This window comes from Argiope bruennichi, chromosome 6 (genome assembly GCF_947563725.1).
Source record: "Argiope bruennichi chromosome 6, qqArgBrue1.1, whole genome shotgun sequence".
Lineage (NCBI taxonomy): Eukaryota > Metazoa > Arthropoda > Arachnida > Araneae > Araneidae > Argiope > Argiope bruennichi.
This window is the reverse complement of record NC_079156.1, coordinates 128,115,822-128,187,910: the sequence shown is the minus strand read 5'-3', so window position 1 is coordinate 128,187,910 and position 72,089 is coordinate 128,115,822. Positions and strand designations below refer to the sequence as shown.

Genomic DNA, 72,089 nt, shown 5'->3' with positions numbered 1-72,089 from the left:
AAAAATGTAATTTGTTCGACAACTTTAAAATAAAAAGTTTTTACTGCTTATTGATGAGGTTCAATAGTTGTAAGTTTTTCTTGAGAGATAGAATAAATTATGAAATAAGTGGATGGAAAAAAGGTTAGTTAAAAGCAGTTTTACTCTAAAATTAAAGTAATAACAATTATAGCTTGTGTACTTTAGGAAAGATTTGTGAAAAATTATTAAAATAATGAAAGCATTGAAGATTTGACTATTAATATTTATTTCACTTCAAAAGAATAATAGTAAAGATCATTGAAAAAAAAATCAGAAAAAATTAACTACATATTTTAACTCAGAAAACAAAAAAATACTTAGTAAAAATATTGCTTTTATAAGATTGAACACTATTTCAATTTATATAACTGTTAATCTATAATCAGAAGATGAGAAAAATTAGCTCAAATTTTCTAATTGCAAAATATTTTAAACAATTCATTTAACAGCAAATCGAGAAAAAAACAAATACTTTAAAAATAATTTTTAGATTTATGTATTATCTCTCGTGATTGGCATAAAATTGGTGGACTGAAATGAATGGTGACTGAAGATTTCAATTAAATATTTCTTTCAATTTTGTCGCGATGGCATTTACAGCCAATATTTCATTAATCACAAGTTTTGTAAGACGTTTAACGCATATTTACAAATCGTACACCTTTCTGTTTCTTTCTCTATGCATTTTCATCGTTTTTGGTTTATATTTTTGCCCATCTAATTATATAAGAAGAAAGAATTATTTAAAAATAGGATCACATTCTGAAATATTTTCCACTACGATCTATTTGAAATAAATATAAATTATGAAAAAATACATTTCAAATATTTTATTAATATAACACGTGGTTGAGAAAATTATTCAACATATAAAAATACGCCGACCTATGTTTTCTTGATCAGTAACAATGAAGAAAAAACCTTTATAAAATATGAATAGCAACAATAAAAATGAATTGAGTTTCATTTCAAGAAAGAAATGTAATGCTGTAAAACATGCTTAAAGTATTTTTTTTTTCCTGAGAATTGATTAAAAAATTTTAAAAATATGCGGCAAAAGTTGTTGCAATAAAAAGATAATGTTTTGTCTTTTTTAGGAATCATTTTTTTAGTAATATTTTTGAGTATATAATCGCAAAAAATGCTTACATTTTGCTTATTTTTTGACTGAAATTCTGATCAAAGTTTCAAACACCTTCCACCAAGAAGCGCATTCTAATCTATCCAATTCAATGGGCTCTAAAATTATTTCTTTTCACGAAAATGTTTAACAAAATTTTCTTAAAAAGGAAAAAAAGTAACACAGAGACATTGCACTTATTTGCATAATATAAAAATATTTATTACAGCGTTCACAAAACACATTACACATATCTTGTAAAAAGGGATTGTCCAAGTAGGAAGAAAATCAGTCCTTTGTGAAATTCGTCACTAGAGTTAAAACAGATTTTTAGTTTCCAATGAAGTTCCATATTGGAATATAAATATTATGTGGTTATTGAACATCAAATTAAAAAAAAAATTACCAAGAAGTAGCATGTATTACAAATATAATACCAATTCAAAATCAAAGCGTTATTACAGTTGTTGATCTATCGGAAGTCCACTTGAACGCATTGCAATCGCTATTGTTATTAGGACAAGCATACGTTATTTTGAAAATATTTGCTAAAATCTTTCAAGAAACTAGAATTGAAATTAGCAATATCATTGTCTTTTAGAAGTATTTAATTTTGAATTAAAACTAAAAGAATTAAGATATTTTCTTCAGTGAAATGATATGAACAAGCATACATATTAAAAAAATATCAGCACTGGAATATTTAAAAAGCAGAAATAATGTTAATAATCGTATACATATAGATGTAAAGACATTGGATTAAAATCTTGCAACTTTCGTCGATTCTTCATCAAGTAAAATGAAAAAGCATTTAGATCAGATCTCAGAAAAATAAAATCTGACATCAGAAAACTGTCAAATTCAAATTCATACAAAAACTTTAAAAATAAAACTGTAATAATTGAATAAAAAACTATTTCAGTTCGATACAGAATGTGAAGTAATTTCCTACTAGAATAAAAGAGTTGTGTCCTATTACTGTGATTTCAATCATTCTTTGCTCTGCGATGCCTATTGCATTGGTTGCTGGCCGCGAATGCCATTCCGCAAATTGGGCATTTATAAGGGTTTTATCCAGTATGAGTCCAGTAAGGTTTTTATCCAGTTGTCACACACAAAAATCTTTTCGCCAGTGTGTATTCTGTAATGGTTCTTGAGACTTCCCTTGTGAGAATTTTTTTTTTTTTTTTTACAAAATTACTAAATACACTCGAAGGATTTTTCCCCAGTATGTATTCGATAACGATTTGCAAACCAACCTTTTCATTTAAACTGTTTAGAACAAATATCGCAAACAAACCTTTTCCTTTGGGGACATATTCCAGAAACCCCTGCACCTGCAATGTCATCTTTCATAGAACAGATTTATTCTTTCTTGTTGGCAGCCATTTTGTCGCTGTTATTCGAATCTTCGGAAGTAATTTCAGATGAAGTATGCTCATTTTTTATATTCCCTGAAGTTTCGACAGTGCTTTGTTTCGTTCAATTAATTTCTTCTGAAAAATCATAATTCAAAAGAGGATTCTTGCTTCCAGTAATATTTTTGTTTACTGAAAGAGATCTTTTAATAACACAGTCTAGGGAATCCGTAAACTGTCCTGAAGAGACATTCGGCAATCTTCATAAGCTTTCTCAGGGGATAAATTTGAAACCTTTGAATCATCATTATTTTGTTCATAAACAGATCCGGTTTTATCTGTAGTTTTCGTACAAGCCCCTTGAGAGTCTCTTTCAAAATTGCAGGCATTTTCAACATTTTCCAATGAAACATTTACCGATATATTTTCATTATTCACTATTGCGCCCACTATTGACGTACCATGTGGATTTCCCATTTGTGCACTGTTCGAGGTTGTCTTGAATTTCCGTTTTCGCCTTGAGTCAGGTACTAACAAAACTTCATCAATATTTTCATTTAGCGATGCATTCATTACTGCCGAATTTTCACTATCAATTTGACGAACTTCTGGTTGCAGATTTTCATCAATGTCATTCAAATTTTCTTTAATTATATCTTTTGCATGATCTTTCTTTCTATCCATTTTGTCTAATTCTTCTAGGCGTGGCAGTGTATACACGTTGTCACGATCCTTATGAAAGAGACAGGAGTGATTCTCACCGTGAGTCACTGTTCTGTAGCAAAACTAACATAGATATCGAGCCATTAATATATTAGCATTCAATTTAAATAAACAAGTTCCCCGAAACGTGTTTAGAAAATGGCTGATAGTTTAATGGAATCAAGATTTCAGTTTTCTAGCTATTTAATGTTGGAGGCGTTATTGCTTATGTCATAAAATTCGCGGATTTGTTATGATTGAAGTAGATGTTATCGATTAATGAAATATGTTTTATTCATTTCATAAACAGCATACTAGAGACTTTTCTCCTAATAAAACCAACTGCATAAGATTTTAATGTAATGCCCAGTATTTCAAATTTAAAATAGGCTTTCTGTTATGCAATGTACTGGCTATCTTGTATTATCTTAGTAAGTGAAATGAGCTGGAAATGTTAATGCCTGATTGAAATCAAAAGTTTTGAATAGATTTCGATTAGAAGACTTTGATATCATCTAATCCTTACTTTTTTTTATCTTAATTATATTGTTGATCTGGATAATATGTGGATCCTCGATCCTCTTTTTTTTCTTTAACTCTTCTTTAAACGTATACGATATATTTTCGAATCAAATATTCTTATCGATTTCGTTTCCATTGTACTCGTATCTTACTTCACATATTGTCTGATGTTTTATAAAGAGAGAAATAAAAACCGATCATGCATTTGAATAGCATTGGTTTCAACCGATTCAAAGCTTAATTTGATGCAGAACATGTCTGTTTGGTATGTGTCTGCGAACACTTGCCAAAATTCATTTCTCTAAATCGGTGCATTGTTAAATTATAGTATTTATTTGGATACATATGCCCAAACAAAGACACGGTCTATTTATTGTTTAATTTCATTCAAAATAAAGAAAGGATTTATAAGTTGTATGCTAAAACAGTACAACAGTACTTTACCCTTCTGGTTCTTTACATTTTGCAGTTATGGATTTTACAGGAACTCGAAATGCGAAACAGATAAAATTCACCTGAATAAATTTCGCTCAATTTTTGTAGAATTCTAAGACTTTGGTGTAGGCTACATACTGAAGTCTTTTCTTTTACTTTAAAGTATTTTCGAATTATTGTATAAACCGAAGGAAAGCCAGAACGACATGCTTCTGAAATTTTGTTTTTTTTGGTCTCAGGTTGGTCTGAAATATGAACACGCCTCAAAATATCGAGATAGAATTATTTAAGAGAAAATAAAAAGAAATCAAAACTGGTGATACAAAAAGGAAATGTTTTAATCACGTGCCTTATATAGTATAGTCATTTGAAGCCAGATGGTAAATTTTCCAAATGGCCCAACGAAAGAATTAAGTTTCCACCTCTGAGCTTAGAATGAAAACTAATTAGCATTCTTAAAATTACTAATTAAATGAAATTAGTTTAATTAATTGAAAACTAATTAGCATTCTTTCGGATTATACGCTCAAATTCATTTTTAAAAACACTAATTTGTCTTTTCTCTAAGGTTTAGAAATTGACTCTTTCGATTGATTCCTAGCAGACCAATCCTTTAAGTAAGTGGGGACATGAGTGGATCCATACAGAGGAAATCATTGCACAGAATCTAACTAAGAGATGGATCCCTCCCATTTGAAATTTATGTATCTTTATTTATGCGTTTAATATATAGTTGCCACCTTTGGAGACCGGTAGGTTCCTTCAGAATACAGATAGTGTTTCTTTTCAATTAAATGTCTTATGCATTACTTCATGTTCATAATTATCCTAAGAAAATATTTCTATGTGAAATGGTGACAGACATCAAAGAAGTGCCAGTTTAATAGATTTCAACCAGTTCTGTTCATTTCTTACTTAATTATCTTTACCCTAGACAACATAATACATTAAAAAGTGTACACCGAAGAGAATTATAACCACCCTCCATCTATAACAATGGGCTCTCCCAGGAACAAAATTACTGCGCGTGTTCGGCTGATGTTGGAATATATAAAGCGACTATGTATTGTTTTTCCAAACTTAGAGCGATTAGCTAAAGAATGGGAAAAGCAGCTGATTTATCAGATTTCGATAAAGGTCCAATCGTTACAGCTCAGCGACTGGGAACATCAATATTAGAAACGTCACGTTTAGTGGGCTGTTCACGCGCAGTTGTTGTGAGTATATATCTAAAGTGGTGTACGGATGGTGAAACGACATGTCGCCGGCCAGTCGTGTGTTGTCCATGTCGCTTAGATTTCAGAGAAGAGCGGAGATTGCTACGCATTGTTCGCCTAGACCGACGAGCTGCAACAGCCAAACTCACCACCAGTTACAACAGTGGCAACCCAGACAGTGTTTCTCAACACACTGTACAGCGTACATTGCTGCGTATGGGCCTCTGCAGCCGGAGGTCGATGCATGTCCCTGCACTGACGGCGCGTCTGCAATGGGCCAAGAAACATCGAATTTGGACATCAGAAGAATGGAAGAAGATTATATGGTCGGGCGAATCACGTTCCCTAATCCATCGCATCGCCGGGCGTGTGCGAATGCGCCGATTTCCAAAGGGAAACCCTGGCTCTCGGATGCACAGTTGAACGGATACAAGCCGGTAGCGGGGGTATTATGGTGTGGCCAATGTTTTCATGGAGCACATTAGGACAAATCTGTGCACTACGTGAACATCGTTGCAGATCAGGTTCACATATTCATGACAATAGTGTTTCCAGCGGGGATGGTGTATACCAATAGTATAAAGCACCATGTCATAACGGTCGAATTGTTAGGGAGTGGTTCGAGGAACATTCCAATCGTTTCTTGGCCTCTAAATTCACCTGACATTAATCCCGTAGAGTGTTTGTGGTCCCATCTGGAAAACCGAATTCGTGCTTCCACGCTGCCTTCTCACAATGTGAGGGAATTACAGGACCAGTTGGTGAGCGCTTGGTATCAGATACCTCAGACTACCTATTATCACCTTGTGGAGTCAATGCCTCGTCTGCTACCACCATTGTGGAATCGATGGTGCTGGCAGTTTTGTAGGCGAAAGGTGGTCCTAGATGTTATTAACAGGTTGGTCAATATGTAGTGGTCAATATGTATTGAATTAAATTCTTATTCTTTAGATTTGAAAAAAGTAAGAAAATCGTATGTTTAGATAGTTCAGGGAGCAATAAAAATAGTTTAAAAATTTAATAAACAATGTAATTTGAAGTGGAAAATTTTGGAATAATAATTTTTAAAAATTACGAAAATTTGGGAAAAATTTCCATAGTAAATAAATCTTTATCATGAAAAAGATAAGATTTTAAGATATTAAATGGTCTGAAAATCATTTTTTTTTCTGTAATATTTTGTGAGTAATCTAAGAAAAATACTCAAAATATTCTTCATGTTCTCTTAAAATTGAAAAAGAATTGTCTATGAAATGTGCATTCCCATCTTCCGAAGTATAACTTTTTCAAATATGACATTTCTCGATCTAACAGTGACAAACACAAACGCGCGCTTTTTAGTTAGAATCATATATATTCGGGTATAATATTTTAAGAATCAATCTGACTTCTTGACACTCCATATGACAACCTTAATAAACTTTATAAAGGTATCTGAACCTTATCAGTCATCCAAGGGCACAGTGAAAGGACATTCTGGCAGCTATTATCACAACAAAATGACAACAATTTTTGGATAAGACTCTGAACTACATAACATTTTGCATGCGAAAGGCTTCCTTGCATGCCCTCTTCCTCACAATTCCACAACTTTCTGCAGGCATGCATGACTTTGTTTTGCTCACAGACAACGTATCATATTTACAAGCTCTTATTAATATTAATAATAAATTTCATAATCAGTAAAAATTGCACCTCTTTCTCTTTCTGAAAAAAATAATAACTCTCTAAAACTTGTTTGGACCTAAGGTCATGATGGTATTCCTAAAAACGTACCAGCGTATAATTTAACTCGAAACGCAAAAACTTCTGGAGCTGAGAAATGGATATCGATCAAAGATATTTTCCGACACACCATAAAGGAAATTCTTCCGAAAGATTTTAACTAATGGAAGAGAAGTAATTGTACTAAATCTTTTTATCACTTGGTAAGCAGCAAACCCTGACATCGTCGATACTCTCCAAATGGAACAATCGATATCTTGCTCTCACGCTTTCGCACTTGAATCTTTCCATCCCACTAAAAGGTATATTGCCTTGGTATGAACACTTTACATAAAGGTAATGCTTCTTATGTAATTGAGGATGTGGAACGTATTTTTTTCCGGAGTGCAAATTATCGACCTTAAACTAATTTTCAATAAAAAATAAAATTACGTAGAAGCGTGCATTATTTTGAATCTATTGGAACTTTATTATCACATAATTGGCACATTATATTACACATGGAATATTGAGTTCGATTATTATGTTGAGGTTTAGTATAAGAGTCGTAAGCTTTAGAAAGCTGATTCATTAGAATATTAAACCGCAATTGCCAGAAAGTTTCGAAATAACAGCCCTGAAATCTTCAGTATAGCTTAAATGCTAATAATGTGTTATCGTCGCTAAATGTTGGAATAGCGCACTCTGTATGTAGGTGGTTCAGCATTCATGAGACCCGTTTTCTTCCCTGCGGTTTTTTTCAAAAATACTTGAAGTTAATTTAACAATTTACAAACTGTTTCAACTAGTATGCTTTTCATTTATATGCAAAAAATAAATATTTATTCACCTAATTCTTGAATTATAAATTTATTTTTTTGAAAAAAAAATAATCATACATTTACATACGTTACAAGCCGCATAAACTTACAACCATAAATAATAACTCGGTCTTGAGTGAAAGTGTCAGATGGGAACGTCTTGACTTTGTGCGTAAAGTGGGCAGGGCATCAATCTGCATGAAGAACATAAGTAATGCAGTGCAGCTCCATCTGATCGCATAGAAGTGCAATTACAGTGGTTGTACATGTTTTCTGACCAGATATAGCAGAAAGCGTTTAAAAGACAATCGAGGCGAAAAGATGAAGTGAAATCACACCAAAAATTCATCTAAGGAGATTGCAGTTTGTTGATCAGGTATTTACAGTAATCTGACGGATCCCAAATACGATTGTTTCGCCTTGTTGAGATTACAGTGCAATGAAAAGTAGGCGTCATCCATCCGAAAGATGTTCAGGAACCATTGTGAATCACATTCCATTTGTGCAAGCGTCCTTGCAGAAAAGTTTAATTTTTTATCAGCATTTTCTTGTAATAACTGGTGCTACGCCTACATATTATATGGGTACAGATCTAAGATTAGAGCAAAACAATTCGAATAGACAATTCCCGTTGTTATTCCAGGGTTTCAGCCCTTCTACTCCCCGTTGATATTTCATCTGCCAGTTTTTCCATAACACTTTCTGCAACTCGGACAGTGTTCAGTGTTCGATGATTGCATGCTTCTCAACGTTTTCCGAAATCGTCTGACTAAATACAGTATTCCAGTGTTTCTCCACCTTTCAGTATTCGTGACCCAGTTTTCAATCATAATTTTCATCGCGCCCCCCGCTTACAATAAAATGTATACAACAATAATGTATGTTGAGTATTTTGGATTCTGTTTTTAAATTATTTTTAACTAACTGCCAAAACAAAAGAAAAAGCGAGCCAACGTTGGCTAGAAACCACATCTTGCATTTTGGACAAGGGGCAGTGAACAGATAAAGCGAATGAAAGGGGAGAAAATTTAAATATTTTATTTGAAATGAAAGCCAAACAGGGAGACAACGTTAGAAGAATATGAAAGTAGAAAAATTCGTTAATGAAAGTTAACATAGACGAGGTGAGCTAAATTTAGAAACTGTCAATACATTTTTTCGAATAATAAAAGAAATAAAACAGAAGCAAGACAAAACAAAAGTTAAAAAAAAATAGAAATGTTTGTGGAAGGATATCCACACGACCGATGCCGACTCGAGCAAGCACGGAGCAAATGTTTTCTCATAGGAAGAAGAAAAAGTTCGATAACGCAAGTTTTAATTCCAGCCAGTCTCATTCGAGTCGATCCTTTCATCGCTATCGAATCTATCATGAATTTGTATGCTATATATGTTTTCGTATTAATTGCAATTCACTACATTAAATATTCACGGCAGCAGATTTATGCAGACTTATGAATAAATTTTTAAGCTGAAGTAAGCAAGCATTAGACAATAGTCAAGCTTCAACAAGTATACAGACGAGCGTGGTTCCGAAAATAAAATCAAGGAAATATTCTCAAGAATACTTAAAATTTGGGTTTACCAGTACTGAAGTAAATGAAGAAGAAAGACCCCTGTGTATCATCTGCTCAAAAATGTTGGCCGCAGACAGCATGAAACCTAATAAACTTAAACGACATTCCGAAACGCTTCATAGTGAGTACGTCAACAAACCCAGAGAATTCTTCGAATTAAAATTAAAATCATATAAAAAGCAAAAATAATTTTTAAAGAAACTTTATCTGTGAATAAAAAAGCTTTAATTGCATCTTACAAAGTTCATATAAAATAACCAGATGTAAAAAACCTCACATCATTGGTGAAGAGCTCATTTTGCCAGCAGCAACTGAGATTGTAGAAACTAAGTTTGGAGATAATTTTTCAAAGCAATTGCAGCCCATACCTCTTTCAAATGATACTGTTGCTCATCGAATTGCGTGACAAATTGTTTTCAATACAGCTTGACGAAGCAACAGATAGTAATAAAGATGCTCATTTAATTGCCTATGTTCAAATTTGTGATAACATGTCAGTAGTAGAAAAACTACTTTTCTGCAAACCAATAGAACTCAAAACATCAGCACTCGCATTATTTGCTATTTTAAATGATTTTATGAACGATGTAAATATAGAATGGAAAAATTGCGTCGGAACATGCACCGATGGTGCTCGTTCAATGTCCGGAATATTCCAAGGCATACAAGCACTTGTAAAACAAAATTCGCCTCAGTGCCCACATTGCATGATCCACAGAGAAGCTTTGGTTTCGAAAGAAATCAGTCCTGGTTTGAATATTGTGTTAACTACGGTTGTAACCGTAGTAAATTATATAAAAATGATACCCCTGAAATCGAGAATCTTTTCCGCACTTTGTAAAGACATGGGTTCAATACATTCAGTGTTACTATTTTATTGCGAAGCAAGATGGTCATCACGTAGGAAATTTTTGCAACCTGTTTATGAATTAAGAGAAGAAATCGCCATTTTTCTAAAAGAAGAAATCAGACAGGAGGTTGAGAATTTTCGTGATGGTTTATTTGTGATGAAATTGAAGTACTGGATCAACATATTCGAGTAATTAAATAACTTGAATCTTCAACTCCAAGGAGCAAATACACATATGTTGGATACGAGTGAAAAAGTTAATGCTTTTTGTAGAAAATTGGAATTGTGGAGCAGAAATTTAAAGCAAAAAACATAACAATGTTTGCAAATGTGGATGATTGTACTAAAAATTATAAGGCTGAAGAAGAACATGTAAAAGTTGTTTTTGTAACAATTGAAAGTCATTTAGCCATTCTGGCAAAGAATTTTAAAAAGTATTTTCATGTTGACGAAAAACTGATAGCAAGTTACGAGTGGATTTAGGATCCATTTCATAAGACTCACGAAGGACTCTCAATTGGTGAGGAAGAAAAATTCAAAGACTTTACGACAAGTGGCGAAACTAAAAGACAATTTAGTAATAAATCACTATTTGAATTTTGGGCAGGAGTAAGGATGATTTTTTTGCACTAAAAACAAGAAGATTTCACATTCTATTACCATTCAACATCCTACCTTTGTGAAACTGGATTTTCTGCTGTTGCTTCTTTGAAGACAAAATATAGAAACAGAACTGAGAGTGGCTATTTCTAATATTAAGCCTTCCTTCGAAAAACTTTGCTCTGCAAGACAGGCCCAAGAAAGTCACTAATAATTATTAAATTTGCTTTTAATTTTGTATGTTTCGATTAAGTAAGTTTTGATTTGTAAGTTGTTTTACTTTAATAAGTTAAAGAAAAACAAGTTGATATAAGTTGAAATGTATTTTGTTTTCTTTGTGTATGTGTGCTTTCCTTTCAGTCAGTTAATCAATTTTTTAAAATAATATTTTCTCTTGGATATTCTCGCCCCCCGCCTCTAGTGTGCTCGTGCCACTCTAGGGGGGCGCGCCCCACAGGTTGAGTATCGCTGCAGTATTCCATTCAATGGAATCACGCTTCTCCATAATAAAACATAACCAAACCCATACTTCAGATTTCACATTTACTCAGCATGTATGATGCAAAGGATTTGCTCAGAAAGCTATTATTAAGAGGCTATCCAAATAAATACGGATGTTATATTTGCGAAAAAAAAGCCTTTTTAACGTATGGATTGCGGCATGCGATCCATGAGTAGAAGTAATTTCATCAAGCACTACTAGTCAAAAGTAATTAACTCTTTGTCAAGACATGAACTAAAGGGAAAATGTTGAAATTCTCTTTTTAAAGTATTTACACAGACTGACATTTCATTTTTTTTCAATCTCATTCATCCAGGAAAATTGAAATTTCAAATTTAGAGTATAGTTTATTTTAGCAAATTATTTAATTTTACTTTGCTATCGAATACCGTATTTTTAATATGCATTTCAATGAACATAAGGAATATTGATGTTTAAGGTATCTGTCTACGTCTAAAAGGCCACTTTTGGTCAAAATTCACAATTTTTTTTTATTTTTTTATTTTAAAGTGCATTTATTTAGCTTTCTAAATCTGTATTTATTTTTCTCCTACGATTGATAGAAATGGAGATATGAAGATTTATGTAATTCAAAAGAGTCGAAAACGAAACCGGAAGTGCTTACCGGAAGTTGAATGTTTTTCGTCGTTTCATCAAACATACGCTCCTAAAATCATAAATTAATTATTTTTTTAAATTTATACAAAACTATATGCAAGCCACCTAAATTTGAATTAATTTTCAGCTCTTTATATACAGAAAAGATTGGCAACAGCTGCTTCTCGAACATTGTTTACGTTTGAAAACATCTGCTCGTCTCCTGTTATATGTTTATTTACTTTGCTTTTTCGAGTGAATACAGCTTAGTTTGATTTGAATATTTATTGCTTTTTGTTTAAAAAGTGTTTTAAATGGGTGGAAAAAGCATTAACAGAAGTAAGAAACGAAAGTTTCATGGAAATAGGCATTCTTCTTCCATGCAAGCTGCAGACTCTGTTGGTGTATCAGATTCAAAACAAAAGACTTGCAGCGAAAAGAAACTGCTGAATTCGCAGTTATGTGAAGATAATGTTCCTGATTTGAAAACAGATAACCTTTCTGGATTTCGAATTATGGATATCGAGATATTAATAAGTGTTTTTACTCTTTTATGTTGTCCTTTATGCTTCAAAAGCAACTTGTATTTGATAGAGGATTCTACCTTTGGATTGTGTTCGAATTTCTGCCTCAAATGCAAGAATTGCTCCTTTTACAAAGGTTTTTCTTCATCTAAAAAGAAAAATACATCCAATGAAATAAACACTCGACTTGTGTGTGCACTTAGAATCATTGGAAAGGGTTATACGGCTGGAAAGAAATTTTTTGCTACCCTCAATTTTCCATCTTTTCTTTCCAAACAAGCATTCAGAATGCAGGAACTGAAGCTTCTTCGTGCTGCTCGTTCTGTTGCAGAAAATTTAATGAATATTGCTGCTACTGAGTTAAAAGACAATAAAAACCCTGCTGCTATTACTGAATGTGGTGTATCTGTTGATGGAACATGGCAACGGAGAGGGTTTTCATCACTGAATGGAGTAGTGAGTGCAATCTCTGTGACATGTGGTAAGGTGCTGGATATTGAAGTGATGTCTCAGTTTTGCAAATGGTGTCACACGAAAAAGCTGAATTTATCATGTGCATCAAAACATCAGTGTGCAAATCATAAGGGTTCATCTGGAAGTATGGAAGTGCTTGGTGCTTACAGAATATTTGAGCGTTCCAAGAGTTGTCGTAAACTCATTTATTCACAATACTATGGAGATGGTGACTCTAAGGGCTATGATACAGTTAAAGACATTTATGGGAAAGATTCCGTTTCAAAACTGGAATGCATTGGCCATATTCAGAAGCGAGTAGGCACTCGTTTGAGAAAATTAAAGTCATCGAATAAATCTCTTGGTGGAAAAGGGAAATTAACAGACTCCTTCATAAATAAGTTGCAAAATTACTATGGGATAGCAATTAGAGCTAATGCAGGGAATTTATTGCAAATGCAGAGTGCAACCATTGCTGCATTTGCTCACACATGTTCTAATAATAAACATCCCATGCATGGACAGTGCCCAACAGGAAAGGACAGTTGGTGTAAATATCAACGTGCAATTTCCTGTGGAAAAAAAATTCAAAGAAACAAATGCAGGTCTTCCAAAGAACATTATTAAAATCATTAAGCCAACATATATGCAGCTATGCGATCAAAACTTATTGAAAAAATGCTTACACGGTAAGACTCAAAATGCCAATGAAAGCTTCAATAATCTTTTGTGGACAATAATTCCCAAAAACACATTTGTGGAGCTACAGACTTTACGTTTGGGAGCATCAATAACTGCAATAATTTTTAATGATGGATTTTATGGTCTCTTGGCAATTTTTTTTGAACTGGGAATAACTCCTGGGGATTATACCCTGAGACACTTCCTTTCTCTCGATAAAGAAAGAATCATCACGTCAAAAAGGCAGTCATTGGGTACAACAAAAGTTGCCAGGAAAAAATTAAGAGCTGTTAGAAAGAAGAAAACAGATAAAATTGTTAACAAAGAAGGTGTATCATATAAATGTGGTGAATATTAATAAAAATGAAGAGATATATTTTTCATAAAACACAATTAAAAATTTTAAATGCATTTTTTGAGGAACTTTAATTTTGTAAAAATTTTGATACGCAAAACATGATATCTCAAAATATTATGAATATTTTTAAATGAAATTTTGTATGTATGTTATTTATACTATCCTAAAGGCAATGAACTAGGATTATAGTTTTGAGATGAATAGTTTTTTATTTAGAGCTCATTAATGTTGTTTATGCATAAGAATTTTGATAAATTTTCAGTTAGGAAATACTCGAACTGCTATAACTTTCTTATAAATGCAAATATTTCTTAGATCCTAGTTCATTGCCTTCACCAAAGCTCTAACTATATTTTGTAGAAAAAGAATTTGAAAATTTTGATTAGAATTCTTGTTAGGATGTTTTGCGTTTTACACCAATTTTCACAGTTTTTTACCCAAATTTCCCCATTTCACTGAGTTGCAAATTACATAAAACTTTTTAAATGGTATTATTTATTGTTTTGAATTGCAATAACCTAAAAAATAAACTAAAAATGAAAATTAAACAGTTTTTTCAAAAATTTGTCTTCGCACGTAGACAGATGTTTCGGATGAAATTTATTTTACAATATAGAAAGATTTGAATTGATTAATACAGACTAGTTGTGCCTGGATATATATTTGATGCATTACATATTTCGAATCTAACATATATTTCACCTGTTCATAATTTTTCTAACATTTTAAATCGAAACTTGTGGAAAATGAAAAGGTTATACGCACCGTGAGTTGAATACCAAATCAATAAAATCGAATAATTTTTTCATGATTTAGAATTTAACAGAAAAAAGGTATTATTGCCGCAAAATGGATATGAATGCTGATGGAATAATATAGAATGCATTGGATTTCACATATCATTTGCTACCTATTATTTTGATTGCATACTTTGAATTCAGATACATTTCGCAGGCATAAAATATTTTAGATGGTAGTTAATTTATTCTTTCATAAAAATATTCGGGATTTAAAAATAATATAAAATAATAATCTGAGTTTGGATGTGAATGAATTTATTGATGACTTTCGGGAATTCATATTTTCCATTTTTATAGCTTGATGTAGAATACGGTCTGATTCCTTACGTCAATAATTCAATTTCAGCATAAATTAATAACAGGAATCGTTTTCCTCACTATGAGGAAACCAAAGAATGTCAGGTGTTAGTAAAAAATACGAATGCTCATTCATGTAGAAACTCACAAAATATATGGACATGAAGTTCTGCATTTGATTCAATTATTAACTGTTAACAATATAAACATCATAAAAAAGTAAGCACTTTATTATGTTAATAATGCTGAATTCTCTACAGATCTTTATATGAATCTTCAAAAGAAAGTTTAATGAGCTTATTCCAGAGAATAACCTGCATCATTAAATGCAGATTATATTTCATTAGTATGGAGTTTGATAATGACACATTAGACGTCTAGAAAAATCGCGGATTTTGTAATAAATCCCTCCCAAAAAAATTTAGTAATAAAAAATTGAGCATAAAAAATATTCATTTTAAAATTCCTTCATTAAATATAATAATACGATATGAATATAAATGAAATTAGTTATGTTCACATTTAAATGTTTTTCAAAAACCTCTGATTTCGGATTATCACCTAGTTTCGCAAAATCAGAACGCTTACACCAGGCACGCTCTTAACTTTCTTTATTTCAGGGCATATTATTTATTTCTTATTATAAGGCATATTATTTTTTATCTTATTTTTCAAGGACACTTAAGTCTCTAATCTGTAGCAGTCGCTATGATAAAATAAAATTAAAGAAACATGAAACAAACGTCGATGCGAAGTTCATGCCGACCAAATAATTCTATGTACTCGTTGCATCTTACAACAAATGAATACACACGCGCGCACTCACACACACAAACAAAAAAAACATTTTATCATTAAACAGGCTTCTTGATAAAGAAAATGATAGCCTTTATGAACTTAATAAAATCTTCAAAAACCTCATCAGTCATTCAACCGCACTTTGAAATGGTATTTTTGAAATTAAACATCATGTGAATAGATTCAGAAGCAATCGTCAGAGGAGAACTTGCATTATCATGCATTCTATTTAGCTGGAAGAGAATTATTAAATGATTTGGATGAAGAAATAATTATTTATAGACTTGTGCAATCATATAGAGAGGAAAAACGCTGGTTTGTTTATCCTCAGAACAGTGAAACACGTGTAATATATTTCTGTACTTTTGAACTGTTGATCTCCGCAAAAAGAAGTGTTAATTAATCGTTAAATCTACAACCGAAGTTGGTTGATAGATTTCACTTTATTTTAAATTTGATCAAATAATTCTCAAATTAAGAATATAAATCGAAAATATCTGTAGCTATACAACTATCAAATTCTAATTTAACCTTCAGAATTATTTGCATTTATGTTCAATACTCTTTAACTCCTTAAGCATGTGTAATGTTTATGTATTGTAATCAGCAATATATCAAACATATTTTTTTAGAATGGGAATAAATTGCGTAAATAAGTCAATTTATGTATATATATATATATATATATATATATATAAACACGATATCACGAGGATTTGAATCCCTGCATGAAGTGCATGAAGGTGACACTTGAAAAAGTTTTCAGGACTGATTCTTTTTATTTTGTTTCTATTTTTTTATTTTTACTTTATTAACTTGGTATTTATTACTAATTAGGTTATATATATATACGTGTGTGTGTAATCGATATTGACCCCCTCCAAGTGCAACCTAGTAAATACTATTTTTATTTTCATCGTCTCCTTTATCATTGCTGGAAATACACATATGATTCGGAACACATCAAAATATCAAAATTAAATCTCTAATACGTATGAGTAAAAAAATAGTGAGATTTAAAATAAAATCTATTCTTTCTCAAAGCGAACAATGAATTTTGGGACTTGTGGTGCAAGATTTTGAAAGATGCTTTTCTGAGATAAAAAATAAATCGCAGATGCATTGTTTAATTATAAAAAGAAATCAAGGAACATATTTTTTACAAAAGTAAGCATTAATTTGAAATGAAATAAAAAAGAAACAAACGAAATTAGTATTCTATATTGATGACCAAAATAATAAACGCTGTTTAAATTTGTGACATTCATGAAAAGTTTAATATAAACAAGATCGACAATTTTTAAAAATGTGCTGCCTGTTTTTTTCTTCTTTTTTTGATGAAAAAATTATAGTTAGATATTTAAATGACTTATCCACATCCTATAAGTAGTAAGTTAAATTTCCAATCTACAGAACTTTCAGTTTTAAAGAACTATACAGTTGTTAAATTTTAGTTAAAACTTCCACGAAGCTGTCATTCACTTATATTCATTATGCTTGCAATGAATGGTGTCCTCAACTGAACAATACTGTGCTGTTTTTTACGCGAGTATTTGAACACATCGGGATATTATTACTTATTATAGAATTTGCTTCTTGATCCCTCTAATTGCCTCATTATAATTCTAAACATTTATAGCATTCAAATGCTGCTTAACCATTTAAGCTGCATTTATTTTTAAATCTTGATATTTCGTTTATTTCACATTTTTTAGACTTTTTCATTTTTTTTATAATATTACGGAAAATCACACACTAAAAATTTTTATACGGATTTGAATCCTGTACATTCGAAGAGATAACATGCAGAAGATTCAGTTTAATAATTAAAGATGTATATGTTAAATATTGAAAATTTGGCCTGGAATTTATTAGTTATAAAGTAGTTTTAAATTTAGATGAATATTAAAGTAATACTTTCTCTTACATTTACTTGAAATAAAAAAAAACATTTGATAGAAATTTGTTTAATATTGTTGAGTGTATGTTGAAGTATTTAATGGATAAAGCTTTAGCGTTAGGAATGAAATACTACAGAACTAAAAGAACTTCACTTAAAATCTTCGAAATCATTTCAGAAAATTTTAACTTTTATCCTTTTTTTTTGAAGTATTTTGAAGCGGACGAAACAATATAAATTATGATTTTATTTTCATGTAATGAATAAAAAATCTCCTTTTTTTAAAAAAGAAAATCTGTTGAATATCCTTTATTTTCCAAAAGAATTGCATTCATTTAAGAATGTTTATTACTTTATTATACTAAATTCTCTTTCAAAATAAATTAATTTTCAGTATTTGACAGCATGATGATTGTGTAAAATAAATAACAAAGTTATGCTCGTTTTTTAGAAATATTTTTTATATTCAAACAATTCTATATTGAATAGGTCTCTTAATTCCGAAATATGGTCAAATGGCGTGGAACAGACATATAATTCATAGTTTATTCAAGTTTTGAATTTACTTTAATTATAGAAAGAGGTGCGAAATATAAAACTCATCACAATGCCTACAGCATGAAATAGCTGAAACTACAGAAATCCCAATTTCTTCGATTCCATAATAGTTTATTTTACATTTTTGATCAGATGGAATTTTATCTAAATTGAAAATTAATGGATCAAACCGTCGTAAACCTTGCGGAATTATAGTGACACGTGGTGAGGATCACCCTTGCTACTTTCACAAGAAATTAGACTACAGGTATTCACCACAAGAACCAGTAGAATCGGAAGAAAACGTTGAGGAAGTGAAAGAAAAATCAACGGAAAATTCGAATTCAGTTATTGAGGAAATTGATGTCCAAACAAATGAAACTGGTTCGTTCACAGGTTCTTCAGAAAATGTATCGGCGTTTGAGTCTAATAACTGAGATTAAAATGACTTTTTCGGTACTAATTATAGAACACTAATTGTCACTGTGGTGTGAAATTTTTTTACCCTTTTATGAAGAATTTTGAAGAGGCAGAAACAACAAAAAACATGAATTTGTTTTCTTATAATGAATGAGAAATATCGTTTTCTTGAAAATATGTTGAATCTTTTACCTCATTATACCAAATTAAGTAATTTTTCAAAACAAATTAATTTTCCGTCCTTGATAACATGAGGAATGTGCAGAATAAATAAAAAGGTTGTGCTCAGTTTTTCAAAAATATTTTCTGTATTTTAAACAGGTTTATTTTGAATGGACTTCTTAATATCACGAAAGACGGTCAAATAACATGAAACAAAAATTTAATCATTATGACAACTTACTCTTGTGAAGTATTTGAAATAGAAACTACAAAAGGGTTAATTATTGATTTATAGCAGGATTTATATCAGGATTTCATTTTACTGATATTATATTTTTTTTATCAGTCCCAGTAAAAAATATTTTTTCATACACAATCTCATTACTGAAATATTTCTTAGATTTAAATAATCATGAATTCGCTTTGATTTTTTTTCATCGGCAAAAAATATGAAGAAAAAGGAATCGATCCTTATGTATCATGAGAAACAGAATCAAAAGAAACTTAATTCGATCATATTATAAAAGATTTAGCAAAATATTATTTTAACAGAAAATCATTGAATTTCAAACCAATTTGCAGTTATAAGTGCAGTTGAGAGAATAAGCCCAATCAAAATATTTATTATAAAATATAATGAAAAATAAATTTCTATTTCACAGACATATATACATCAAAATCTTATTCTTTTTTCATCTTTTTAATAATATCTTTTTCACAATCTTAAATCTTACAGGAGTTTTGAATTTTCAAATCAATCATGAAAATACACTCAATGAAATAAATTCTAATCAACTGCGGAACTCAGGTTGAAAAAAAAAAAGATCTTCCATCATCCATGTCATCTACCCTAAATCTGTCCTAACACGAGAAAAACTAAATCCTACTTTTTATAATAATTGGTTTCCAGATTAAGCTAAAAAAAATATCATAGACAATCACAAATTAAACAAAAAATATCATACAGCGAAGACTGATTTTACATATTAAGTCTTATATTCTTCATTAGAACCGAATCCTGTATTTAAATTCAGGACAAAGGGCTCTAGCATGTTATTTAAGAAACGATCTGTTCATAATTTATTCAAGTTTCGCATCTGCTTTAACTGTAGAAAGTGTTTTGAAATTTGAAAACATCAGCACTACAATTAAAGTATAAAACTGCTAGAAAAAAAGAAATCCACATTTCTTCTCCTCAATGACAGAGTCTTGTACATTTCTGATAAGATAGAATTTTATTTAAATTGAAAATAATGGATCAATGCCATTGCAAACGTTGCGGTAAAACAGTGACACACAAAGAGAATCACGCTTGCTTCATTTACAAGAAATTTGATTACAGGTATTTACAATCACGGCCAGTAGAAGCGGAAAAACACCATGATGAAGTAAAAGACAAATCTACGGAGAATTCGAATGACAGTTCTAATGAAAAAGAAAAAAATCTTTCCTCAAAGTACAACAGGTGTACGATTTTTTCAGAGAATTTCATTAATGAACAACTAAGGAATTCTTGTGATAGTTCATATTATGATCCCATTTCAGATGTTCAGATGATCCAAACTAATGTAAATGCTTCTTCAGAAAATATTGTATCCAGTTACAGACCTGAAAACCACCAACTCGAAGCTTATGAAGAACTGATCGTTGTCACCGGAGCAAGCGCTATTGATATGCAAAAGCAATCAGGTGTATCAGATTTCATGCATGCGACAACTGATATAGAATATAAGATGTCTCTTGAAAAGAGAAAATGGCAGACTTTGAATAAAGATAAAAATAGTTTTATGGACTCTCTAGAATGTGTTATCAGAAATTTTCTTCCAGATAATAAAAATAATTCTGGAACTGCGAATGTCATTTTAGAAACTGATCTTCTACCAGAAAGTAAGAAGCAAAGAAATGGCAAAAAGGTTGTATCAGAGAATATAAATGAACATATTTCACTGGAAGTGCACTCTCATCTTTATTATAAGAACGAGAAAAGGGCTGCCAACGCGAAAGAAGCAATATGTAACAAGGAAAATGACAATGCTGTGGCTGGACCTTCCGGATTCAATTCTCGTAAAAAGAAAACAGATAAGACCTCCAGTGAAAAAGATACTCTTAAAACAAATTATCGAACACACACTGACGACAGGCACTTTATATGCGTTATATGTAATAAACAATTCTCTAAAAAATCAAATCGTGACCACCATTACAGAACACATACTGGCGAAACACCTTATGTTTGTGATGTATGCGGAAGAAAATTTTCCCATATAGGAAACCACAACAGACATTACAGAACCCACACGGGTGGAAGACCTTTCGTGTGCGACTTCTGTGAAAAAGGTTTTGCTCAAAAAGCTCATCTCAAGAAACATGTTAGGACTCACACTGGAGAAAAGCCTTTTGTATGTGAAGTTTGTAATAAAGCCTTCGCTGAAAAGGGTAATCTTAAAGCACATGCTCGTACCCATACTGGAGAAAAGCCTTACAAGTGTCCAATTTGTGGAAAAGCTTTCACGACCAGCAGCTGTTGTATTAGGCATCAGAGGAGCGCGCATAAGTGAAATCAACTTGTAATCTACCATAATTCTTTTAATCTTGTATGAAACTATTTTACATTGTTAATCGAATTGAAACAATTTTAGTTCATAATGCTTAAAATTTTATTTTTAAAATTACTGTAAGAATTTTACTACTTAGACGAAGCATATTTCCTGATATCGAAACTGTAAGTGACTATTATTATGTTAATAATTGACAATGAAAATATATTTTCAGTTGAAATGCATTTATTTCTAAGTGTCTTACCTTTTTTACACTTTTGAATAGGTTTCAATCAAAGTAAAAATTTGAAGCCATTCACATTAGAAACGAATGTTTCGCTTAATACCAATAATGTAAATAATATTACTTGTTTTGATTTTAAGTTAAAATGAAATATTTCTAAATTTAATGTTATTTACCGTTTCATTTCTTGTTTTTCAGAGTATCTAGGAAAAATTTAAATCTCAAATATATGTGCGTTTCAAATAATGCTACGTAAGTATTTTGATATTTTAACTGAACAAAAATGCATAGGTTCGGTTAATAATTGTAATAATTAACAGAAATATTTTGAACTGGTATAAGCAATATTTTTTTTAATTTGAGGACTTATTCATGAATAATATTGCTGCAATTGAAAAATTGAAATAAAATGTAAAATCTATTTTTATTATTAATGAATTTTATTATTAAATAATTTCTCAAGAAGCACATTTCTTCATATCTTAAAAATCGCGATTTACAAGAGATATTTAATGTACTTTTGTAAATAGTTTAGTAAATATTTTTACAGTAGGCATCAAATTTCAATGTGTCTATTGTGATATTTCTTTTTTCCTCTCTAAGAAATTCTTTGTAGTCCTTTTCTATGAAATAAATAAATGCAGTATCTATTTTTTTTAATAATTTGTGTAGTCTCTTTTAGTATTTAAGATAAATGTGTGAGCTGACACATCCAGAAACAATAAAATTAGCAAATGTACTAATGTATATTTTCAATGCTGGAAATTCGGAGGTCCAAACGATATTTTTGAATTGTTTGTTTGCAAATGAATTAAATAAAAATAAAAGGTAATTTTGTCATGTTTGTGCAATAAATTCCAAAGCAAAAAATTAATTTACTAAAATTCGAAGCATAATTCTTTTAATGTTTCAATTTTTAAATGTTTAGTTGCATTTTCTATTTTTATCAAATTAAAGAAATATTTCTAATTATTTTATAGCAATATATTTATTGAAAGATGTTAAAATTTGGTCGTTTCTTTCTTTTTGTAAGCATTTTAACTTATATCTTTTTTACAATGTTATTGTTCAAGATATTATGATTCGGCTTATTTTTTCTTGTTGAGTCTTTCCAATGTAAGATACTTTTTATTAAATCTTTTGTAGATTTTTCTATTTAAAATTAACTTTTTGGCTCAAATCATGCGGGACTAAAAATGATTTATATGTATGTATTTTTAATATTGCTGCCCTTTCTTATAATATAATCTGATCTTACTTCGAAAACTCTTATTTTGTGCTAATATGTCGTCTTCAATCTTTTCTCCCGTTCGTTAATGGATTATCATGTATTCGAATCATTTTCCTGGATATGAACTCGCTCTCCTTTATGCATTTAACTTGAAAGTCTTTTAAGCATAGCTTTGATTCGACCAGCAAATTAATGATACAGCATCGTGTTAGAGATAAAATGGATGAAGAAAACGAAATTTTCTAATATACTAAATATGCTAAATATACTAAATTTATCTTACTGATGAAGAATGTGTTCGTGCGCAATCAGTACACTAAAAAATTTTTTGGAAGTTTGAAGATGATAACGATACAAAGAGTACAAGCTGCCGAGTAGCCCTTACTTGTGCGATGTATTCATTTAATAAATGAATATTATATAAATTGTTTTAGCTGTAAAATTATAAATGTGTTTTTATTGTCACAGATGAGTTTTAAAACAAATTCGTTTTATTTTTCTTTTCTAATTCTTTGGAATTTGCTTGATAGAAGACATTTTTTCCCTTCTACATAGTTTAATAAATGTTGTTTTAATTATTTTAAATTTTCTTTTTCTTTAGAAAAAGCTTTCGGGCTATTTTCTTCAAAGAAGTTATTGAATCCGATTCAATAAATTCAGTGGCCATTTTCACTTCACGAATTTGAAAATAATGTATTAATCGGAAAGAATGCTGAAAAACGTCACTTTTTCATTCAAGTGATTGCTAAGTGTTCCATTTAGAGAATGAGAAATTCTTATAATTTTATGTATGTAGGTTTAATTAAATTAATATTCTTATAAAAGATAAGCAAAGATTAATATTTTTTTCTGAATTACATTCTTAATATTTCTAGTGAAATTCTGTAGAAACAAGATACTTGAAATTCTTTATAGTTCTATAACTCAACATCCTTAACTCTTTCATATAAAATGACGAATTTTATTCATGCATCGAATAACTACATTTTTAATTTTATATCTGAAATTAAGTGAAAGTACAAAGTAATTTAAAATGCAAAATTACTTTAAAACTGCTTCAATATCTCAAATAACTTCACATCATTATGATAGTGAAAATAATTATAAATGATCCAGTTTTGATGCATGATCTAATTAGGAGATTAAATAATTTTTAGGTCAAAGAGTTAATTAGCTATTCAAATGTTTTCTGAATTAAATATGTTTACTTCTAATTCAACTATTTCTCTGTTATGTCTCAATTTTATTGTTTAAAAAATAAATTCATTACAAATGCCTTTTACTGGCCAACGTACCAAATCTCCATCTGCTTTTGTTTTATATGTATGGGAGAAAAATTTTAATTGTGAAAAATAGATGATAGCATTTATATATATATATCTCATAAAAAATAAGAAAAAATTAGCATTTTATTTTGAAATAATTTATAATTTGTGATTTTCAGTTTAAATTATTTGGTTATGTTTTAAATATTTTTAAAGACGAAAACACTTTTTTTTTTTTTACTAATTGAAAATTTTGAACTTTTATAAAATCTCATTAAGCTGCGTATGATTTTTCTCAAAAGCATATTTGTATCAAATTTGGTAGACTTAAAGAGTGCATTTTTTATAATACAATGTTAATAAACTCACACATAGAGTGCGTTTTCTTTTAATTAATAAAGAAAGAGAAGGAGTGAATCGACGTGAACATAGATACCCTATCTTCGACTAGAAAGTAAAAAAGAAAAAAAAAGGGGGGGGGGGTAGGTTACAAATGAAAGGCGAAGGAAAGTATTAACTCTAAAGGAGATTGGATAGTGTAAGTTCCTATTAATATATCTAAGGCAGATGTATTTTCAATATGAATCACTCTATTATGAAACCTGAAAGTATTAATAGCGCAATCCACATATTATATATATTTTCATCTAAGTTATTAATTTAAATCCTGCGCCCAAATTTTAATTTACATATTATGGAAAATAGTTTTAATTTAAAATGTGACGAGATAAAAAAAAATGTAAAAAAAAAAAAAAAATGAAAGAGTTACTGCACACAAAACCCAACACATGTGTCAATGATTTCATGGGTTTTAGTTTAGGTATATTAACGTCCCGTTTTTAAAGCGACACTAGGACTCATTTGGAACTCATCTCGTAATTTTGAACCGCAATCAGATGAAGAGAGTGACACCTGAGCCAGTATCTCCCTCTACAAACTTCCAAACCACACCAGAGGGATTTAATAGGATAATCTGTATTGCGTTAATAATAAAAGATTAAAAGCCAATAATATTATCTATTCCAAATTAATTAATTACGTTGACCCACATATTAACAATTTGGTTATATGCCATTTATGCCCACATATGTCATTTGCCTCCTGCCTGTAATTAGCAGCCAACGATGTGCTTCGTGCACGGTGTTGGGTGGAGTGCCGTATTAAATGCTGTAATTAGCAATTGATTAGAGGATAGTTTCACTTATAAAGAGAGAGTAAAAAGGAAAATAATCTGTTTGTTTAATAGGTCAAAACATAGACAGAAATTAGGGCAAAAATTGTGCTAATCTAATCTATGGAATGACATTTTAAATTTAAATCTTATGAAGATTGGAGCTATTTCATTTACTATATTACATACAGTCACTCAAAAAGTATTGGGACACTTGGCATGAATAACTATATAGCTATTTGTAAAACTATTTATCACATTAAAATAAAAACAAAATGAATCAAGAAATATTTTAACACTTGGTGTACACTTCACTTCAATGGTGTACACTTCACACTTCATGAACAATTTCTAAGGAAAATTTTATTTTTATGTTAAAATTATAATTTGATCTATCTTTTCAAAGGCAAAGAGGAGTTAAAAAAGTATTGGGACACTTTTGAAATGAGAAAGTCAACAAGCATACAGCACATCAGTAGAATCGAATTTACTTCTACATTTTTAAACTATAATATTAAACACAGAATTTTCAATAGATAACATTAGTTACAGAAGACACAAAGATATATCGGTTGATGTGCGAAATCTTGTAATAATTCATTGGAAAAATGGGAAATTAATTCGCTGTATAGAACATCTTTTGAAAGTGTGTAAGTCTACTTTTTTTAATATTATTTATAGGTTCAAGAAAACAAATAGCATTCAAAACAAGCAAAGCTAAGGGTTCCAAGAATATTTAATGAACGTGAAAAGAGGTAGATTTTGAAATAAATTCACTTTAATCCAAAAACTAGAGCAGTAAATTTGATTACACGATGTAAATGTAAGTTTGAGAAATCTGTAAATCCTAAAACTGTCAGAAATGTTTTGTGAAAACATAAGTATACGGCAGAGTATCTCACAAAAAGCCCTACATAAGCAAATCAAATCGACAAGCTTGGCTGGTTATTTGCTAAAATGTTTGTAAACAAGCCAAAAGAATTTTGGGAAAATGTAATATTTGTTGATGAAAACACATATAAAATTTTCGGATCGGATGGCAAAAAAAAAAAAAAAAACGTTTGGCGGAAACAAAATACAACTATGCATGTTAAAAATTTAAGACCTTCTGTGAAATATGGAGGTGACAATCATATAGTCTGGGGTTGCATGGCACGCACTTGTATTTGGAACTTCCATTTTATTAGTTGTACAATGAATAAACATGTCTATTTTTACATTCCCAACCGAAATTTAAAGCAAAGTGTGAGCTCAAGATATTTTAAATTATAAAAAGATAATGAACCGAATCGTAGAGGACCCATCACTGTTATTTTCAATTAATAGGTCTTCTACCACTGTCCCAGTGCTGTTAAGATTCCTGTACAAAATCCAGACTTTAATCGCATTGAGCATGCGTAGGATTATTCGCACTAAAAACTGTATGAAAATCAAATTTCTAACAAGCAAGAGTTAAGAAAAGCAGGAGTTGGTTGAAGTGAGGGCCAATTTTGATGGATCATTTTAAAAAACATAGGTCCATTTGTAATCTTCTAATAATAGAATGCGTGCATTTGGTGGTATATTAAGTTTCTACAGAAAATGTCACTTTTTAAACCATGAAGAATTTCAGAGTTCTCTTAATGTAAGACCTATCATACATTGTTTTTACATATATTGTAAATATTTTGATAGTATGTAATCTAAGAATTATTTATTATAATTTTAATGCATCACTGAGAAAATTGTTTCAAAATATACTGAATGCAATTGAATAATATATAGTAACACTAATTTTTTTTAAATCATGGAACGTATTCAGCAACAATACTTCTATATCCTAACACAGACAAGTAAAAAATACTTTGCTGAAACCGTATTGTTTCTATGTAACAATTCATATTGTTACAATTCCAACCATTGTAACTATTCCAACAAAGTGAGTGGGATAATTGTTTCTCTTTATTCTGACTTATGTTGCCGTCCACTTCTCAGAGTAAACGGATTTCTCCTGAAATGTTATGAAGATGGTTTGTTTTTTTATTAGAATTTTATTTCTGCCGAATCCAACATCTCAATAATAAAGTGGAATTCGATGCATGAGTTGATAATTCATAAATCAACTGTAAGTTTATTTGCTATTTTTAATGAACTACTGTTAAGCTTAATAAATTTTCAATATTTTATTTAACAAAGCATTTTTATAATTGAATTTTATATTCTGCTAAAAAAAGCCCAATTTTTGAAAATTTGATTTTTTAATAATTATTCAGATAATTGAATGTCGTATTTCCCAAGAAATTAGTTGTATTGTTAAATTTAGAGTGATCTTTCCTAAACGTAGAATTGAAATGATATGAATTTGCTATTTTTGGAATCAATAGTGATAGGAATAATTAATAACAGAAGTTGAGAAACCTCGCACATATGTTTATAATTTAGTTGAAGTCAATTTTCCCTGCCGATATCGCAGCCCAAACAATCAAAAGAAATAATACTGATACAAACTTTTGGTCACTGATTTTTTTTTCAGACACACGTCATATAATGTTTTTCCTTAAATTAACCCTTTGAAATCTGTGTGTCTAAAATGTAGATATTTACTGAATTGTGGAAATCAAATTTTTTTATTGATCTATTTTTTTAAACTAAGAAAATATTTGAAATTAAAAACACATAATTGTGCTTTTTTTATTAAATTTATTTGTGCACGAAAGCACTTTATTTTAATTTTCAATTATTTTTCGTCAATATTAAGTCATTTATTGTATAATACAACCCTCTTTTGAATTCAAACTTCCTAGAAATCTGGCGGTTGATTTTATAATTAATTGTAACACGACAGTTTTGATGATATAGTGTAAATAACCGCCATGGTGCTTTATAGAATACATAAAACTTGAAAAGAGAAAGAAAGAATTTTTTTTGAGAAATATGAAATCGTATAGTGTCTATATTCTCTAAATTTAAAATCAGGTCTTCTGAAATGCGCGAACTTCTTTCTTCATTATGCACATTTGTTTTTGCCATTTTTAAGCAGTTTTGCATATTTTCTACTCATTTCTCTGGTCGTAATGATTGTTATTTAAAATTCATTGATCTGCCGTTGGATTCAAAGCATTTTGACATATAGAAAACGAGTGGCAATGGTCTATGGAGTGGGATAAAAATCCTTAAAAATGATGGTCACTGGTGTGGGGTAAAACCCCATGAAGTTTGAATGATGGTCACTGTAGTGAGGTAAATCTCCATAAAGTTTGAATTATGGTCACTGTAGTGGGGTAAACCCACGCAAAATTTGAATAATGGTCACTGACATTGGGCAAATCTCTGTAAATTAATCTTGACCAATGTTCGCTGGCGTGGGATAAAACCCATTAAACCTTGTATGATGGTCACTGGCACTTATTAAAACCTTTTAAACCATGAATGATGGTTCGGAGTAAAATCCTCTAAACCTTGATTTCTAAATTTTGTGAGAAATGATGTGTGTTTGATGGTCACTGTCATGGGATAAAATCCCGTAAACCATTATTCATTGCCACTAGCGTGGTATAAAACCAACCAAACTAAGAATAATGGTCAATGGCGTGGAATAATATTCCGTTAACCTTTAATGATGGTGACTGGCATGGTGTAAAATACTATAAACCATAAGTGATGGTCACACGCACGAAGTGAAATCCTCTAATCCTTTATTTCTAAATTTTATATGGAAAGATGAGAGTTTGATGGTAAATCCCCGTAAACCTTGAATGATGGTCACTGGCGTAGGGTAAATGCCCTTAAACAAACCTTGGATGATGGTCACTGGCGGGTAAATCTTGAATGACGGTCTCTGGCGTAGGGTAAAACCCCGTTAATTAACTTGAAATGATGATGACTGGCTTTTGGTAAAACTCCGTAAACTTTCAATGATGCATGGTCACTGTCATGGAGTAAAATCCTGTAAACCATGAGAGATATTGCCAGACACAAGGATTAGAGTGTGTTAGTTATGTCCAGTCTTGTGTATATGATGGTCAATGGCGTGGGAAAATGCTCCATAAATCTTGAATGATTGCCTTTTAGAGTCCTGCACGTCAAAGCAGATACTGAATGTGGTATGATACCCATTGCAAAATAAGAATTTTGGTATCCAGAGCTCTGGAAATCCATCCATGCTCGTTGAAAATATTTTCAACTTTTTGCTTTACTACATATAAATATTGAACACATGGAAAAAAAGTGAGTATTTTTGAATCTGGATATACAGATTCAGTGAATTCAGTCCGTACGAAAATTATAATTGCGTGAATGTATTTATCTGAATTTCTAAAATGATATCGATGAATATTATTGCATATAATTCTCAAATGTAGTATTAGTAAGAGACGGAAAAGAGTATTTAATATTTTATATAGTTTTAATTAATATAAATATATATTTAAATATAGTAAACGAGTGAGGAAATCTCTAGATTAGGAATATGAATTTTACAATATCAAATTATGTTCCGCAGGTCTCTTTTACTACGATTGTGTATAGTACATAGTGTTATTTTTTTTATTAATGTTTGTTTATTTATTTATTTTTATAGTTTAATAAGTTGAAAACTGGAAATGGAAAAATGATTTTATAATTTAAAATCATATTGATCATTAAGTGGAATAATCATAACCTGGGAATTATTAAAGAACCGAGCATGAAAAAAGCAATGGAACATCATATTTGTACATGCTGCCATTGCCATAAATATTTTGACGAATGACTGGAAACAATATATGACCTTATGAAATGCCCATATTTAACGCCATCAGGTGTAAGCCATATTCGAAAAGATAATTTCTGCGTCCTCGTGAATGTATATTCGAATTTTTCGATATACGATACCGAAGATTAGACAGGATATCTCTGAATTTAGGGCCAAACTTTAAGGTGTAAAATATATACAAAGAAGCATTTTTTTTGCATAACAATATGGGGTTAGAAATGAAAAGTGTACACGGAACAAGTAAGTGAAAGCAAGTAAAAGCAAAGCGCAAAAACTCCAGTTGATTTTGGTGAGGACTCCAATGCAAAACTGTCAGTCATTCGGCAACTGAACACCAGGGATCTTCGAAAAAGTGTGTGCCAATCATTTGCTATATGATTTCAGGAGAGTGTCGATGTTGGCGGGGGCACATTTTTTCACTTACTGAAATATTTTTTTAAGTGAACAGCTTTCTTTTCATTTCTTGGTCATTTATTTCCCGCCAAAACGTTTCAATTCCAACTTCACATTCCTGTATATATATATAAAAAGGATTCTTTATACTTATTTTAATTACTTTTCTAATTTGGCCATGATTTCGGATGCACCATATAAGCAAGGTGTTTTCGTAGACAGATTGATAGAGAAAACAACGGAAAATGGAAAATGAAGCAACTACCACAAATTTTGGAAGTTAGTAGTAGATTTATTTTCATATATTTCAATAAATATTTTCAATGTAGTTTTTTTTTCACATATTTCAATCAGTTGTGTATTTCAACAAACCTTTTCGTTTATCAAGTCCATGGGACCTCGATTACGAACAAACCTATGAAACATAAGTCAATTTCTTTTCTAATTTGAATTTTTTTTTAAATTTTTGTTTTGAAAAAAATAATAGATTTTTTAGTCAGCATTTATTAACAGTGTTGATATATAGTAAAGAGAGAATGATCTTCGGGAAATATTCTCTCATAATAGATCTTATTGGGTTTTTTTCAATGTCTTCAGTTTATACGGGCTATATACCTACTAGGGAACCTGCTCTGCACATTTCGCTAATGTGGTAATGCATTCCATGTGCCGTACCTCTTGGGTGATGTGGAAAGCGGTTACATTTTGAATAATTGTATCATCCCAATGTAGTTTCTTTTCGCATAGTTCAATCAGTTGTGTATTTCAGCAAAACGTTTCCTTTATCGAGGCTTAGGGACCTGGATTACGAACAAACTTATTGAAACAGAGTCAGTTGTTTTTCTGATTTGAAATTTTTTTATTGTGGTTTTGGAAAGACAGAATAGATTTTTTCAATCAATATTTATTAACTGTATGGATATATAGATAATCGAGAATGATCTTCTCGAAATTTTCTCTCATAATAGGTGTTATTGTGTTATTTTTTTCTATTTCCAGTCTTCAGTTTATACGGGCTATATACCTACTGGGGAACCTGCTCTGCACATTTCGCTAAAGTGGTAATACATTCCATGCGCCGTACCTCTTGGGTGATTTGGAAAGCGGTTGAATTTTGAATAATTTAATTTTCATATTATAGTATATTTTCATATATTTCAATCAGTTGTGTATTTGAACAAACCGTTTCACTTATCCAAGTCCAACTCGATTACGAACAAAACTATTTGAACTACTTTATATCTAGAATGCAAGAAACAAATGTATAGATACTTTCATTGAATATAAATTTTTCATTTTTGGTGATATCATAGTAAAATTACTTTATTCTCTACTTTCAATTTTGTCTTACTTTAAACGAAAACCAAATCCAGAGAAACTGAAATATAAACATCATTTAGAAGAAGGATATTAAATCTAGCATTGAAAAATTCTTATTTTGGATGCTTATTTTAATTTTAAAAAAATACTTTTATCAATTCAATCATATATTTTTAATGAAATGTCTATAATCTCCATCTTTTTACTTTTCCATATTTTTTTTTTTTGTGTGTGTGCGAAATAAAGTTTATCTGTTGAAAAAATTATGTCTTATATTACTTGTGTTTTGTTAATTTGGAACAAAATACCATGAAATCTCTTTTCCATTTTTTTTGTACCTCCAGGAGATTTGTGTCTGTAGATATATTGTGGCACTTTCAGTTTTTTTTTTGTTTAAGTTAATAGATTATTTTAATGTATACAGAAGATCTAATTAATAATGCATTCTTTACATATACAGTTTAAAACTGAATTTGAAATATTCAAACGATGTTCAAAACTATTTGAGCTGAATGTAGTGAAGACATGCTTTCTTATATTAATATCAATTTTAATTGCCGCAATATTTTCAGAAATAAAATGATGTATCTGTATCAGTGAATCTGAGCTTTCGCCACACTGGTCTGTTCTCCGTTATGGTAAGAAAGGATAATAGGTTCAAAACAAGATGCTATCCACCGGGTTGCCATGAATGTGAGTTCCAGTACATTAAGTAGGATTTGAGGTTCAAAGCATGATGCCATCCACCGGTTTGCCATGAATGTGGGTTCAAGTGCATTAAGTCGGATCTGGGTTCAAAGCATTGTCGGACGATGAAGGTTAAATAACCTCCCACTTGAGTGGTGTGGAATTGGCTGAATAAATAATAGGCGGATGTGCCATTTTTATCATGTGTTTGTGGATCAAAATTAAGAGGTACATTCTCAAATAATTATTCTTAGTGTTTCGTGCTGGGAAATTTATATAATTAAAATATTGGCTTGCATTTTAATCCTTTACACTTTTCTATAAGAAAATATTATTCGAAATTAATTGATAATCAATAATCAGAATTAACAAAATAGAGTTAATTTTGTTATCTTTTCTGATACATATGTTTGATCAATTATATGAAAGTAAAATGCTCCATAAAAATTGATTTATCAATAACTGTCTTTTAATTGTTAGGATTTGCTTAAAGATGAAACATTTCTAAAACCTATCATCACCAAATAAAAATACAACATAATTTCAGAGTTGAGAATATAAATATGCTGCTCATGTTGAATCCATATAAATAATAAAGTAAAAAAAATAATTTCCTGTTTAGTTTTTATAATAAAATTTAATTAATATGCTTAACTTTCGTGGTTTCTTTCTAGGTATTGTTAATTTCGTACTTTTTCTGATACAAAATTCTTTTATTTCTGGTTACAAAAAAATAGATATTTCAGACAGCATTTAATAGCTGTCTTGTTATAAAGAACAACATTTATTTAACTGTAATTACTTAACTGCCTCCCCCTTATAAAATAACTAGCTGCCTTTGGTGATCCCTATGTTCGACAGGATGAGTGTTTGCTATAAATATCAATTAAATATTTTGTACAACTATGTCTTAATGGATTCATCGGCAAAAACATTTTGAGCAACATATTTTGATAGACATTTTCATTGTAAGATTTTATAAACTTAACATCATTATTACAATTTTTTTTGTCTATATTCATTTATATTGTAATATTTCAAATTTTTTGTGCAATTTAAAAAATTTATTAAAAAACATATCAGACTAAAACTGAAACAGCATTAATTATAATCACACTGTATTTGATGGAACTGGTATGGGAACTTTTTAATTTTGGATTCATATTTACAGAAAGCCTAGAATTTATAATAAATTATAAGTTTTTGCTATGATATTTTTTTATTTAGGTTTCCACTTATAAAAAGATATTAAATTTAAAATAAAGGATGTTTATTATTCGAAATTAGAAGCGGTTTACATATTGGTAACATTTTTTATGGCATACTCGATAATCTGTTGCATTCAATGCTAGTTAACATGTGCCTGCGTTGTGATAAAGGCTAAAACTCTTGGTCAATATGTAAATAATCAACAGTTAAATATGTAAAATAGGATTTAGGAAATTATTAAAACTATTTCAATGAAGCTTATTTTGTAGAAGATTTCATTCAAGTTTATCTTTAGTATGCATAAAGAACAATTCTATCATTTTTTCTTCCATGTTATATGAATATTAACCCTTAGCACTCTGATAGCTCCTCTCAGTTATCATTAAAGATCATTTTCACGTTTTATTTATTTATTTTTCAATTTTGATTGTTAAAAATGCCTACATAATGGTGAAAAGACACAAATTTATTTTTCTGCGAAATTCAATTTAAAAAAAATATATATTAATTTATTTTTTGGTGCAATAAACAAGTGCATAGTTATGCGTCAAACTACTTTTCAGAGTGCAAATCGTTAATACCGATCGTCGACACTTGCGCGAGATCCGAACATTTTTCAATAACGCATCCATCGAATCATTTGTATGGAAATGATTTGTTGTTCTCCAAAACTGAAAGAAAGATTTGCGGCCTGGATGCAATGCCTTGGATTCGGAGAAGTTAAGATTCAATTCTGAAAGCTGATTACACAAAAATACCGTCTGTTCGTTGGAATCTAAAGTTAAATCTAATATAAAGATTCCTAAACGTCTTCCTACTAAAATGGCAAGATTAAGAATGAATATGTGTGTGTGGGGTTGATGGTCATTGTCGGCAAAGTGTCGCTCTCCAGTTAACTGCGGTCTCCAAATTAGAACATTTTAGAAATTTTTTCATTTTGAGATGGGACATTAAATTTCTAACCGAATCTTCATTACAATAGTCCATATGTTAATTTTCTGATCGGAAGATTAGTCACTAAAACTCCTAAATTGTGTAATAAAATAATAATTCAATTAATGGGCTGAGAAAATTCCAGTTAGTAAACATGGAGACAGAAACGTGTTCAGACCTATTTAAGAAATCATAAAAGGATACTCCACTTTGTCTTAATGTTTTTAGATAAATCTGTGTGACATGAATATTTCGAAAGATTTAATTGGAACTATGACTGAATCCTGAGGAAATTTCACAGGCCAGGGTACAAACCCTTCCGTAGGAGGTACGTCCTGTCATCGGTAAGAAATATCTATCTCCATTTACAATTTCTATACCAGAAAGGACGGCGAATACCAACCATAAAGCCATAATTTTCTCATCTACATTTTTCAGATGTCACCGGGAGAGGGGGTAATCAGTTAAGTAGTATGAATTGCATATATTGCTGAATATGTTTCATGGATAATTGAAGAAAATACATTATTTTAGATATCGAGTTTATTTAAATTTTTAAATATAAAATTAAAATGTAGAATTGAGAACAGAATCAGAGTGTCTTGATGGTTTAGTTTTGATTTAGTTTCAGTTCGGATTTTAAACAAGAATTAAGTCTGTTTTGAATGGACCTCATAATGTAAAACATTAGTCAATTGAATTATCAGACACTTAGTTAAACTATCACTTAGACACTTAGTTATCAGACACTTAGTTCAGGAGAACAAAGACTTCCTCATTTTATTTCATTTATATTATAATTTTCTTTAATTCTATTCCGAAACAACCTTTCATACAAATCTGATTACAGAAAAATACAAGGCGCACTAAAAATTTGGGTAAACCTAAAGAAATAAAAATAATGATTGTAAAAATTTAAGGAATATGTTGAGAAAACATATGAATTATTTTACCTAAAAATAATTAAAAACTGGCCGAAAGATGACGATAACTAATTAAACTGAAATTGTGCATGTAAAAACACAGCACAGAAAGAATGTTGAACATGTCTTCCAACACAAAGTATTCAGCAGCATAACTGCACTATTGCAGCCGAGTGTAACATGCCAGCATCGATGTCTCCGACGACCTATTGAATGGCATCTTTCAGTTCCATCAAAAAGGCCAGAGAACCCCGGGAGACACGAGACTTTAGGAATTCCCACAAGCAGAGATCCGCTGGAATAAGGTCCTGCGATCATGAGGATCAACTGATATTACATCCTCGGTTTATCACACAGTCCACAGTGAATGTGTGTAGAATAAATGTCTTAATGTAAAGAGCTGTTTGAAACAGGACACTATTCTTCTTTAGACATCCTGCAAGCAGTCTTTGCTGCAAATATGCACAACGCTCTTTCAAAAACGTAAAAGTCCCTTCTGCAATGACGGAAAGAATTTCCCAACCAAATATACGACAACGCTCTTGAAAAAAATGAATAAAATGATATATAGAATAAAATAAAAAAATGAATAGAAAATAGAGCTTTCATTTGTCTTGATTCCTTTCACAATGCGGAACTTTCGAAATGCTTTAGTCGTGAATTCACCGTTCTTAAAAAAAAATTTAATCACCTATTCTCATTCCTATAACTATAGCATGCTACTAACATCGAATGAGGATCCAATTCCAGCTTTTTGTTTTGTGGTAATCCTGATTTGCATATACCGTCACGATTTCATGTGTATGCGCTAGAAATGGGTGAATTGTAGAATACTTTTTAAATGGGAAAAAAAAAACTGAACATATTCCTTCACACCACAATTTCTCTCGAATATTACCTTTTTTATTACGATTTTTTTTGGGGGGGAGGGGAAATTTACGCAAAATTATGACACACCCAATTTTTTAGATGAAAATAATCACAAATTTGCATTGAAGAAATTTTAAGCCTATTGAAAATGAAAAGAAAGGAGATCGTCCTTTTAAAAGATTATGGGGGGAACCGAACAACAACAACAAAAAAAAAAAACTTTTGTCTTATTGTTAAGAATCTATTAAGACTTTTTAAACGAATATTAATGAATCTCAAATCTGTGAAGCAATTAAGAGAAAAAAAAGATAAAAATGTTCTTTTAAAAAAGGGGATTAAAGATAGATTCCTGTTTTATGGATAGTCATTTTTCTAATTAAAAATCTTTAATATATATGTTGGCAAAAATCAAATAATGTATATTTTCTTTCACTGACGAGTTCTTTGAACCTTTTAGAAGTTTTGGTTGTTTAAATGTATGACCAAAATGCTCTCAATTCTTATTAATTATGGTTCTCAAGTTTCAAAGTTTTACTTCCCATGCCTTCCTATACAAAATTTGTTTTGCTACTAGTTTTACTATATCATTTATTTCTGCCAGCTCAATTGGGTGCTTAAGTTAAATCATTAACATCATAGATATTTGCATAAAGTGGAAGCTGATATGAAATATTAGATGCATAATTCTTTAGTAGAATCGAATCCACGAGCTCAAACTTAGGACACAGGGCTCTAGCACGTTATTAAAGATATAATTCTTTCGTAATATATTCATTGCTTTTAATCTATTATAACTATATAGTCAGAGCCATTTAAGTTAAAAACAGAGTTCATTTTCTACAGCAGGAAACTGTTCAAGAAACCGAAGCAGAGGTCTCCACTTCAATAATAGATTATTACACATTTTAGATTAGAAGGAATTCTTTTTGAAGTTGGAAATTAAGGGAACAATATCGTTGCAAACTTTGAGGCAACATAGTGGCATGTGGTGAGACACACCCTTGCAACTTTCATACATTTGACGGTACGTATTTAACCTCACAGACTTTTTCAAAGAATACCTTTAACAGCCCACAACTATTGACACCTTGTGAATTTCTACATTTAGATGCCTTATCAGATATTCGGGAAATCGACATTCAAACAAAAAAAAAGTACATCTTTCGTGGTTTCTTCAGCAAATGCTAAATCCTGCTACAGACCTGAAAATGATTTCCCCGAAGCTTATAACATTTCACCAACTGTAATGGAATCAACTAGCGTTGACGAGGAAAAGCAAAGAGTATCAGGTGCATCCGATCTGATCCATGGGACAAGTAGTGAAGAAGATGAGATGTCACGTCAAGATCACAAATGGCTGTCTTTGAATAAATATAAAATTGATTTTATGGATTCTGTATGGACAGACCATTCAAATAATTGCAATATCTCTGAGCCAAGAAAACTAATTGTGAATCCTGATTTCCTACCAGAAAGAAATGAGTTTGAAGAGGGCAAGATACAGGTCTCAGGATATGTAACTGATGAACATACTTCACTTGAAATGCATTCTAATCTTTACAGTAAGAGCAAGAAAACGGACACCAATGTAAAAGAACACATTTCTTCTAAAACAGATAACAATGCTGTGGTTAAACCTTCAGGAATGTGTCCTCGCAAAAGAAATGTCCCTGCAGTTTATTTACTAAGAAATTCAATAGAAAACATCATCTCATAACCTATTATAGAAACGACAATGGCGAAAAGCCTTCTGTATGTGACGCTTGTAAAAAAGTTTGCTTATAAAAAAGTTTGTGACTCTTGTAAAAAAGTGTAATCTTAAAAAGCATGTTAGTACCCACACTGGAGAAAAAATTATAAATGTTCAGTTTCTGGAAGGGCTTTCACGAACAGCAGGAATTGCAGGAAGCATCGGATGTCAATTCATAAGTGAAATCAACCTGAAAATTACAGAATTAATTGTATATAATCCTGTATGGAACAACCTCGCATTCTTCGCAGAATTGAAATAATTTTTACTCAAAGTTGTTACATTTTTATTTTTAAGATTACCTCTTAAGATCATCTGCTCTTCGAATCATATTTAACAAAATATTTTTCAGACACTAATATTTTAAACTAGCCGCTTTTGGCAACCAGCCGCTTCGACAGTATTAATGATAGCTAAAATTCTCAATTAAATATCTTATGTAACTGGGTTTCGTAATAGCTTTCTCTACAAAATATTTTTAAGCTTCAGATTTTGATAGTTATATAATTCAGTCGTATTATTAAGTAGGTCTTAAACCGTTCTTTTCATTTTACTACTTATCTCTCTCTTTAATTTTCGGTCTGCGCCCATAAAATTTCAAATTAGAGGGAAAATGTTTAACTGCAATTAATATACAAACGTTTTTCACTGAAACCAGCCGTGTCTTTTTTCAAATATGAAAATTGTAAGTAGAGTCGTTCGGCACCAAAGTTCTATGTGCACTGCAGAATTATTTTCGAAATTGATATAATATCTTAAAGAATAATTCCACAAAACTTATTTTGATTCATCATAAAATTGAGTTTGTAGTTTATTTTTCAAAATAAATGATGTAAATAAAATTATTTTATTTTTTGAGTTAGAATATGTCCTTAACGAATAAAATTATAAAGTTTTTGACAGTCCTTTTGTCTTACAGAATCATATTCTACAAATACTCTTGACACTTTAAATTTTAGATAAATAAATAAACGTTTATATCGTCTGCGATCAAACCTGATCGATTTGAGAAGTTTTTATATATCAATTTTAGAACAATCAACATCTTCACATTCATAGACCAATTACTGTCGAAAAACCCTGCAGATGATTGGCATATCTTCTTTGAGACAATCGATGAATTGACCGAAAATCGACAGTTTTTGCAGAAAAGTGATATTAAAATTTTCATAAATTGGTCTGTTTTAGTGATTGATTTAGTTGAAGGGAGTTCAACAATTTTTATTTCAAATATTGATGTCACAAGAATATTTTGTTAAATATGATTTGAAGAACAGAGGACCTCTGTAAAAATTTAAAATTCGTAATTCATCGACGCATTTATTGACTCATGTTACATAAAATATAATTATTTCATTCATTTAGGACATTTTGTTATCCTATATATATTAAACCATGTTTGATGGAAATTAAAATGTTTTATTAAATTAATAATACAGATATTGTAAAAAATCGTAGAAAACGTTTCCTCCATTTAGTTCTAGAAAATATCATATTTCAAATTTTTTTTACTTCATACAGGCACGTGCTAAAAATTAGACTTTTATATATTTAACTAGCAGACCCGGCCACTCGTTGCTGTGGCTAAGGGTTTTGTTATATTACATAGTAGTAAACTATTCAAGGGAAACGGTAGGAGAACACCAGTCATGGGGACCACCATGCTTTTTTACACAGATGCCATTTGTAAAAAAACATGGGGACTTCCATGATTGATTTTTTACTACCGTTGATATTGAGCAAAAATCAATACAAAAAAATAAATTTAAATTTCTTTATTTTTTGTATTCAAGTTTGTAACAAATGAGTACATTACAAAGTTGTTAGTAAAAAACACGTAACACTTAAACTTATAAATGAGGTAGGTAGGGCAAATAGTTTTAAATCTTTGACAATAATGTTTATTATTTTGAATTTTAAATACTTTTAATTTCAATTTAATTTAGCACTAATCGGTGCACAATATTTTTGGTTAACCTGTCTTTAGCTAACACAAATAGATTTGACGGTTTTCCTACACATGAACATGCAACATATAGTTGCCCATGAGAAAAACATGGATTTTCCAAATCTAAACCACAAATGGACATTGTTTGGCCTTGAGACTTATTTATAGACATGGCAAAAGCTAAACGAATTGGAAACTGTAACCTTTTGAAGGGTATCGTAGATTCTGATGGTATCATCGGAATACGTGGCAACAGGACCATTTCTCCTTTAAACTTTCCAGTTAAAATGGTAGCTTCAAGTATATTTCCGATGATCTTTTTGATGACCAAACGCGTACCGTTGAATAATTGAGGTGGATTCAAATTACGCAGGAGAATAATAGGTGAACCAATCTTTAATCGAAGGTTATGGCATTCCAGGTATATCTAGTGAATTTAAAAATTCAATTGGAAAATTTACACTATCATTTTCATCAACAACAGTATCGATTGATTTAAAAGATATCAGATCGCCTGGTAACAACTGTTGTATTTGGAAGTTAATTTAGTCAACATCAATATTTTTGGCTGCCAAAATAGCCCGATCACTGAGCCAGTTATGATTCAAGTAATTACTCTGTATATCCGGAAAAATACTCTGAATCAATTCATTTTTTCCCTGAAGAACAGTGCATAAATTGTCTGGCAGTTTAATGCATTGCGTATTTGGTTGCAGTTCTATTTTACCGTTCCCAATATCTAGTAATTGTTTAGAAAATATTTGTGCTGATTGATCATTTTGCAATTGTGCGCACATGTTTATGGTCAATCGAAGTGTTTCAACACTTCGCCATAAGAATGATTGTTTTAAACATGCATTTTAATTAAAGATTGTTGAACAATGAAGCACTAATAATTAAAAAGCAAGAAGAATTCCACTGTATTACTTTTACTATAATATGAATTCAATTTATACTTCAGTCTAAATAACACGTGGTCGGCTATGCTAATACCAAAAATTGAAAAAGTAAGAACAATTGATTGTATTGCGTTTACTACGAAATAAATTTAACTTATACTTTAGCCTCAGCAATGCATAGTGGTTATGCCATTAAATTGTAGCTTATGTGAAACGTTGGTACTTTTAACACAGCGCCATCTGTTAGAATACTTACTCAATCCAGTCAACAGATACCGCCATCTGTTAGAATCGCTTGGAGCTAACAGATAATTGTGACTGTCAAATAATGAACAAATAATTTGTTCCTTCTTAGTATAAACCCTTTATGATGTATAATAAATCCTCTAACTTCAGTGATACAGATTCTGGCTTCCTCAGCTTAAAGGAAAGATTAATAAAAAAGTTCTATATTCCACACATGAAGTTGCCATGAGATTTATTCTGTCATTGATACATTTGTCTGTTGCAATAATTCAAAATTCATTTACAAAATGAAGTCAGTTTCAGAAACATTTATTAAATAATGATAAGCATTGTAGCTGAAGTGAATGATAGCTGAATTGATGATAGCTGACATAACTTGATACGTACATGCAGTTTATTAGTAAAGAAATGAAAAACTGAAACGATTATTGTAACCATTTTTTATTATCATATCTTCAATAATTTATATAAAAAAGATTAAATTTCATTTAGCATACAAAAGAGTTAATATTTTTTTATTATCCGATTAGAGGAACTTATTATTGGCTTGTTCTCTTACCTTTTTTACGATATCCTTAACAAAAGAAATAAAATCATTTATTTGAAAATTCAATGAAGGTAACAAATGTTATTGCCGTACAACATTTTTCTTAGTAAACAGTCAGATAAAGAATCGGAATTCATTCAAAACTAAAAGTAATAATTATTCGTGTGCACCTCCAAGTATTTTTCCAAACTTCTTTATAATAAAAAAACCAGAATTTTAGTATGTTATATTAATCAGTGATCCGTTAAAACGTTTGTAATTAATCATTTTCAAATAAAATATCTTATTTCTGAGAATTGCCACCGTGCACAGTAATACAAAATTCAAACATAAGATCGTGATACTTTATCCGTTGCAACGCATCAAATTTATTGTATGCCTTAAAAAATAATTGTGGAAAATGATATCTTATTCCTGAGAAACGTTTTCGGATAGGATCATAAATAATTCGAACATTCGGATTCGAAACGTAACGCAAATGCGTGAGTTTTTCTACGCCAGTTGGGGTAAGGCTATGCAGATTAGAAATTTTTAATTTCCTTTATTCTGTTTTATTTTAATTCAAAAGTACTTAAGAATGAATCTGAAAGATCGATTAATTAACAATGTTTAATTTTAAATGCATCAAACATTAAGAAAATAAATAGAATCATTTCAAATAATCAGCCGAAAAATCTTACGCCTAGCCTCATGACTGTTGGGAAAAAAAAACTGAAGCCGTACTCATTTGGCGGTGGGGAAAATAAAAAGATTTTTTGGCGGGAAAGTTAGTTTTTAATTAATAATTAAAATTCTAATTAAAAATTAAAAAAAGGGCTATCCTATATTTTAAGTTAGATCAAACTGCACACGGTGTGCAAATTTGATTAAAATCGGTTTAGTAGTTTAGGAGTCCATCGCGGACAAACAACGTGACACGTAATTTATATATATTAAGATTTGCAATAATAGTTGATTTAATTTTTAATTTGAACTTCTGTTAATTTGATGGCAACACGTTCATAAAAGTTAATTTTTTCCCATTGACGTGCTTGTGCACAATTAATTTTGTTTTTATTTTGTACAAAATATGTTGTTGAAGAATATGGTTAAAATATTTTTTTTTAATTCGTTAAAAATCGAAACTTAATTTATATGTTAAAACATTAGTATCATTAAAAAGATTAATTTTTTGAACTTCAATTTGATGTAAAAATCCACTTTGTGCTGTAATATTTTCTGAAGTTTTAAAAACCCAAAATGTCGTTACATTTTTAATTAACTAAAATTTTAATTGATTAAAAAATTACTCCAAGGTTAATACTTGCCAAATGTGGTAACTGTAGGTCGAATGGTCTGGTCTGTAGAACGCCAACACACATTTTGAGCTTTATTATAAGTATAGATAAAAGGAATTACATTTTAATCGATTAAGTCAGTCTCTAAAACTGACTGATTTATGAATATTTAAATATCCTTATTCAAGATAAACGGGTGATTTTAGAGCACTTCATAGACCGTTTCAAAGATGATACCTAATATTGTAAAAATGTTGACTGTTATTGTTGTTTTGACTTATTATAGTCAAAATTTCATAAATCGATCCTATTTGAAAGCAGTAAACAAAAAACTCCAATTAATTATTTAAAAGTACAAGTGTTAAGAATTGTCCGCAGAATAGGATTCCTTAGACCAAAGGACTGTTTAAAATGTCATAATTTTTTGAAGTATATTTATATACCGAAAAAAAAGTTTTATTTATGTCATTTAAATCCTTTTGAAAGTGAAACTAAAAACTAAATTTTATGAAGAATCCGAGAAATTTTTGTTGATTAATTCTTGAGATATCGCATAATTTATGAAAATTATTCTGCAGTACTCATATGGCTCGAATGCTGAACTACTCAGTTTTCAATTCTCATATTTAAAAAAAGATGAATAGTTTAAGTAAAAATCTTTTTATATTAATGACAGTTTAATCCATTCCACTTTAAATTAATAATAAAATTTTACGTTAGCTGAAATTAAATTAGAGAGATAGTACATTAAGACTTAACGTCTTTATAAAAGTATGAATGAATGATATGACTTTCATATTTTGAAGTTTAAAAATATTTTTATAAAGATATTATTAAAAGACAAGTTACATAAAATATTTAATTGAACATTTTAACTAGCATTAAAATGGGAGAACCGGCTGGTCGCCAAAGGCGGTGAGTACTTATAATAAACCTCAATGTGTGTGTGTGTTGGCGCTCTACCGGGTAGGCCATTTCAACTACAGTAACCAAATTTGGTACATTTATACCTTAGAGATCTGAAATGTGCACGTCCGAGCCACTTTTTGAAATTTCAATTAATTAAAAATTTAGCTAAGTTTTGAAGTTTTTCCGCTAAAAGTTACGAAAATATTACAACACATAATTTATTTTTATGTCATATTGAAGTTCAAAAAATAATCACTTCCATGATACTAATGTATTGAACTGTGGCGGATTGAGATGTGCGAGGATAGAACCCGGAACCTTGTGGTTTGCAGTCCAGTAAGATGAAAATGATACAAAAGCAATTGCTCGGGTAGCGTAGTTGTTAGCTGGCTTATAAGCTATTCACCACAGACCTATAAATTAAATTCCTATTTTTAAGGAATATTTAAAAATATAATTTAATCATATTTTCAACAGTTTATTTCGCAGAAGAATAAAAATAAAATTTAATCTGCACGAATAGGGCAAAAAAAAAATTTATCAACGTATTGCCATCACATTTACGAAAGATTTGATTAAAAAATAAGTTAAATACTACTGCAAATTAAATCTAGAAAAATATAATTTTCAGCACGTGACTGTAAGAAATGAAATTAATAGGAAATGTGATATTTTCTGAAAAAACAAATTCAAGACACATTTTTGTGTGATCATTTGCAATATCTGTATTATTAATTCAATAAATCAGCTTTATTTAAGGCAATCATGTTTTAATATGTACAGGATCTCCATTCAAATTCGGCCACAATGATTAATTTGTAAATCTTTAGTAATAGACATACAGTGGCTCAAAAAATTGAGAGTAGACCTTACTTTTACTTGATAAACCCGACATTCAATATAAATAAGACATTACCGGGAAGTGCAAACATTTTTTTTTACGCATAGCAAATGGTTTAATTTAGAGTAAAAATACAGAAAAATCAACGGAAAACTTCTAAATTGAAAAGTTTCAGAAGCATTTTAAATAAACATGCACAGAATTTTGCCTCAAAAAATGGAGAATACACCAATGAAATTCTTGTAATATCTCGCATAGAAAGAGTGTGTCAGTATTTAGTTGCATGCCTTTTGGATTTTATAATGGCCTCTAAACGTCGTGGTACCGATTCGACCCATTTTTGGGGGTATCGGAAGATATTTTACCCCATCCTTCTTGCAACACTTGTTTTAAATGGGTTTTGTTAAAAATTTTGTGTTTTTGGACCACTGCTTCGAGTGTGGTTCACAGATATTCAATGGTAATGATGTCGGGGTACTGTGGTGGTGTGTGCAACTGCTGTTTACAATGAAAAAGGCACCATATTTTGACGCTGCGTGCATTCTGTTTGGGGTCATTGTCCTACTGGAAAATGAAATTTCCACCTAAACCCAAATTTTTAGAACTTTCCTTTAGATTGCTGCAAAGTATATCCCTAGAAAACCATATCGTTTATAATGCCATCTATAAAAATTAAATTTCCTACCCCGGATGAAGCCATGCAACCTCATATCGTGACGGAGTCACCATCATGTTTAACTGTAAGATGTAAATTTTTTGGATCCAAAGCAGTATTAGGCTTTCTTCGTACAGTACGATGGCTGTCACTGTCAAAATGTTGAGTTTTCTTTCATTACTAAATATAGCTTTCTTCCAAAGGTTATTGATCTTCAATTGATGAGTTTTTGCGAACTTCAAATACTTTTTCTGAATTTGCAAGCTGATGAACGGTTTCTCTCTAACAATGTGACTTTTATATCCAGCTTCTCTAATGGCATTTCGTACAGATTCAGGACCTACACTTCTTCCTATGATTTGAAAAGTTTCTGCAACAAGTTGGTTGAACCATATAGTCGCAGCAATCTAAAGGAAAGTGTTAAAAATTTGAGTTTAGATGGAAATTCCATTTTCCAGAAGGACAACGACCCCAAACAGAATGCACGTAACGTCAAAATATGGTGTCTTTCTCATTGTAAACAACAGTTACACACACCACCACAGTACCCCGATATTAATACCATTGAATATCTGTGGACCACACTCGAAGCAGTGGTCCAAAAACACAAAATTAGAAACAAAACCCATTTAAAACAAGTGTTGCAAGAAGAATAGGGTAAAATATCTTCAGATACCACCAAAAATGGGTCGAATCGGTACCATGACGTTTAGAGGCCATTTTAAGAGCCAAAACACATGCAACTTAGTAGTGACACTTCGTTTCTATGCATGATATTACAAAAAGTTTATTGGTGTATTCTCAATTTTTTGAGGCAAAATTGTACATATGTTTATTTAAAATGCTTCTGAAACTTTTCAATTTAGAAGTTTTTCGTTGATTTTTCTTTATTTTTACTCTAAATTAAACCATTTGTTATGTGTACAAATAAAAACGTTTTTGCACTTTCCGGTAATAAGTTATTTGCTTTGAAAGCCGGATTTATCAAGTAAAATTAAGGTGTACTCTCAATTTTTTGAGCCACTGTATATCCTCTGCTCTGTGAATCGTATTTAACAAAATATTCTTGAGACACTAAAATTTTAAATAGTAAGAGTTGCACTTCAATAAACTAAATCAATCACTGAACCTGACCAATTTATGAAAATTTCAATATCCCTTTTCTACAAAAATAGGGGATTTTAGATCACTTCATCGAATGTCTCATAGAAGACAATTATCTCCCAGAGTTTCTCAAGAGAGACTCGCTTAGATTATAAAAATGTTGATTGTTCTAGCACATCATAGCATAAGCCCTTTATAATAGTACGAGTGAATTTATGACAATCAAAATTTGAAGCTTAAAGATATTTTGCTGATGAAGCTATTAAATGACATTACATAAAATATTTAATTGAAAATTTTAGGGAGAATTAAGATTGGAGAACCGGACGGTCGCCAAAGGCGGCAAGTTTGATAATATAGAAAGATTTGTATTGATTAATGCAGCCTAGTTATATCTGGATACAGGTTTGAGGAATTAAATATTTTATATTACACATTTTTGTGATTCTTCAAACAATTAGAATTGAAATTTAGGGAAAATAAAAGATTGTATCGATTTTGAGTTGAATACGAAATCAGTAAAATGGAATTGTTTTTTTTATGATTTTGAATTAAATCGAAACAAAAATATTATTGCCACATAATGGATAAGAATACTGATTGAATAATATAGAATGCTGTAGATTTTGTATATAATTTGCGTCCCTTACTTTGATTGCACGTTAATATTTTGTATAAATAAAGTCATTAAATTCAGATACATTTTGATGATACAAAATATTTTAAGTAACAATTTATTTGTTCATCGATAAACATTATTTTGGATTTAAAAATAATATAAAATAATAATCTGATTTTGGATGAGAATAGAATCTATTGATTACTTTCGGGAATTCAAATTTTCCATTTATATAGCATGATGTAAAATATGGTTTGATTCCTTACGTCAATAATTCAGTTTCAGCATAAATTAATAGCAGGAATCGTTTTTTTTCCTCATTATCCGAAAGCCGAAGAAAGCCAGCTGTTATTAAAAACTACGAATGCCCATTCATATAAAAGGGAATATTCAAACCTAAAGATTTTACATTTGATTCAATAATTCACAGTTAACATTATAAATATCACAATAAAGTAATCCCTTTATTATGTTAATAATGTTGAATTCTCGACAGATTGTTACATGAACCTTCAGAAGAAACTTGGATGAATGATCTTATTCTAGGTAATTTGGTTTCGATGTATATTTATTCAAGCAAATTATCCGGCCTTATTATAATCTCTGTTTAAAAACTAAGCTTTTGTCTTCACTGATTCAAGAAGACCCTGCATCATAAAATGCAGATTATATTTCATTAGTACGGAGTTTGATAGTGACACATTAGTGGTTTAGAAAAGTCACATATTTTGTAATTAACCCCTCCCAGAAATATTTAATTATAAAAAAATGTGCATAAAAAACGTTTATTTTATAATTCCTTCATTAAATACAATTATATTATTGATATGAATATAAATTCAATTACTTAAGTTAATATTTGAGACTTTTTTCAAAAGCCTCTGACTCCGCATTACCTCCTAGTTTCGCAAAAATCAGAATTTTTACTCCAGGCACTCTCTTAAGCTTCTTTATTTCAGGGCACTTTAATTTTTGTCTTATTTTTTAAGGACACTGAAGCCTTTAATCTGTAGCTATAATGAAACAAAATTAAAGAGAGATTAAAGAAATGGCGTTCATGCCATCCAAATTCTTCTGTGTGCTCGTTGCATCTTACAACAATTGAATACACATTCGAGTACTCTCTCTCTCTCACACACACACACACACACACACACACACACACACACACACACACACACACACACACAGGCTTAATCATTAGCTTCACAAGCTTCTTGATAAAGAAAATGACAGCCTTTATGAAAATACAATCGTCTGAACCTTTGAAATGGTATTTTTGAAATTAAACATCGACAGATTCAGAAACAGTCATCAGAGGAGAACTTGCCATATCATGCATTCAATTTAACTGGAAGGGAATTATTAAATGATTTGGATGCAGAAATAAATAATTATAGACTTGAGCAATCATCTAAAGAGTGAAAACGCTTGTTTCTTTGTCCTCAGAATAGTGAAACACATGTAACATGTTTCAGTACTTTTGAGCTGTTGATCTCCTGCAAAAAGAAGTGTTAATTAATAGTTAAATCTACAACCGAAGTTGGATGATAGATTTCACTTTATTTTAAATTTGGTCAAGTAATTCTAAAATTAACAATATAAATCGAAAATATCTGTAGCTATACAACTATCAAATCTTAATTTTACCTTCAGAATTAATTTGTATTCATGTTCAATATTCTTTAATTCCTCAAGCATGTGTAATATTTGTGTACTGTAATTAATAACATATCAAACATATTTTTTTAGAATGGAAATAGTTTGTGCTAATAAGTCAATTATATGTATATATTTGTGTGTGTATGTGTAATCGGTGATGCACCCCTCCAATTGCAGCCTGGTAAACACCATTTTTCATTCCTTCGTCTCCTTTATCACTTCTGGAAATATACACATGATTCGGAACGCAGCAAAATATCAAAATCGAATCTTTAATACATATGTAAAAAAAGTGAGATTTAAAATAAAATCTATTCTTTCTCAAAGCATATAGAGATTTTTGGGGCTTCTGATGCAAGCTTTTGAAAGATATTATTCTGATATTTAAAATAAATTTCAGATGCATTGTTTAATTATTAAAAAAATGAAGTAACAGATATTTTACAGAAGGAAGCATTAATTTGAAATGAAATAAAAAAGAAACAAATAAAATCAGTATACTGTATTGATAACAAAAATAATAAAAGCTGTTTAAATTTGTGACATTCATGAAAAATTTAATATAAACAAGATCGACAATTTTGAAAAATATGCTGGATGTTTCTTCTCTTTTTTTTTTTTTGATGAGAAAATTATAGTTAAATATTTATATGACTTATCCACATCCTATAAGTAGTAAGTAAAATTTCCAAACTACGGCATCTGCAAAATTTCCAGTTTGAAAGAACCATACAGTTGTTCTGTATTATGTATAAAAAATTCCTGTTGTAGAATTGGGTTCCATATTCAGCATTAAATTCTTGTTAAAACTTCCACGAAGCTGTCATTCATTTATATTCATTATGCTTGCAGTGAATGGTGTCTTCAACAGAAGAATACTGTGCTGTTTGTACGCGAGTATTTGAACACATCGGAATATTATTACTTATTATTGAATTTGCTTCTTGATTCCTCTAATTGCCTCATTAAAATTCTAAATATCTAAAACATTCAAACGCGGGTTAGCCGTTTAAGCATCATTTTTTTTAAACTTTAATACTTCGTTTATTTCATATTTTTTTAGAATTTTTCATTTTTATAATGTTACGGAAAATCACACACTAAAAACTTTTACCCGGATTTGAATCCTATACATTCGATAAGATGAAATGCAGAGGATTCAGTTTAATAATTAAAGATGTATATGTTAAATATTGAAAATTTGGCCAGGAATTTATTAGTTATAAAATAGTTTTTAATTTAGATGGATATTAAAGTAATACTTTCTCTTACATTTACTTGAAATAAAAAAAAAACATTTGATAGAAATTTATTTAATATTGTTGAGTGTATGTTGAAGTATTTAATGGATAAAACTTTAGCGCTAGGAATGAAATACTACAGAACTAAAAGAACTTCACTTAAAATCTTCGAAATCATTTCAGAAAATTTTAATTTTTATCCTTTTTTTGAAGTATTTTGAAGCGGACGAAACAGTATAAATTATGATTATTTATTTTCATGTAATGAATAAAAAATCTCCTTCTTAAAAAAAAAAAAAACGTTGAATATCTTTTGTTTCCGGCATTCATTTAAGAATATTTATTTCTTTATTATACTAAATTAAGTATTCTTTGAAAAGAAATTAATTTTCAATACTTAACAGTATGGTGATTATGTAAAATAAATAAACAGGTTATGCTCGTTTTTTTTCAAACTATTTTCTATATTTTAAACAAATCTATATTGAATGGTCCTCTTAATTTCGAAAGAGCTCAAATGGCGTGGAACTGATTTATAATCGTTAACAAAAATTTCGCTTGCTTAATATTTGAAATAGAAACGTTCAATGGGATAAAGATGAAATGGTTGGAGGAATTAATTCCAGATTTCATTTTAATGATATTATATTTCTTCTCAGTCGTCTTCAAAAATAATTCTTCATACGCAGTGTGATTACCGAAACCTATATAAATTAAATAATCATAAATATGCATAGAAAATATTTTTATCGACACAAAATACAAAGATAATGGAATCGTTTCTGATGGGCCACGAGGAGCAGAGTCAGAACAATCCTAATTTGATCGTATTGTAAAATATTAATTTAAATATTTTTTAATGAATGTCATTGAAATTGAAAGCTGTTCATAGCTATATGGTCAACGGAGAGAATATAATCATAGAAAAGATTTTTAATAAAATGTACTGAAATGTAAATTCTTATTTCATAGACATGTATATTTCAATTTTGAAATCTTATCCTTTTATTTTGATCTTGTTAATATCTTCTGTCACATACTTACACATCATAGGACTTTTGAATGTCCAAAGGAATAATGACAATACATTCACAATCAGAAATTCGAATCAACTTCAGGGTTCAGATTAAAAAGTCTTCCATCAAACATGCCCTCTACAATAACTATGCTCTAATACTGGAATTTTAAATCATATTTTTTATTTTAACTTAATTGATTTCCAGATAAAAGTAATTCAAAAAATAAAATAGATAATTACGTAAAGATAAGATTGATTTGAAATACCAGGTTTCGTGTTCTTTATTAAAATCGAACACAGAATTTAAATTCAGAACTAAAGACTCTAGCATGTTACTTAATAAACGATCAATTCATTATTTATTCAAGTTTTGAATCTACTTCAACTGTAGAAAGAGCTGGGAAGTATAAAATCTCATCACAACGCCTACATTATTAAACTACTAAAGAAACAGAAATTCCAGTTTCTTCTCTTCAATAATAGTTTATTATACATTTTTGATCAGGCAGAATTTTATTTAAATTGAAAATTAATGGATCAATACCGTTGCAAACGTTGCGGAAATATAGTGACACGAGGTGAGGATCACCCTTGCTATTTTCACACGAAATTTGACTACAAGTATTCACCACAACAGCCTGTAGAATCGGATGGTTTTTCAGACCAGATCCGTGCAACAACTGATGTAGAAAGTCAAATGCAAATGGCAATGTTTAAAGAACGATAAAAATAATTTCATATACTCTCTAGAATGTGTTATCAACAAAGCAATTTCAGATTGTAAAAATATTTCTGGAACAGCAAATTTGATTGCGAATCCTGATCTCCCATCAGGAAGTAATGAGCCGAAAAATGGCAAAAGGCAAGTATCGGAGGGTGAGACTAATGAATATATTTCACCCGAAGTGCACTCTCAAGGTCACAATAAGAACAAGAGAATGGCTGTCTACTTGAAGGAAGTTAATTCTACCAAAGAGGTTGACAATGCCGTGGCTGGACCTTCGGGAATGAGTCCTCATGAGAAGAAATTTTCTTGCAGTTTATGTTCTAAGGAATTCAATTATAAATATAATCTCTACAGACATTATCTAACCCACACTGGCGACAAACCCTTCAAGTGCTATGTATGCAATAAACAATTCTCTCAGAAAGTAAATCTCGACGCACATTACAAAATCCACACTGGCGAAAAACCTTATGCTTGTGATATATGCGAAAAAAAATTTAACAGTAAACACAATCGCGACACTCATCATCGAATCCACACCGGTGACAGACCTTTCTTGTGCGACGTTTGTAATGAAGGTTTTTCTCAAAAGGTTCATCTTATTAGACATAAAAATAGGAAGCACACTGCAGAACGGAATGCCTTTTAAATGTCCCGCTTGTGAAATGTCTTTCACAAACAGCAGCGAATGCATAAAATATAACAAGAAAGGGCACGAGTGAAATCGATTTGCATAGCATGGAAAAAATTGTTTTACTTTAGTATAAAAATACTTCCAATTCATTATAGAGTTGAAAAATTATAATTGTTATAATTTTATATTTAAAATTTCTTTAGCAATTTTACTATTTTGACGAAGAACATTTCTTGATTTTAAACATATAAGCTATTACATTTTTAATTGGGTACGGACGATGAAAATATGATTTTCTGATCAAATGACTTTTTATTAAAATATCTATTGTTTTTAATTTTGTATCTTTTCTCGTAGTTTTTGATCCTAATCATTAAATCTTAGTAAACCAAAAATACATGTGTCAGCTCCCACAGATACGACAATCATTTTTCCTTATTTCTGTTTTATATCATAAATTACATATTTCTAAATGTAATGATGTTCACTTGTAACTGTCCAGCTATCCCGAGTATTTGAGTAAAAATTTAAATGCGAACTAAGTACTAGTTTTAGTTAATTGTACGCATTATGGTTTTTTAACTCAACAAAAATGTTTGGATTTGAATAATAATTGTAATAATCAACTGCAACATTGTGATTTTGAATTGGTGTAAGCAGTATAGTTTGTAACTTGATGTTTAATTAAAAATTAACTTTGTATTTTTCCAAATGGAAAATATACACAAAATGTAAATTTTATTATAAATATTAATAACGAATTTCACAAAGAATACCTTTCTTTATGTATTAAAATCATGTTCGATAAGTGATATTTAATGCACTTTTGTAATTAGTTTAATAAATATTTCTATATTATATATTAAATTCCAATGTCTTTATATTTTTTATTCCTGTTTAAAGAAATTCTGCTGAAATTTCATGTTGAATGGTTCAAATGTAAAGTATATTTTTATGAAAAGTTTTGATTATGTTTTTTTACAAATAATTAATGTTTCATTTCGAATCATGCGGGACTAGAAAGTATTTAAATGTACTCATTTTTAATACTGCTGCCTTTTATTGTAATATAATCTTATCTTGTTTCAAAGACTATTTTTTTGTGTGGATGTGCCGAGGGATCTGATCTTCAATAGTTTCTTCAATGGGGTAATGAATTGTCATGTCTGCGAATCATTTCCTGGAGATGAATTGAATGGTTTTCATGAATTAACTTGAAAGTCGTTTAAGCATCGTTTGAATTTCGTGCAGCGTATTATTAATACAATAGTTGCAATGATAAAGTGATCACAGGAAAATAAATAAAGGATAACCACTCGAATGTGCACAGCGTATCTTCACTTGTCTCGTTCTATGTGCTTTCTATTCTTAATCCAAGATTCTGATTATGCACCATATCGAAGCTATCCGAATTAGAAAAAGATATAATAACTACATAACGGAAATTGAAGATATCAAATCAAATATAGGTGAATATATGCAGGACTTTACGCGAGCTTCGTGTAATGAAAATGAGGATGAGAGGCAGTCTTATGAAAATTGCAAGACAAAGACAATTAGAATTTATATCCGTTTCCTGATTGTAAAATATGTTTACTAGAAGTATTTGACGAAGTAGGTATGACATATAATAAATTTGGACTCATACTGACAAAAATTCTAGACTTTATTTTAAGTGAAAAGACTTTTTGCTATATTTTTTTTTATTTAGGTACCGATTAACAAGTCTATATTAAATTTAAACTAAAATATGTTGATATTTTAAAATTAAAAGCTGTTTGCGTTTTTAAACTTTAAGAATTTTAGTTAAATATTGATGCTAAAATCTATAATCTAGTGAATTCAATGTTAGTTAACATATCCGTACGTTTTAAAATAACTAACATAATTGTCAATATATCAATAATCGGATTTAGGAAATCATTAATAACTGTTTCTTTGACGGTTTAAGTGTTTCTAAATTTCATTCAAATTTATCTTTACCATGCACAAAAAGGAGTTCTACTATTTATTCAGTCATGTTATAAGAATGTTAATATCTACCTGTTGAAACTTGCGTGAGGTGCAAATAATTTTCAATAACGCACCTTTCAAACAATTTATGTGGAAAAATAGGCTTATTGATTCCACCTGCATTAAAAGAGATGACCGGAATTTTTATCGGCATTGCATTCGATGACATTACGATTCACTTCTGAAAGTTGATTCCGCTAAAATATCGCCTGTTTGTTGGAATCTGCTACAAGTTCTATCTAATAAAAAAAGTCTTCCCTCTAAAATGACAAAATTATAAAAGAGGGGAGTAGTTCACTTGGTCATTCTCTGTAGAGTGTCTCTCTCATCAGTTTTTCTGTGATTTCCAGTGTAGAACATTTCAACCACATTATCTTTCCGAGAAGGGGTATTAAATTTCTAATCGATTCGTCATTAGAATAGCTCATTTATTAAACTTCTGATAGGAAGATTAGTCACTAAAATTCCTAAATTGTCTAATCAAATGATAATGCAATTAAAGGGCAGAGAAAATTCCAGTTAATAAAAGGGAATGCAAACACGGATTCCGCATGTTCATATTTTTCTCATCTTACGAAAACTCGCGCACTAAAAGATTCCAATCCGGTGTTGAATTCAATACCTTCGAAGGACATTCAGAGGAGAACCATATTTTGTAACAAAATATGTATGTGTAAAATATGAATGTTTTGTTTAGGATTTTACTAGTTATAAAATAGCCTTAACTTTTGATAAATATTAAATTATCGCTTTCTCTTACTGTTACATGAAATAATTTTTTTTGATAGAAATTTAGTTAACATCGTAGAGTAGATGTTGAAGTATTTAATGGATAAAGCTTTAGCGCTAGGAATGAAATACTACAGAACTAAAAGAACTTCACTTGGAATCTCCGAAATCATTCCGGAAAATTTTAAATTTTATCCTTTTTTTTTTTTTTTGAAGAATTTTGAAGCGGACGAAACAATATAAATTATGATTTTATTTAAGTTTTAGGTATATTAATTTGATTAGATTAGTTTTTGAAGTTTTAGCGGTCGGAATCAAATTCTACAAAACTAAAGAAAAAATTTCATCTCTCTTTACTTAGAATTTGGGAGATTAATTCAGGAAATGTTTTCTTTTTACCTCTTTATGAGGTATTTTCAAGAAGATAAAATTACAAACATTATGTTTTTATTTTCATAAAATGAATACCAGATTTAATTTTCTTGAAAATATGCTGAATCATCTTTGTTTGTCTCAAACAATTGGCATTTATATAAGAATATTTACTACCTTATTTATACTAAATAAATATTCTTCCAAAAAATATGAATTTTCCTTACTTAACAGCATAGTGAGTGTGTTAAATAAATAACAAGATTTTGCTCATTTTTTTAAAAATATCTTCTTTACTTTAAACAGGTCTATATTGGCACAATATAAATAATATATCAGAATGGATCTCTGTATTTAGAATAGTCAAATGACTTGAAACAGACTTACAATCATTATCAAAATTTACGCATTTACGCTTGTGAAATATTTGAAATGGAAATTATCAAAGGGATAAAGATAAAAGGATTGAAGGATTTATTTCCAGATTTCATTTTATTGTTATTATATTTCTTTTCAGTCTCGTTCCAAAATATTCCATCATACACAATCTGATTACTGAAGTATATCTTAAAAGTAAATAATTATAAATATGCTTTTAAAACGTTTTTGAGCGGAAGAAAATAAAATGGAAACGGAACCGTTCCTTATAGGTCAAAAGGAGAAGAAAAAAATCTTAATTTCTTCATATGCAAAATTTAATAAATTATTCTTTAAAAGAATCTATTGTATTTTAAACCATTTCATAGCTATTTATGTAGTTGTAGTAGTTCATTCTGAACACGTAGTATCTGTTTTTAATAAAATTCGATGAAATAGTCAATTTTTATTTCATAGACATGTGTAATTCTATTTTGAAATCTTATTCTTTTATTTGCGTCTTATAATATCATCCTTCACATTATTAAAATTCAAAGGATTTTTGATGCCCAAATGAGTAATGAAAATGCACTCAAAGTAATGAATTCGAATCGACTGTAGAAATCAGGTAAAAACAAATCTTCAATTAACCATGTCTTAATCTCTTAGACACCTTAAATCTGTTTTAGAATATCTGAATCATATTTTTATGCTAACTTTATTCGTTTGCAAATTTAGAAACATCAAAGGATGTAGATAATTGAATAAAACCTAAGACTGATTTTAAATATCAAATCACGATTATTTCTTCAGTAGAATCGAACCCAGGATTTATTTAATAAACGATTAATTCATAACTCATTTAAGTTTTGAATCTATTTTTACTATAAAAAGAGCGAAATTAAAAAACTCAGCGGAATTTAAACAACTGCTAAAGAAACAGAAACCTTAATTCCTTCTATTCAGTATTAGTTGATTAAGCATTCTTGGTATGACAGAATTTTGTTTCAATTGAAAATTAATGGATAAATACCGTTGCAAACCTTGCGGCAGTATACTGACACATGGTGTGAATCAACCTTGCTTCTTTCACAAGAAGTATTCACTACAAAGGCCAGGAGAATCCGATAAAGACTATGATGAAATGAAAGAGAAATCTACAGAAAATTCGAATGATAATTCTGGGTCTTTTAGTCGATATGCCCGGGGAAAAAAATAAATAAAAAAATAAAAGTAAAAAATTTGAAGTCATGAGTTTGTTGCTGTTTCAAATTAATGAAAAAGGCGAATGAATCGCTTTACTTCACGGAAAACTAGGGTAGGACTTCTGCAGAGAGCTGCATTACACAACTAAGAAATTCTTATGATATTTCATATTTTAAACCCTTTTCGAAGTTCAAACTAAAGAAATTGCATCGTTTGTAGTTTCTTCATTAAATATTGAATCTTATTCGGGACCTGAAAACGATCATCGCGAAGTTTAATAAAAAACGATAATTATCACTGGATCATGTGTTGTTGACATTCATAGACAAAGTGGATCAGGTGTATCAGATCCTATGCTTGCAATGGCTGGTGAAGAATATAAAACGTCTCTTGAAAAGGGAAAATGGCAGACATTGAATAACAACAAAAAGAATTTTATGGATTCTCTAGAATGTGTTATCAGAAAATCACATTCAGATAATAATAATATTTCTGGAACTTCGAATTCGACTAAGAATCTTGATCCCCCATCAGGAATCAAGGAGCCAAGAAATGGCAAAATACATGCTTCATATGGTGAAAATGATGAACACATCCCACCCGAAGTACTCTCTCAGGTCAAGAGAAGAACAAGAGGCTCAATAAGAACAAGAAAATGGCTACCTACCTAAAGGAACCTATCTCTACAAATGAGGACGATACTTCTGTTTTTAGACTTTCCGAAATGTGTCCTCACAAAAAGAAATTTCCTTGCAGTTAATGTCCTAAGAAATTCAGTAGGAAAGATCATCTAATCAATCACTATCAAACACACATTGGTTAGAATCTCTTTGTGTGTAATATATGTAATAAACAATTCTCTCAGAAAAGTCATCGTGATCGGACAAGACCCACACTGCCGAAAAACCATTTGTATGTGATATATGTGGGAAAAATGTAATCAGGAAGGAAATCTCAACAGACATTATCGATACCACATTGGTGATAAGCCTTTTGTGTCTGATGTCTGTGAAAAGGCTTTTGTTCTAAATGATAGTCTTAAGAAACATATGTTGGGCCACACTGGAGAAAAACCTTATAAATGTCCAGTTTGTGGAAAGACATTCACGAGAAGCAAGTGCAATTCGCATCGCAGGAGAAAGCACGAGTGAAAGAAATCAGCAAATTACGGAAATAATTATTTTCGTCTTCTATGAAACTTTTTTCATTCTTAATCGAAGTGAATGTATCTGAAGCTAAAATTGTTACAACTTCATTTTTAAAATTACTGTATCAATTTTAGTAACGGACGATTCATATTTCTTGATATCAAACCTATAAGCTGTTATTATTTTATTAATAACTGACGATGATAATATATATTCAATTCAAATGCATTTATATCAGAGAGTTTTAACATTGTTTTTAACTTTTTAATAGCTTTCAATCCTTGTGAAAATTTTAATTACTTTTTAATAAAAACACGAGTCCAGCTCGCTTCCATTATTCAACTATTCCTTGTTTTCGATTTAATTCAAATTTCAAAATTACCGGATTCAATAATATTTATTGTTTAATTTCTCATTTTTCAAACTTTTTTGGAAAAGATTATTTTAACTTGGTACTAAGATGGCATTTAATGGTGCGTTTTACGATATTTTAACTGAAATAAGATACTTAGGGTAGGTTAATAATTGTAATAATCGACTGCAATACTTTGATTTTGAGTTTGTGTAAACAATATTGGTTTTAAATAGCTGATTTATAAAGGAATAGTATTTGCTGTAATTGAAAATTTAAATAAAACAATATTTTTAATATTAATGACGAATTTCGCTAGTTCCTTTCTTCATATCTTGAAGGTCGGGCTCAACAAGAGGTATTTAATGTACATTTATATAATTAGTTTAATAAATATTTTTATGTTAGATCTAAGATTCTAATGTCTCTGTAACATTTATTTTCTTTTATAAGAAATATTTTGTAGTCATTTGCTATGAAAGAATTAAAGTCAGTCATTATTTTTTTCAATAATTTGTGTAATCTCTTTTAACATTGAAGATAAATTTGTGTGTTGACACATACAGGACAAATAAAATTCCCAAAGATGACAAATGTGCCTTTTCAGTGCCGAAAATTTGGAGTTCCGAAATAAGGTTTTTGAAATGTTTGTTTGCAGTTTAATAAATTAAACTGCAAGCAAAATTTTGGCATGTTTGCACAATAATTTCTAAATAAAAAATTAATTTTACACCATACTAAAATTCGAAGCATAATCATTTCAATATTGCAGGTTTTAAACGTGTGATTGTATTTTCTATTTTTAACAAATTAAAAAAGTATTTTTTAAACTTATTTTACAGCAATATATATCATTTTGGAATTAAAAATTTGATCGTTTCTTTATTTTTATTAACATTTCATCTTCTGTTTTTTTTCCATTTTTAATGATCAAGGTATTATGATTCGACGTATTTTTTCATGTTAAGTGATATCAATGTAAGGTATTCTTTTATTAAAATTTATATAGATTTCTGTACTTATAATTAACGTTTCGTTTCGAATCATGCGAAACTAAGAATTATTTAAATGTACGTAATTTTTTATAATGCTACCTTTTCTTATAATATTGTCACGTAGATACTTTAGTGTGGAACGCAATGACACACACACGAAGTAGAGCTAAACCTATTTATTAACTCAACTCAGAACTGAGAACACAGTGATTGACAGATCTTCTGCTTTTATAGTAGCAGGGAAAGTTCCAGAATATATTTCTGGAGTCAGTAAGAAAAGTTCAGAACACTTGTCTGGTAAACTAAAGAAATGTCCAGAATCTTCTGTAACATGAAACATAAAATCAAGGAATTATATATTTACACAAACTGTGAATCGCATTGTCTCCAGCGGGATTCGAACTTATAATCTCTTGATTATGAGATCAGTGCTATGACCATTCAGCCATGGAGAGTCAACTACATCTTTTCAAAGAGGCAATATTATCTCATCTTGTTTCGAAGGATATTGTTTTCTGTTGATTTGTGGATGCATTTGATCTTCAAGCTTTTCTCTTATAAGCTAATGAATCATCATGTCTTTGAACCATTTTCCTGGAATTGAATTCACTGGGCACTTTTGTCTCAAACATTGCTTGGATTTCGATAGCGTAGCTGTGATATAGCATCGTGTTAGTCATAAAGTGACAACAGGAAAACAAAACTTCTAATGTTTAAGCTAAAGGTATTAAATTCCTGCCACTACAGAACAATGCATTTGTGAGCAATCGGATACTAAAAAAAATTATTGAATGTTAAAAACAATAATTATTTGACAAATTTCTTTTCCCGAATATAAAAGACACGTAATTGCTTTTTAGAAGATGATTTTGCTGTAATAAATAATATATTGTAATTTGATTGAATTATAAAATTAGTGAAGAATTTTTTAAAAATGGAATCCGATCAAATTTGAAACTTTGTGTTTTCAGAGGTCTTCTTTTCTTTGTTCCAGCACATTCAACTAAGTTGCAATGAAAGGTATTTTTGAAAGACTACATATATAATGTACGTGTGTTTGTGTGTGTGTGTGTGTGTGTGTGTGTGTGTGTGTGTGTGTGTGTGTGTGTGTGTGTGTGCGTGTGTGCGCGTGTGTGTGTGTGTGCGTGTGTGTGTGTGCGTGTGTGTGTGTGTGTGTGTGCGTGTGTGTGTGTGTGCGTGTGTGTGTGTTTGTGCGTGTGTGTGTGTGTGTGTGTGCGTGTGTGTGTGTTTTATAGAGAAATATATTTAAAGTTTTTATTTTTTTAGGATTTAGTGGCAGGTGTATTTGACCTTAAATCTACTCTCCTTAAAATAATGAGTTATTTTATAGACGTACTTTCGAATCAAACTTCTGTTGAAGAAGTGAAATGAATTTTCGAGACAAAATTAAAAAATTCTAATGTGAGTCCTAAAATAAAATCTCCTGTATTGGTTTATTAACATTAATTTGATCTTTTTCAAAATATATTTTATAGGTTGCAATTATTTTATATTTTTTCTGTTGTTGACTTTGAGTTTACGATTGTTTGAAAAGCAAAAGAAAAAAAATAAATAAAAGGGCATTTTTTTTTTCATAAAAGTATGTTTCGACTTTTTACAACCTGTGATAAAAGAAAACGAAAATTTAAATGTCTTCTATTAGGGCATTTTTATTAAAATGAATTATTAAAGACAAAAGCAAAACGACGAATGTGCATCAACTTTTAGAACAACATAAAATATGAATACCTCATATCCCATGTATCCTAAATTAAATATATTGAAGTAATACATTTTTAACCATTACTTTTTATACTAAGTTTAATTTACTTGCAAATATAAAAAAGAAAAATACAACCTTCACAAAAAGTTACATAAATTGAAGGCTCGTTTTAAATCTTAGAATTGGGATGTTATATAAGAATCTGATAATAGGGCTTAAATATAACAAAAAGGCTCTTGCACCTTTTTAATGGATCTTTCATTCAAAATTCATCCATCAATTAAATATAATTTAAACGTTTTTATAATTAATTGAAACATAGCGTCTACAGTATTAAACTGTTAGAAGAAATTGATTTCCTTTTATTAATATTAACTGAATAATTTTCATAAGACGAAAAATCAACAGCCTGATTTCTGAGTCAGCCATACGATAGAATATTGACTTCCTTCAAGAATCACCTTTGCGTATTTTACAAAAAAAAAAAAAAAAAAAAAAAAAAAATGATAACTTGTACTTACTATTCTGATCAGAGGAATCAGGCAAAAATTTGAAAAGCACAATGATGTAAAAGACGGATTAATTGAAAATTCGAATGACACTTATGGGAACTTATTTTCAGATTTAAAAAAAAGTGAGCTGATGAGTTTGCCGACTGTTGTTATTAATGAAAGAATCTCATTTATGCACAATTCTAGAAAAAAAAAAAAACGAAAAGGTAGGGCATTTTTCAGAAGATCTTCGACAATGCGCAACTAATAAATACTTTTAATAATTTCTATTCGGATTTTATTTTAGACATTCGGATGAATGAAGCCGAATTTAAAGAAAATGTATGAATGATTGAGCAATGTCGCTTATAGTGAGTAACTGGCAGTCTTTTAATATTGATAGAATGCTTTTTATGAATTCCCTGGGGTGTACAATCGAAAAAAAAAAATTGTTTAATTATCCATTGTAGCTTCTCACGAAACAATTCGGAACCAGCTAAGAAAGGATTAGACCTGATGTAACTTTTTTTGGTTCACACTGAGGGTGAGGACCATGCTGCCAATGTAGTTGATTCGGCCTATTCCATAAGAGTCTCTATAATGGCGTGGGACATTCCAAATGCATCGCATAAAAGCAAAATTAACTTGCAATTCTTGTGAAAAAAGTTTAACGGAAAAGTCCATTTTGAAAATCATAATCGAGTACACCCTGCCGAAAAGCCAAATTCGTGCAGTGAAAAGAATACTCAAAAATAATTCTTGTCAGGCATCACAGAATAAACACTGGAAAGTAGTTCTTACTTGTACTGTTTATGGGGAAAAGAATTTGCTCTGAAGGAACATCTCGACCATCATCATCGCTCTAAAATGCATCATAAACTTTTTGTGTATGATGTTTGTAACAAAAGTTATTCTCAACATTGCAATATTATATGACATGTCAGGACTCACATTGGAGAAAAGTCGTAAATGTCCAGTTTGAAAAAAAAGATTTTTACAAACTGCAGCATTTGCAGTTGACATCACTCTAGAAAATATGAATGAAATCAAACAGGACATTTAAAAAATAGTGGATTTGCACAAAAACAGGTGCAATTTCGTTTAATATTTCAAAGTAAATAATATTTATTACGAGTTGCGCCCATTTCATTCTAATTGCAATATGTAAATTGAATTGCTGAGACGAAAAATATTTCCTTATTTCAATCAATTATTGTTGATTCAAAGTTGGAGGATGGATTTTTTTTAAAAATATGTTATCTGTATCTAAATGTCTTTTCAATATCTTTGTTTATTTACTTTATTACTATTAGCCTTTTTCCTCTTTTGGTTTCTTTCAACTCTTAAATTATAGATTTCATACCTAACTGGAAATATTTTAGGGATTTGAAACTGTTCCTTCTTTTTTTAAATTTTATTTTAAAGTGATTATTTTCAATGTCTTTCTTTACCTTATTATTTTTTTTTAGTTTTTACATTTTAAAAAACATTTATATTTTGACGAAATTTTTGGTAGTAATAATTGTATTGGAGTCAATATTTTAACTGCACAAATTGTCTTTTGCTTTGTATATGGAAGCGGATGTTTATTAATATAACGTTCAATTAATAAATATTATTTCAGTTTGTTCTAATCAGTTCTTCAAATGAATAATCTATTTTTATTGGCACTGATGAATTTTACATATAATTCTTCTTTTATGCATTGGAAGTTGATGATATTTTGTAGATATTTTTTTCTAGTTTATTTTCTGAATAGTTTTATAAAGGTCGCTATAATTATTTTTCTTCTTTAGAAAAGGCTTTTGGGTGAGTTTCTACGAAGAATTTATTAAATCCGATCCAATAAATTCTGTGATTATTTTCACTTTTAATGAAATTCAAAACAATGCATTAATCTGGGAAGAAAGCAGAAAGAAATTACTTTTTTCCCAAATGTCTGTTCAATATTCCAGTAATGTAATAATCAGAAATTTTTATAATTTTTTTTACAACCTTGCAGATTAAGTTTTGCATGTATATAAATTGCATTAAAGTAACTCTCTCATAAATGACAAGGAAGAATTAGTATGTATTTCCGAATTGCAATTTTAATTCTTCGAGTGAAATTCTGTAGTTGAAAGATTCTTTATTTACATTTTTAAAGTTCTATAATTCAGAGTCCTTAACCCCTTCACATACAACGACGAGTCTGACTCCTGCATTGAAATACTGTATTTTTAATTTTATATTTGGAATTGAATGAAAGTATGAAGTAACTTAAAATGTAAAACTCCCTTAAAACTACTTCAATATCCCGAATGTCCTCAGAATATTATAAGAGTCAAAATAGCTATAAATGATCCAAACTGTATGTGCCATCTTATTGGGAGGTAAAGTAGGTCAAATACTTAGTTAGCTATTGAAAGCTTTTCTGTAGTCACTGTTTTTGTTTATAACTAGCTGCCTTTGGCAACCGCTTCGCCAGTATTAATGATCGCTAAAATTATGAATTAAATACTTTATGTAACTGCGTCTCTTAATAGCTTTTTCTGCTTTTTTCTAATATTTTAAACTTCAGATTTTGATAGTTATATAATTCAGTCATTCTATTACGTATGCCTTAAACGTTGTACTACTTATATCTCTCTTTAATGTTTTGTCAGCGCTCATAAAATTTCAAATTATTATTAGAGTGGAAATGTTAAGCTGCAATTAATATAAAAACTACTTTTTCTGAAACCATCCATGTCTTTTTTTTAATATGAAAACTGAAGACAGGGTTGTTCGGCATTGAAGTTGCATGTGCCCTGCAGATTAATTTTCATTATTTATATAATATTTTAAAGAATTATTCAACAAAAATTTCTCGGTTTCATCGTAAAATTCAGTTTTTACTTTTAATTTCAAAATATTTGAATGATGTAAATAATTTTTTTTTTTTTTAAATTTCAGTCAATAAATGTACTTATGGAAAAATTAGGAAGTTTAAATATTAGACAGTCCTTTGGCGTTAAGAGATCACATTCTGTGAAGTACTCTTGATACTCCAATTTTTAAATAAATAGATTCTATCTTTTGCAATCAAATCTGACCAATTTTTGAAGTTTTTAAATATCAATTTTCGCCCAATCAATTTTTTCATAATCATATGCCAATCACTTTTGAGAAACCCTGGCAGAAGATCGCGTATCTCCTTTGAGGCAGTCGATGAAGTGGTCCAAAATCATCAGTTTTTATAGAAGTGTGATATTCAAATTTCATAAATAATTTATTTTTAGTGATTGAATTAATTGATTTTTGTTCAAAATTTTTTATTTAAAACATTGGTGTCCCAAAAATATTTTATTAAATATGATTCAAGGGGCAGAGGCCTATGTAAAAATTTAAAATTAGCAATTCATCGGAAGATTTATTGACTCAAGTTACAGAAAACATAATTTAGTTGATTTAGACCATTTGAAAGCAGATGTATGCCTCAAATTAGCTCATGGGCGTTTATTAGAGTGATTATCCTATATATATTAAAAAATATTTGACTTAAATTAAACTGTCTTATTGTATTAATAATATAGATATTGTAAAAGATTATAAAAACTTTTCCTCCGTTTACATTTTAGAAAATATCATATTTCAAATTTTTTTCACTTCATACAGACGCGTGATGAACATTGTACTTTACTATATTTATTTTAAAATCATAGTTGATTCATTTTTTAATTTGTAATTTTTTAATGTGATGGCAACAAGATGATAAAAGCTAATTTTTTCCATTGACGTGTTTGTTCAGATTCTTTAAAAATCGGAATTTAAATTATGGGTAAAAGTATTGGTATATTTAAAAAGATAATTTTTTGATCTTTAACGTAATGCAAAAATCAATTTTGTGCTGTAATATTTTCGGAAGTTATTGCGGGAAAACTCTAAAATTTCGCTTAATTTTCAATTACTTAAAATTCTAATTAAAAATTCTAAAACATCGTTCCGAAGTGCACATTCCCAGGATCCAAGGTATACACATGTCAGATTTAGTAGCTGTAGGTCGAACGGTGTGGCCTACAGAGTGCCAAAACACACACACACACACACACACACATTGAGCTTTATTATAATTATAGATAATGTGTCAACGTCTCTAAACACCGTTATAGCCCAGTAGATATGTAGGAGGTTCGGCATTCATGAGACCTATTTTCAGCCCTGGGGTAATGTTTGTTTATTTTTATTTGTTTTTTCTCAGAACTAATTCAAATTAATTTAACATTTTACAAACTGTTTAAATTAATATACCTTTTTAATTTTCATGCAAAAATAAATGCTTATTCCTCTAATTCTTGAATTATAAATTAATTTTTTGATGCAAAATAATCATACATTTACATACGTTACAAGCCACATAAACTTGCAGCCAAAACTTATAACTCAAACTTTAGTGAAAGTGCCCAATGGGACCGCTTTGACTTCATGTGTAAAGTGGGCAGGGCATCAACGTGCATGGAGATGAGAAGTAATTTAATGCAGCTCCATCTGGTCGCATAAAAGTGCAATTGCAAGGGCTGTGCAAGGTTTCTGAGCAGACATATCACAAAGTGTTTCAAAAAATCGAGGCGAAAAGATGAAGTAGAACCACACCAAATATTCACCGAAGGAGGTTGATCTGGTAGGTACCCATGAGAATTTGACGTAGCCCTAACACGATAGTTTCGCCTTATTGAGGTCACCTGCAATGAAATGTATGCATCATCCATCTACTTGACTTTTAGCAATCATTTTTGTCATATTGCATTTAGGCAAGCGTCTATGCAGCGAAATTTAAATTTTCTTCTTCATCTATTGGTAATAAGTAGTGCCGTGCTTGCATCTTATATGATTCCCTTTGTTCTGAGAGGTTTTTGAGCACTGCTACTCCCTATTGATATCTCATATGCTAATTTTTCCATGACACTTTTATCAACAGTGATGCAGTCCAGTCTTTAAGGATGGTCTTCTATTTCACTGCTTTCCCAAATTGTCTTAATCAATACAGTATTCCATTCAATGAAATAAGGCTTCTCCATAATGAAGCATATTTATTCGGCGTGCATAATGCAAAGGATTTGTTCAGAAAGAGAAACTTAAGAGACATATCCAAATACATACTGATGAAATGTCTTTTACATGTCACATTTGTGACAAAGAATTTTCACTGAAGAGGAGACAATTTCGAACTCACAGCGGAGAAAATCCTTTTTGACATATGTTGTTGTTGTTTATAATAGCACTTGCCATGGACAAGCTTTCGACGAAGTCAGTGATTTTAAGCCAAGGGAGCGTCTCTTGTTTTAGTAGCGCCAACTATGGCCAAGAATACGTCTTAGCAACTCACACATCACATTTGCTTGCACAACTCCTTTTTACAGGGGGGCACATCCACACATGTCACAGATAGAACAGATGAAGAACAACCCTGCTCGAAATGGGAATCGAACCCAGGACGCCCAGGTCACGGGGAAGACGCGCTAACCCTATGCCAGGACGTCGGCTTTTCGACATATAGATTGATACATGCGATTCATGAGCAGAAGTAATTACATCAAACATTACTAGTCAAAAGTAATTAACGTTTCCTAAAGACATGAGTGAACGCAAAATGTATGAATTCTTTTTTTTAAATAATATTTACACTGACTGACATTCCATTTTAATATCTTATTCACTGACGTAAATTGGAATTTTTAATTTAAGGTGTAGTTTTATTCTATCAAATTATTAATATCACTTTGCTAACAAATACTGCATTTTTAAGAATTTCAATTTTAATGGTTTTTAATGATTAAAATTTTGAAATCTTATATTTTAAAGTTTTTTTTTTTTTTTTTTTTTTTTTTTTTTTTTTTTTTTTTTTACAGTTTTAGAAATATAAAGATTTTAGAATAATTTGGATTCAAAATGAATATTATAATTCAAAACCAGGAATTTTCGAAAGGAGTTGCAAACTTTTTTTCTACATAATTTTCTTAACAAATATCATTTCTCTTGATGCTTCAGAAAACGAATAACTTTTGTCCATTACACTTTCCACGTATTTATTGTATCGGATGGATCTGATTTTTGCCTTTAATGCCGAATAGGTTGCAAATATTTCTTTCAGAGAACACAAAGAATATTGGTGCATTTTAAAGGTTTTGAATAATATTTATTTCAAGGTATACAAAGATTTGTATTGATTAATACAGTCTAAGCGCGATTGGATTAGGTTTGTTGAAATAAATGTTTCAACAACTCATAGAAAAATTGCACATAAAAAAAACTCGTTTTATTATATAATTCTTACATTAATTGCAATTATAGTATTCATATGAATAAAAATGCAATTCATTAAGTTCATATTCAACATTTCTTCAAAACCCTCTGACTTCAGATTAGCAAAATCAGAGTGTTTACGTCATGCACTCCCATAACTTTCTTATTATAAGGTACATTATTTTTTATCTTATTTATTCAGGCACATTGTTATGACCTCAAACCCAGAAAGTATGATACAGAAACCTCTATTCTGTAGCAGTTGCTAAGATTAAACAAAACTAAAGAAAGATTAAAAAAAAAAATGGCGTTGCGAAAAATCCATATGGAGAATTGGATATTTTCATGCTGTAGAAATTCCGTTATGTGCTCGTTCCGTCTTAGTATAATTGAATTCCCGCGAGCACGCACGCGCATGCACACTCAACCACACACACACACACAATTTATCATCAAACAGGTTTCTTGATAAAGAATATGCTGTCTGAATCTCATTAGTCATTTAAACGCACTTTGAAAGGTTAAGATCATATGAATAGATTATGAAATTTATTGTTTGGAAAGAACTTGCAATCCTTCGTATTGAGTTCAATTGAAAGAGGATTATTAGATAATTCGGTTGCAGAAATAATTATTGAGAGACTTGTACAATCATCTAGATAGCTAAACTACTTGTTGACATTTCCTTAAAATAGCAAAAAGCTTGTAACATATTTTTGTATTTTTTGAGCTCTTGATCTCCGACAGTAAGAAATATTCATTAATAGTACTAATGTTGGTTGATAGATTTCACTTTATTTTAAGTTTGCTTAAAAAATTCTCAAATTAATAATGAAAATCGAAAGTATCAGTGACTAAACATCTGTCAAAAACTAATTTATCATTCAGAAATAATTTGCATTTATGTTTAATAATCCTTGCTTCATTCAGCATGTGTAATAGTTGTATGCTGTAATTAATAATATATCGAACATATCTTTTCAGACTGGGACTAATATATATATATATATATATATATATATTACACTCTTAATTTAAACCAAATTAATCTCCAAAGCTTTATCTTAATTTAGTTCATAGTAATTTCATTCTCTTATTTCCTGATCCAATTCCACTTTCTGTTTAATTAATTCAACTGAAGCTTTGTAAAAATGATGCGCCATCAATTCCACGTGTCGAGTGAAAGTGATCAATCTGTTGCCCTTGTCAAAGGTCAACACGTGCATTAAATCCACGCGTGGCCGGAAATCCCATGTTATATAAGACTAGTCATCATTTGTTTCGCCCTTTCCTTACTTCTGCTCTTGTCTCGCCCTGTGGCGGACGAGTTCTGTCCTCGTCTGATTGTAAATAAATTGCATTCCTGGGATGGATTAAAATGAATTTAAAAATGTAAAATGTCTCTTCTGTGTCTTCGAACCTGCCTTCTGCTTCACATAAAAATATGCTTATATATATGCGTGTGTGTGTGTGTGTTATTGATTGCCTCCTCCCCCCAGTTGCAGACTGGCAAACACACTGTTTTTAATTCCAGTACACTGCTGCCTCCTTTATTATTTAAGGAATTATATATATGGAACCTGAAACAAATCAAAATATCACAATTAAACCTCTAATAATTTAGTAAAAAAAATGGTGCGATTAAAAAAAAATATATGTTTTCATTCACAATGCTGAAAGTGATTTCGGGGGCTTTAGTTGCAAGATTTTGAAATATATTTATCTGACATTTGAAATAAATTGCAGATGCAATGGTGAATTATTAAAATAAATCAAAACAGCAAATTTCTTGCAAAAGTGAGGCTTAATTTGAATTGAAATGAAAAAGAAACAAAAAAATATTCTATATTGATCATAAAGTAATAAAAGCTGTTTAAATTTGTCACATTAAATTTGTCAAATCAAATTTAATATAAACAAGACTCACAAAGTTTTTATAATGTGCATATTTCTTCTTCTTTTTATGATGATAAACTTGATGTTAGATATTTGTAGCCTGGTTGGTAAGGAGTTGGAGTTGCCTACCTTGGGTTGTGGATTCGGAACCCGCCGGTGGCTAGTTCACATATAAATCTGTCGTAGCATGAATGTCCTCTAATACAGACAATACCAATGGGGGAAATGGATCAGAGGTGACCGTTCTCTGATTTAGGTGGATGTGTGAATGGAATGTATGAATGAAGTCCGGCCCGTGAAAAGGGCTGTGACACGTGGCGCCAGATGGAGCTACTGAAAGAAGAGACGATAAAACTCGGCTAAAAATCTCAGAATATATCAGCGCGCTCGTCTATGACAAGTGCCATAAGCAACAGTAACATGGCGTATCCTCCTCGTACAACTCTTAAATAAAATTTCCAAACGACAATATCTGCAGAACTTTCAGTTTTAAAAAGCTATACAGTTGTTCTATGTTATACATTATTTTGTCTCAAAAGTTTCTTTCTCATCGTGTTATGAAATGCCTTATCTGACTTTGCTTATGCAAACATGCAGGTTTATCTATTAACCATCTACGTCATCGGTTTCAGTCGTACCAGCGCTCTATTACATCTCAAGCTGAGATTATATCCCCAAAAAGTTCTCCTGTCCATTTGCTGGGATTGGAAAGGCGTAATTTTCTATGAGCTCCTTCCTTAAAGTGAAACAATAAATACTACGAAATAATGTCATAAACTGGATCAATTGAAAGCTGCCATAGCAGAAAAATAGCCAGAATTAATGATCTGAAGAGGCGTTGTTTTTCATCATGACAACACGAGACCACATATTGCACCAGTTGTAAGAGAGAAGCTCTTACAGTTTGATTGGGATGTTTTTCCGTGTGCTTCATACTCTCCAGATCTCGCAAAAATCTGATCAGAAAAGTAATTCTGTGTCTTTGAAAAATTATATTCGCGATAAGCGCTTTAAATCCTATAGCGAAATAAAAGCGCACCTCGAGGATTATTTCTTATCCAAAACACAGCAATTTTAGAAAGAATGCATAATGAGGCTTCCTGGGAGGTGGAAGCAGGTAATACAGCAAAGTGGTTCTTATATAACAAAATAAATAACATTTCAAACAGTAAATATTGTGTTTTCTTTTCATATTAGAAATAGGAAAGAAACTTATGGCACACACTAATGTCAACATTTCCTGTGTTAGAATCTATTTCTGTATTCAACAGTAAATTATTATTTGAGCTTTAACGAAACTGTTATTAATTTATAATAATTATGCTTTTAATAAATGGTGGCTTCGATGTAACAATTCTTTGCTATTTTTTAGGTGCATATTTGAGCACACCTGAAGATAATTTTTTATTATAAAATTTGTTTCTTGTTTACTCTAATTGCCTCATTTTATTTCTATGCAATTACAGCATTCACACGCAGCTTATTCCTTGAAGCAGCATTTACTTATAAGCCTTGATATTTCGATTATTTCATGCATTTTATACTTTATCATTTTCTTTTATTCTTACGGAAAATCACACACTAAAACTTATAATCCGGTTTTGAATCTGGTGCATTCGAAGAGATAACGTGCAGTAAAAAATTTCAATGAGTAAAGTGTCAGTTTAATAATTGAAGGCGCCTATTTTGAGTACTGATTTTTTTTGGCTTGGTAATTTACTGGTTATAAAAAAGTTTTAAATTTTGAGAAATATTCAATTATGGCTTTCTCTTAGTTTTATCTATCTATACTTATATAAAGCTCAATGTGTGTGTGTGTGTGCACGCGCGTGTGTGAGTTTGTATTGGCGCTCTACAAGCCAGACTGTTCGACCCACAGCTACCAAATTTTGCACTTGCATACCTTGGAGTTCGGGAAAATACACCTTTGGTACCTTTTTTTTAATTTTTTATTAGAATTTTAATTATTAATTAACAACTAACTTTACCGCCAAAAAT

The 72,089-nt window shown here is 30.2% G+C and overlaps 2 protein-coding genes across 2 annotated transcripts; both read left to right on the top strand.

Moving 5' to 3' along the window:
* The first annotated feature begins 20,209 nt into the window (after positions 1-20,209).
* Positions 20,210-21,514, top strand: LOC129972051 (zinc finger protein 112-like). Its single transcript, XM_056086032.1, has one exon. It carries the CDS (start codon positions 20,210-20,212, stop codon positions 21,512-21,514), a length of 1,305 nt encoding a protein of 434 aa, XP_055942007.1.
* Positions 21,515-37,579: 16,065 nt separating this feature from the next.
* LOC129972050 (zinc finger protein 226-like) lies at positions 37,580-57,896 on the top strand. The gene is made up of 3 exons (XM_056086031.1): positions 37,580-38,033; positions 51,938-52,472; positions 57,551-57,896. Exons 1-3 carry the CDS (start codon positions 37,580-37,582, stop codon positions 57,894-57,896), a joined length of 1,335 nt encoding a protein of 444 aa, XP_055942006.1.
* Positions 57,897-72,089: the final 14,193 nt, after the last annotated feature.

Excerpts from the sequence above, each read along its gene's own strand:
- LOC129972051 (XM_056086032.1), top strand. The coding sequence starts at position 20,210 with ATGGATCAATGCCATTGCAAACGTTGCGGTAAAACAGTGACACACAAA.
- LOC129972050 (XM_056086031.1), top strand. The coding sequence starts at position 37,580 with ATGCCTTATCAGATATTCGGGAAATCGACATTCAAACAAAAAAAAAGT. Across the intron at positions 38,034-51,937 it reads AATGCATTCTAATCTTTACA|AATGTGTTATCAACAAAGCA; the intron begins GTAAGAGCAAGA and ends TATACTCTCTAG. Across the intron at positions 52,473-57,550 it reads ACCGGTGACAGACCTTTCTT|ACAAAGTGGATCAGGTGTAT; the intron begins GTGCGACGTTTG and ends TGACATTCATAG.